This window comes from Rutilus rutilus (genome assembly GCF_951802725.1).
Source record: "Rutilus rutilus genome assembly, chromosome: 8".
Classification (NCBI taxonomy): domain Eukaryota; kingdom Metazoa; phylum Chordata; class Actinopteri; order Cypriniformes; family Leuciscidae; genus Rutilus; species Rutilus rutilus.
In genome coordinates, this window is record NC_140222.1 from 35829352 (window position 1) to 35891025 (window position 61674).

Here is a 61674-nt window from a genome sequence, read left to right on the forward strand (position 1 = left end):
TCGGGATTGGTGTGAAGCGGTGGTCATAGGGCTGACTTCCCATTTCTAATTACATCCAATATGAACTCGTGCAGATGAGAGGGCACAATTTATTTGATTAAGCTATAAATGGATATACAAGCGGGCAAAATTTGCTCTGATACACTGAAGTCATCAGACCTCAAGGTCATGAACCTGGCTTTTCAGTTTTTGTCAAAAAGTAAATCATTTATTGAATAATTGATGATGATAATTATCAATAATAATAATAATAGAGTAGTATGTCAGAATACATGGCATTCGACAAAAAGGAGGCGAAAAGTACCCGAATGACCAACTTTCTCTGGCGAGATTCTGAAGTGCACATTCGATGGACACTTTACTATCCCATGAGGCCACGGGACAGGATTTATGAGTGACGCTTTATTTCGTTAATGAAATCTATGACGAAAAATGTTCGTTGATGACCTTTTTTTCCATGACCGAGTATATCAACATGCAATATCGTTGACGAAAAAAGACGAGACTAAAATGTAGTTTAAAAAACAAAAACTTGACCAAAATCAGGGTTTGTTTTTGTCGAATAAAAGAGGAGCTTTCGTGCTTGCGGTAGCCAGATCTCAAGAATTTAAATGTGTTAAAAGGACACGTTTTCTACCCAAAGATTTACTTAATATTTGCAATCTGCCAACCAAGAAGAAGAAACGTGGATGATCTGAAAACACACTGACAAACAAGTAAGCTGGAGTTTAGCGATCTCCGTTTGAGATTTTCTGCTGAAATGAAGGTGTCGTTCAGTCAGTCTGTGTTCCTTCACAATCAAACCTTCTCAGAGATGAGCTGTAATAAATCCAAACATGGATCTATTCTAGACTATACTTGCGATTGTTGATGTTGAATGAATGCAGTTACGCGACCTCTGTGTGACGACACAGTCTTTTTTTTTTTTGGTTGACTAAATATGATACAAATTATAAAAGTACATTTGACACAGGAAAGTCTAAATACATTATTTTAAAAAGCTGGTAAAATAAACATACAAACCCTTTCTGTGAAATAGCAGAAGTTGCTGGTGCCTTAAGACGGTCATACTCTCAACATAAAGATTAGCCCATTTACTTCTACATGTCAAAGCAATGAACACATGCTGAGAGGTCAGAACACCACAGCAGGAAACCCACAATTCTACAAAGTCGAAAACAAATAAGTGTCACCACAAACAGGCTGACAGTGGTTGACACCCGCTGAGGGCCAAGCCTCGCACTTCCTCACCAGGCTCACCAATGCCATTTGCCTTGTAGACAAATATTTTCACACTGTATTAGTCGTTTGTGTGTGAACGTGAAGAAAACAGCAACTTGTGTCTTATGTCATTCCAAACACTCACACTTCCCAAATGTAACCAACCTCACCAACCAAACTGGTTTTGATAATTAACGGCCATTCTGTTTTTACCAGCGTCCATCGATCAAAGGAGCTGACAGCACACGTGCTATGGTTGCTGAAAGGGCGAGTGTTGATATTTGAGAGATCACACTTTCCTAAATAAACTGTCATGTGACTTTGTCACTGTGTCACCTTTGGCTGCAGCATTTACAAGTACAAAAAAAAAAAAAAAAATCTGAGCTATCAGAAGATGACTAAATGAATGAAAGCATGAAGTTTGGCTGGTTTTCAGGTTTGCCAACATCACATGAAGGTGGCGGCATGTAGATAGTTTAAAACTAATACAATTAATTAACGTCAACGGTCTTAAATTTGATGAAGATGCCATCACTGCAGTGTTTTTCTTTCGAAGTCTGGTTCCTTGATGACTTTACAAATCGGATATAAAGCTAATGTTAGCATTGCCGCTCTGTTTCTGGGCATTTTATGCTAAAACGTTTCTGTTCCCCAATCATCAGATGTGTAAATCCTCCCTTATTTGGTTGCTAATCAACATCTTTGTTGACAATTGAAAACTTGCTAAGCTAATGGTAGTTTTGCTGTTTTGTTTCTTTATACCCAATCATTCAATTGTCTCGCAAGACTTTATGGACGTTAAGAGCAAACTTATGGTTGGAAGTCATTCCCAACATCCATAAAGTGTTGCTTGACATTTGTACAATGGCGTACAAAGAAACAAAACCATACCGTTCTCTTACCAAGCTTTCGATTGGATAGGCCAGTTGGATATCCCACATCCCCTTTTTAATTGAGCAAAGGTAGGGGTCAGTACATCATTTATAAAATGTTGCCTCAGATTTTACAGGTAGTTTATAGTTAGTTAGGGACTCTGTCATAAATGTTGTTCCAGGACTAAAAACAAAGACATTTCTCAGGCCTCTACACATCAAACGGCACAAAACACATGTGTTTCCACCGAGCATTGTGTCACCATACAGATTCATGAGCGCATAGACATTGAAACTAATGATAAAAGGCAACCGAATAGCCGGTAGTCTTAAGAGCTGAAGGGACAAAGGCATTCACAACATATTTCCCAGCTGTGATTTAAGCATCCCTGGTAATACCGGCAAACACGCATGCTATGAAGAACCAAGGTCAACACAGCGCTCAGGCCTTCACTAAGAAACAAGTGTAAAACTTTTACTGCTCTATACGGTGCTTGAAACATCTAGATCCAACTGTTCAGAGGTCAAACAACACCAAAGACCACGACAGCTGTGGAAAAATAGTTCAATATTACAATGAAAATTAACAACACAATATACCTTTCCAGGGTCATATTCACACGGCCGTTTACACCAAAGTATCCGGAAAAAAACAGAAGCGCTGTAGCCCAGAATGGCGTCTGGGACTCCCATCAGCCTCACGTTCCCGGGGGTACGAGGAAACTCCCCCCTCTGGGTCGGGCTGGCAGAGTGATATAGAGAGAGCAGCTGACGAGGGATATATGGGAGAAGAGAGAGCGATACACCATGGCGGACGAGAGGGGGAAAAGAAAGGACAACACAACAGCCCCGACACATCCTGACAATACCAGTCATAATGCTGTGGCCCACTGTGCTATTTAAAAACAATCCATCAAAAATGCCCCGTCTTTCACCGCACGGTCAGAGCCCACGACCTTTCGCTGGCTGTGAAAAGCTTCACGCGGGCAGCTGAGGATTTCATGCACTGCGCCGTTACATGCAAGAGACTGTAAAACAATTAAGCTGACTTCGTATGATAGATTTCTCAAAGTCACAAATTTATAATAGTAACCGTTAAAATTACACCATAACAGCATTGGCTTGATGCTGCAGGATTTGCTTTCGATCAAATGTGTTCACAAATACACTTTAACTGCACAGATTAACTAAACTGCACAAAAACACTTAATTTCCTTATCAAATATTTTTGGAAAGTACATGAAAATTTACTTAAATTATATACAGCAATTTTTGCATAATTATTCTTCAAAACAACAAACCACTGCAAATGTCATATTTACTAAATCCTATTGTTGCACAGATTTTTTTTTTTTTTTTTTACAATTTTCTAACATTATCTAAAAAAAAAAGTGTATATATAAAATGTTAGAAAATTGTAAAAAAAAAAAAAATTATATATATGTAATTTCAGTAATTTCACATAAATGACAATTAATAGGTAATTTTCAATGGCATTAAAGTGAAATTACTGAACTTAAATATACAAGCTTGATAAAAATGATCATTCTAGAAGAAAATTTCAGATGGCAGTTTATATATATAGGCTTTATATATATAAAATAAAATTACAAAAAATATATAAAAGGGATATTTATTTTTAATGACCATACAAGTTCGATGAAACCATAAAAATATGATAAAAATTAAAATAACTTTTTTAACTTATTAAAGAAGAACGAAACTCTTGGTTAAGGTATTTATCTGGCTTTTTTTTGTGTGTGTGTGTGACAACAATCAATTATTAATATTTCATTGGTTCTCTTGCTTTTGCTCATAATTTTTAGCAAGAAATTATGTCCGCACAACTTTTGCTGGACATACACATACGAAGTGCAAAAACTGAGAATGTTTTAAAATAGAAACAGTGGACGCCATGTCCATAATTGGACACCTTTGTAACGCTGCAACAAAATTGGCATCCACATTTCTGTCAGTAACTCACACGGAAGAGTGGCCTGATTCTATACGTCAGTCACTGAAGATCACTGCCATGTTCGTCCCGTTTACAGGGCTAATTTTGTTCGCCTTGTACTAGAGCAAGTTACATAGCACTTCATCTGACGAACACTAGTGAAAGTGCAAGACATCTGCAAAATAATTTTTTCTGTACACGATTTGCCAATGCAACCATCTAAACTTTGCAAGACTGCTTATTTTTTTTGCATAATTAGCATTATATTTTGACTAGTGTTAAGTGATTTCATAGAGAGGCATGTTGCATGAATGTGGTCATCACTTATGTGCACATCAGCACTGATCAAGCCCTGTCATTTATCAACACTGAACAAATAGCCGTGTCACCAGTAACATCTGCTGAAAACATTCAACTGCATGTGCTGACTGACTGTGGAGACCCAAGTTCATCACTTTATCTAATTTCCATTTGTTTTCTTCTTCATAATTGATTCAACACGAAGGGAGTAGTTATCTGCTGTCATATCCTACATTATACAACATTAAAAAGTCACTTGTGTGTTTTAGCAGTGTTTTAAACGTTAAAATGTTGCAATAGACATGTCATTTAAGTTTGGATCATTTATCGACTCATAAACAAGAGTTTGAGTTTAAGTGTTTAAATATTTTCAAAAAAAAAAAGTTTACAAGTTTAGTTTACAATAGTAATTCATTAAGATGATTTACAGCTAAAATAATAGTTTTATATAATGACTATTTAAAAAGTTCAGAGTATGAAAAGGTACATTTTGGGGACACCTAAACTAAATCGCAAAATTAATTTTACAAAAATGATGTAGTTATTCTCAGCACAAACTCAGTCTATCTGTCAGTTTTAAAATAAATAAATACTATTATTTATGCTATATATATATATATATATATATATATATATATATATATATATATCAGTAAGGAGTGCTAACAATAATCACATTTAACAACCTTTATTGTTTGCTTTTATTTATAGATCTTTTTTTTCCCAACACTTATCAGTTTTAACAAACGGTTTTCCTGCTGGTAAATATGGTTAAAAATACCAAATAAATATATTTTCAGTATTAGTAAAATTAGTAAGAATAAAAATTTGTACGTTTAAATGTAAAATGAGAATGAGTATTACAAAAATAAAATAATTTATAATAAAAAAATATATAAAAATAAATAAAAATAAAATAAAATAAAAATAAAATCACAAAATCAATTGATTTTATATTGCTTTAAATCAATAGAAATGCATGTTTACATTTGTGATGAGCCAAAGCATGACGGAATAAGCAGGAGGAATGATAACGGTTTATGTCGGAGATCTGCGGCTACAATAATACAGCTCAGAATCGCAGTGGAATTACACTTTGGCAAAGAGCTCAAAAGTTACACTCATCAAACCCATCCATCATCCCTGTGCCTTTGGGACCCGTGCCAGGTCAAGCATTTAGATGATTTCTTACTGTACTTGCTACTTAAGCGTGATTTATCCCCCCAAAACAGGGACGAAACGCTCGCTAACAAATCGATTTTTCATACATCTCCATGCAACACAAACGGCTTTTCCCACAGCGGCACATTCCTTACCTCTGGAGGTGCTCAGCGCAAGCTTTCCCAAGATTGTTTGACTGTCCGTTCTCCAAAACACCCTTGTCCCAAGTTTGGTTCATGGTAGAAACAACTTTCTACCCACAGGAAAATCCAATGAGTCACTCCCCGAAAAGTTGCAGGAGGTTTTTACTGCAGTGAATCCCGACTGAGGTCCTGTCTTTCTGTGCAGCTACGAATCGGCCTCCAGTGAATCCGGGATCAACAGCGGTAATGAAAGTTAACCCACTCGCACGCGCCCTCTCACTGAGCCTCTGCCAGACCTTCAAAAGTCTAAAAAAAGTGCAGATAAAACAGTGTGCTGGAAGGGGCTGCTGGGACGAGGGCTGGAGGAATACGACAGGAAGAGGGACGTTTGACCATTTGGGAGTCCCCGAGGGCTGCCGGACCCTTTCATTCTCTCTCCAGCCAATGACAGAGCAAGTGTGAGGAATGCCATTAGCCCGTCACCCAAAAGTGCCGGATCAGTTTCGTCAACAGATTATCAAAGGCCAGACCCCCGTGCGCAGATTATTAACATTTCCGACCATTAACATTTTGCGGGGCACAAAGAGGCGCCCTGTTGCACGTCTACGTGCAAAGCCTTTGATTCTCTCACTGTAACGCTCTGGAGCATTAACTGCTGACGGAGAGTCTCCTGCAAGGGCTTCTGTCCCACACACACACACACAACTCTACTGCATCTTTTGGAGATCTGGATGCTGGCTGTGTAGGGTTTTGGGTTTGGATACAATTTGATTTAAAAAATTGGGCACGGGATCTTCTCAACGAAACCAAGATGTGTTCAAGCTCAACCTGAGTAACAGACTTTGGGGGAGTCAGCGGGATTTGTGTGAAACTTGAAATGCACATAATAATGAAACCTGCAATAATTCATTCTCTCTACAGAAGGAGTTAATGAACCAATCTGTCATTTTACATCATAGATAGAATGACAGATAGAAAGACGGATATATATATAGTACAATAGCATAGAAGGAGTGACAGAGCAACAATAGATAGATAGAGCGATAGATAGTGTGAACAGATAGATAAGAGTGATAGAGGCAAGAGACAGAATTATAGATAGAGCAATAGTGACAGACAGATAGAGCGCTAGATAGAGATAGAGCGATAGAATAATAGATAAAGTGAAGATAGACAATACAGAGCGATAGATAGTGATAGATAAAACAATATAGTGATAGAGCGATAGAATAATAGATAGCGAAAGATAGACAATAGATAGATAGAGTGGACAATATAGTGATAGATATAGAGTGATAGAGCAATAGATAGAGTGATAGATAGAACAATATAGTGAAAGAGCGATAGAATAATAGATAGTGATAGAGCGATAGAGTGACAGATAGAACAATATAATGATAGAGCGATAGAATAATAGATAGTGATATAGACAATAGATAGAGTGAACAATATAGTGATAGAGCGATAGAATAATAGATAGACGATAGATAGATAGATAGATAGATAGATAGATAGATAGATAGATAGATAGATAGAATAATACACTCACCTAAAGGATTATTAGGAACACCATACTAATACTGTGTTTGACCCCCTTTCGCCTTCAGAACTGCCTTAATTCTACGTGGCATTGATTCAACAAGGTGCTGAAAGCATTCTTTAGAAATGTTGGCCCATATTGATAGGATAGCATCTTGCAGTTGATGGAGATTTGTGGGATGCACATCCAGGGCACGAAGCTCCCGTTCCACCACATCCCAAAGATGCTCTATTGGGTTGAGATCTGGTGACTGTGGGGGCCATTTTAGTACAGTGAACTCATTGTCATGTTCAAGAAACCAATTTGAAATGATTCGAGCTTTGTGACATGGTGCATTATCCTGCTGGAAGTAGCCATCAGAGGATGGGTACATGGTGGTCATAAAGGGATGGACATGGTCAGAAACAATGCTCAGGTAGGCCGTGGCATTTAAACGATGCCCAATTGGCACTAAGGGGCCTAAAGTGTGCCAAGAAAACATCCCCCACACCATTACACCACCACCACCAGCCTGCACAGTGGTAACAAGGCATGATGGATCCATGTTCTCATTCTGTTTACGCCAAATTCTGACTCTACCATCTGAATGTCTCAACAGAAATCGAGACTCATCAGACCAGGCAACATTTTTCCAGTCTTCAACTGTCCAATTTTGGTGAGCTCGTGCAAATTGTAGCCTCTTTTTCCTATTTGTAGTGGAGATGAGTGGTACCCGGTGGGGTCTTCTGCTGTTGTAGCCCATCCGCCTCAAGGTTGTGCGTGTTGTGGCTTCACAAATGCTTTGCTGCATACCTCGGTTGTAACGAGTAGTTATTTCAGTCAAAGTTGCTCTTCTATCAGCTTGAATCAGTCGGCCCATTCTCCTCTGACCTCTAGCATCAACAAGGCATTTTCGCCCACAGGACTGCCGCATACTGGATGTTTTTCCCTTTTCACACCATTCTTTGTAAACCCTAGAAATGGTTGTGCGTGAAAATCCCAGTAACTGAGCAGATTGTGAAATACTCAGACCGGCCCGTCTGGCACCAACAACCATGCCACGCTCAAAATTGCTTAAATCACCTTTCTTTCCCATTCTGACATTCAGTTTGGAGTTCAGGAGATTGTCTTGACCAGGACCACACCCCTAAATGCATTGAAGCAACTGCCATGTGATTGGTTGATTAGATAATTGCATTAATGAGAAATTGAACAGGTGTTCCTAATAATCCTTTAGGTGAGTGTAGATAGTGATAGATAGATAGAGTGATAGATAGAACAATATAGTGATAGAGCGATAGAATAATAGACAGTGATAGATAGACAATAGATAGTGATAGAGCGATAGAGTGATAGATAGAACAATATAGTGATAGAGCGATAGAATAATAGATAGTGATAGATAGACAATAGATAGAGCGATAGTGTGAACAGATAGATAAGAGTGAGATACAATAGACAGAATTATAGAGCGATAGTGGCAGATAGAAAGAGCGATAGAGATAGTGATAGACAATAGATGGAGCGATAGATGAGTGATAGATAGAATGATAGAACAATATAGTGAGAGCGATAGAATAATAGTGATAGATAGACAACAGACAGATAGAGCGCTAGATAGAGATAGAGTGATAGACAATAGATAGGTAACACTTCATAATAACGTTCAGTTGTAGACTGTGTACAGTTGAGACATGTGTACAGTTGAGACACCTTAAATAACTTGCGTGCGCAGCATGCACAAGTTGTGATTTTTGCTGTGCACATGCGTATTAGTGTCCTCTTTTATCCTGCAAAATCTGAAGACTGGACGCGTCTCCGATCAGAAGATATCTGCAAAAGTTTTTTTTCTAAGGTAAGGCTTGCATCGTTTTTTGCGCACTCAACTATGAATAACTTATTATCCTTATGTGACTGTTAAACGTAACTGGTACCATTACAAACGTTATTCTGTGCCCTAAAAATTGGCATATTTCATGGTATTGAGTCATGCAAGCTCAATGCAAAATCTAGAGAAATGTGAGAAGTGGCCAGCGGGGGATAGTTGAGACACAAGTGTACCAACTGTACCCCCGACAGAGTTCTATTACAAAACACGCTGTTTATTTGTTCAGTGTTATGATAACAGGTTAAACGTCATAATTGGCCAGCATAGGATGCAATTAAAAATACAATTTCATATTTATTATATTTAAACTGTATATTATTAATAAATATTGTTAAATATCTTGTTCATGTTTTATACATTTTAACGGTGCCAATTTACATCAAATTAATGGATTTAGAAAGGATGAATAAACAGACATGTTGCCCAATTGTTATTTTCTTCATTTGTCTTTATTATATTTGCAATGAACATTTAGTTACATTTCCCTCATTAAAAATGGGTGTCTCAACTGTACCATAGTACTGTCTCAACTGTCCCGTACATAGGTACAGTTGAGACAGAGTTGACACAAAAAGCACCTTATTTTTATTCGATAATTGTGGAAAATATAAACTACTTATGGGTATTATTGATTGATAATATATTAGTCTACAAGCTAATGTAATGTCATGTGGCATTTCATGAGAAAATTCAATTCTTTTCAGTATGTATTTTTGTGTGAAAAATCAAAACTCAAAAAGTGTCTCAACTGTACACAGTCTACCCTAAGTCATTTATAAGTGGTTAGTTAATGATGAACTAATCATTTACAGAACATGACTATGCGTTCATAAATGATTAATAAGTGATATGTTAATTATTTTATGTATGTTTTGTAGATTCAGTCATTTACTTAAGCAATAAGCCCCTAGAAGCCGTGTTTTACAATGGATTTAGAACAGCTAAGGGGCGTTGTTAGGCACGACGCGGACCGGTTACAGGTGTGTGTTTGTTGAGTAATTCACAACGACTTCGAACGCGGCTAAACCAATCAGAATCAAGGACTGGAACTATCCGTTTTATAAAATTGATTAGTTAATGATTAACTAATCATTTACAAAACATGATTATGGGTTTCATAAATGTTTAATAAATTATGTAAAAAAATGTTGTATGAATGTAGCAATTAGAGGGTGCAGAAAGTGTAAATGCCTTGAATACACGTACAGATCATTTGTAACAGGTAAGAAAGATCTACGAATGATGTGTAATACATTTACAAGTGATGAATAGTTTACACTAGATTAGGGGATGCAGAAAGTGTTGTAAATGCCTTGTATACACGTATAGATAATTTGTAACAGGTAAGTAACAGTGTCCAACACCTGTTATAGATGATGTGTAAACGCATGAATACATCATTTACAACACTTTCTGCGTCCCCTAATCTAAAGTGTAAACCATTCATCACTTGTAAATGTGTTACACATCATTCGTAGATAAGATTCGTAGATCTTATACCTTACTGATTCTTGAAGTGGTAATCTACGAATGATGTGTAACACATTTACAAGTGATGAATGGTTTACACTTTAGATTAGGGGACGCAGAAAGTGTTGTAAATTATGTATTCATGCGTTTACACATCATCTATAACAGGTGGTGGACACTGTAGTGTGTGCTGCAGTGTAAGTGCTGACTGGTGAGGGTATAGACAGCTGTCTTCTCTGAAACACATGGAGGCTTTAACCACTGTGCACCTGATGTGAGCAAAACATACATAAAATGTAACAATTTATTAAACATTTATGAAACGCATAGTCATGTTTTGTAAATGATTAATCAATTGTAAATGACTTGTAACAGAATTTACAAGACATACATAAAATGTTAGCATATCACTTACTAATCATTTATGAATGTTTTGTAAATGATTAGTATATCATTAACTAACCACTTAATGACTTACAACTGAACATTATTATAAAGCTGTCACGGTTGTCAGATCCACTGTCTCATTCTAGTCTCATGTGTTTGTGTCGGGTGGGTGTGTCTCCTTACGTTCCTTGTTTCATGTGGGCGTTGTCACTGATCATCTCGATCAGCGACAGCTGTTAGTCATCATCAGCCTTATTTAATGCCCTGTTTTTCGTCTCATGTTTGTCAGATCGTTGTTTGATGCATCCTGTTCGCTTGCTTGTCTCCCTGTTCCTCGTGTTTCGTGTGCACCGGATCCTGGACTACATCACCGCCGATCTCACCACTCACCAGCCGTCATCTGCACTCTTCACTGCCCGTCTCAGTCCCTGCGTCACCTCTCCTGCTGTCTGCGTTCCTGATCGCCCGAGAGTGAGAGCGAGTGAGAGAGGAGTCCCGACGACGCTGAATGTTTTCATGCTGTTTGACTTCTGAGTATTTCCTTACTGGAATAAACACTTTTACTTGCAATTGCTTCCGACCCGTTTATCATTACAGAACGATCTGACCTAACGATGGAAGCAGCAAGTGCAGCATCACTCAAGGAATTTATCGATCACAGCATCTCCCGAATGGACCAGCAGCAGGAGAGCATCTCGAACACCGGACGTGCTGTCCAAGCGCTTGTGACGCAGGTGTCCGAGCTCACCCAGCAGGTCCAACTTCTAAGCGTTCCCACTGCGCCGCCCACACCGTCCGTTCCCCCCACCATACCCGAGAGAGGGCCGCTGGCGGAGCCCCGCCTTCCTGTACCAGAGAGTTACGCCGGTGAGCCCAATTTTTGCAGAGCTTTCCTTACCCTATGCTCTATGCATTTCTCGTTGCAGCCCCGGACGTTCGTCACGGAGGAGAGTAAAGTGGCGTTCGTTCTCACGTTACTAAAGGGCCGTGCAGCACTGTGGGGGACGGCGGTGTGGGAAAACAAGGACCACTGCTGCGACTCGTTCCTAGCACTCAGCGCCGAAATGAAGAGGGTCTTCGACCGAGCCGTGGCTGGTAAGGAGGCTGCCAGAAGACTCGCGGACCTTAAACAGGGGAGTTCATCGGTCGCAGATTACTCCATCAAATTTCGCACGCTGGCGGCTGAATGCAGATGGAACGAGGAGGCGCAGTGGGATATGTTCCTGCATGGGCTGGCCGACCGTGTTAAAAGAGAGATATATATGCTGGACCTTCCTCCCACGCTCAATGGACTTATAGAGCTGGCGTTGCGGGTGGATGCTCGCATAGACCAGCTTGGTCGCCATCTTCATGCCACCCGCGATCCCGCAGGAGCGGTTCAACGCAGCATCCCGGAGGAGAACACGGTCGGTCACATCGACGATCACGAGCCCATGCAGGTGGGTAGAGCTCGGCTTTCCCGGGAGGAGAGAGAGAGGCGGAGGTCCCAGGGACTCTACTGTGGTGGCCGGGGACATTATCTACACGCATGCCCGGTAAAAGAGCAAGCCCGATAGTAAAGTTGAGGCTACTATCGGGTGGGATCTCCGCCGGGAAGTCCTCACCATCCACTCTCCTTCCGATTAGACTGAGATGGGCCAACAGTACGCACACCTGTCGAGCACTCGTGGATTCCGGAGCAGAGGGTAACTTCATGGACATTAATCTTGCATACCAACTTCACCTTCCGATGCCCTGAATGGCCAACAACTCCCCAACATTACCCATTCTACTGACCCCATAACCCTTATCACCTCCGGCAACCACACCGAGACCATCCCTTTCCTCTTCATGGACTCCCCGGTTGCACCTGTTGTGTTGGGTCACCCCTGGCTGGTTAAACACAACCCTCGTGTGGATTGGGGCTCCAACTCCATCTCTATGTGGAGCGAGCCCTGCCACGAGTCCTGTCTTGTTTCTGCCTGTCCGTCTGTGTCTGTTTCTGTGTTACAGGAGAAGCCAGCGGATCTGTCAAACGTGCCCGCGGAGTATCTGGACCTGAAGGAAGTGTTCAGTAAGTCTCAAGCTGCTTCGCTCCCTCCGCATCGTCCCTATGACTGTGCTATAGACTCTGCGACCTTGTATTGATTACCGAGAGCTGAACAACATCACGGTAAATAATACTTATCCTTTGCCGTTGATGTCTTCAGCTTTCGAGAGGTTGCAGGGAGCATCCATTTTCACAAAACTGGACTTACGTAATGCATATCATTTGGTCTGTATCAGGAAGGGGGATGAATGGAAAACCGCTTTTAACACCCCTAGGGGGCACTTTGAATATTTGGTTATGCCTTTCGGGCTTTCCAATAGCCCAGCGGTTTTCCAGGCACTCGTCAATGACGTGTTGAGAGACATGGTAGACCAGTTCATATATGTCTACCTGGATGACATATTGATTTTTTCTTCGTCTCTCCAGGAACACGTTCAACGGCGAGTTCTTCAGAGGTTGTTAGAGAATGGGCTTTTTGTCAAGGCGGAGAAATGCGATTTTCATGCACAGTCTGTCTCTTTTCTAGGAGACATCGTCTCGTCTGAGGGAGTGCGCATGGATCCTGACAAGGTTAAGGCTGTGATGGATTGGCCAAGTCCAGATTCCCGTAAGGCCCTACAGCGGTTTCTGGGGTTCGCCAATTTCTATCGACGTTTCATTCGTAATTTCAGCCAGCTAGCCGCACCTCTGACTGCCTTGACCTCCCCCAGAACGACGTTCAGGTGGTCGGACACAGCCGAGGCTGTGTTTACCAACCTCAAGAGCCGCTTTGTTTCGGCTCCCATCCTTGTCGCCCCTGATTCCACACGTCAGTTCGTGGTGGAGGTCGACGCGTCAGAGGTGGGGGTAGGAGCAGTTCTTTCCCAACGCGCTTCCTCAGACGACAAGATGCACCCTTGCGCGTTTTTTTCACATCGCTTGTCGCCTGCCGAACGTAACTATGACATTGGTAACAGAGAGTTGTTGGCCATCAAGTTAGCGTTGGAGAAATGGCGTCATTGGTTAGAAGGTTCGGGGGTACCTTTTATCGTTTGGACCGATCACAAGAACCTTGAATATATTAGATCTGCTAAAAGACTCAACTCCAGGCAGGCTCAGTGGGCACTTTTTTTTCGGACGTTTTGACTTTACTCTCTCGTACCGCCCGGGTTCCAAAAACATCAAACCCGACTCCTTATCTCGTATTTTTGATCCATCCGAACGCCCGGTAACTCCCGAGTGCATTTTACCCGAGAAAGTAGTTATCTCAACACTCGTATGGGAGGTCGAGTCGAAGGTCAAGACGGCCTTGGAAGGGGTAACGCCTCCGCCTGCTTGCCCACCGAGTCGTTTGTTTGTTCCGGAGGAGTTACGGTCCGACGTCATTCGATGGGGTCACTGCTCCAACGTGGCCTGTCATCCAGGAGTAAGTCGCACTAGTCACTTAGTTAAGCAACGATTTTGGTGGCCAATTATGGCTCGTGACATTCACGATTTTGTTTTGGCTTGTTCTGATTGTGCCATGGGTAAGACGTCTAACCGACCTCCTGATGGGTTACTTCGGCCGCTGTCTGTCCCTTCTAGACCCTGGTCCCACATTGCGCTAGATTTTGTCACCGCCTTCCCGCCCTCCAGAGGCATGACGGTTGTTTTAACCGTTGTGGACCGGTTCTCGAAGGCGGCACATTTCATTCCCTTGCCCAAATTACCATCAGCCAAGGAGACAGCGGTTACTGTGATTGACCACGTCTTTCGGTTACATGGCCTCCCGATGGACGTGGTCTCTGACAGGGGTTCCCAGTTTGTGTCCAAATTCTGGCAGGAGTTTTGTAGATTGTTAGGAGCCACGGTCAGTCTGTCTTCGGGCTATCATCCCCAGAGTAATGGTCAGTCAGAGTGGGCCAACCAGGATCTGGAGAGAATGTTGCGATGTTTGGTAGCCAAGAATCCTTCATCCTGGAGCCAACAACTCTCTATGGTTGAGTACGCTCATAACTCATTATCAGTGTCAGCCACGGGCCTCTCTCCGTTTAAGTGTAGCTTAGGGTACCAGCCACCTATTTTTCCCAGTCTGGAATCCGAAGTCGCGGTCCCCTCCGCTCACGCCTTTGTCCAGAGGTGCCATCGCACGTGGACCAGAGCCCGTGAGACTCTGCTCCAGGTGGGTTTGCGTACCAAGGCCAAGGCCGATCGCCACCGGTCAAGGCCTCCCGTATACGTCGTGGGTCAAAAAGTGTGGCTTTCTACTAAGAACATTCCGCTCCGCTCCGTTTCTAATAAGTTAGCTCCCAAATTTATTGGTCCGTTTCCTGTCACCAAAATTATTAGTCCGGTGACAGTCCGACTTAAACTTCCTCCGGCGTACAGGAGAATTCATCCCGCCTTCCATGTGTCAAAGATAAAGCCTGTATTTTACTCTCGCATTAATCCGCCTACCCCAGTTCCCCCACCGCCGCGTCTCGTAGATGGGGAACTTACATATTCGGTACGTCGTATTCTGGACTCAAGACGGAGGGGACGCGGATTCCAGTATTTGGTGGACTGGGAGGGTTACGGTCCGGAGGAGAGGAGTTGGGTTCCTGCTCGAGACATTCTGGATCACTCCATTATCGATGATTTCAAGCGACAGGTAGGATCCTCTGGGAACGCCAGGAGGCGTTCCTAGGGGGGGGGGGGGGGGGGGGGGGGGGTACTGTCACGGTTGTCAGATCCACTGTCTCATTCTAGTCTCATGTGTTTGTGTCGGGTGGGTGTGTCTCGTAACGTTCCTTGTTTCATGTGGGCGGATGATCAGCGACAACGCCCACATGAAACAAGGAACGTAACGAGACAGTGATAGACAGTGATAGTGATAGACAGCTGTTAGTCATCATCAGCCTTATTTAATGCCCTGTTTTTCGTCTCATGTTTGTCAGATCGTTGTTTGATGCATCCTGTTCGCTTGCTTGTCTCCCTGTTCCTCGTGTTTCGTGTGCACCGGATCCTGGACTACATCACCGCCGATCTCACCACTCACCAGCCGTCATCTGCACTCTTCACTGCCCGTCTCAGTCCCTGCGTCACCTCTCCTGCTGTCTGCGTTCCTGATCGCCCGAGAGTGAGAGCGAGTGAGAGAGGAGTCCCGACGACGCTGAATGTTTTCATGCTGTTTGACTTCTGAGTATTTCCTTACTGGAATAAACACTTTTACTTGCAATTGCTTCCGACCCGTTTATCATTACAAAAGCGTTACCGTGATAGAGTGATAGATAGAACAATATAGTGATAGAGTGATAGATAGAGATAGTGATAGAGTGATAGATAGAGTGATAGAACAATATAGTGATAGAGATAGAGTGATAGAGCGATAGATAGAACAAAATAGTGATAGAGTGATAGATAGAGTGATAGATAGAACAATATAGTGATAGAGTGATAGACAGAGATAGAGCGATAGAGTGATAGATAGAACAATATAGTGATAGAGTGATAGATAGAGATAGTGATAGATAGAGATAGAGTGATAGAACAATATAGTGATAGAGTGATAGATAGAGATAGAGTGATAGAGCGATAGATAGAACAATATAGTGATAGAGTGATAGAGCGATAGATAGAACAATATAGTGATAGAGTGATAGCTAGAGATAGAGTGATAGAGCGATAGAGTGATAGATAGAACAATATAGTGATAGAGTGATAGAGCGATAGAGTGATAGATAGAACAATATAGTGATAGAGATAGAGTGATAGAGCGATAGATAGTGATAGAGTGATAGATAGAACAATATAGTGATAGATAGAGATAGAGTGATAGAGCGATAGATAGAGTGATAGATAGAACAATATAGTGATAGAGTGATAGATAGAGAGTGATAGAGCGATAGATAGAGCGATAGATAGAGCGATAGAGTGATAGATAGAGATAGGGATAGAGAGAGTGATAGATAGAACAATATAGTGAGAGCGATAGATAGAGATAGTGATAGAGAGTGATAAACAATATAGTGATAGAGCGATAGATAGAGATAGTGATAGAGCGATAGAGAGTGATAGATAGAACAATATATTGATAGAGCGATAGATATAGTGATAGAGTGAGATAGAACAATATAGTGATAGAGCGATAGATAGAGATAGTGATAGAGCGATAGATAGAACAATATATTGATAGAGCGATAGACAGAGATAGTGATAGAGATAGTGATAGATAGAACAATATAGTGATAGAGCGATAGATAGAGTGATAGATAGAACAATAGTGATAGAGCGATAGATAGAGATAGTGATAGAGATAGAGGGATAGAGCGATAGTGATAGATAGAACAATATAGTGATAGAGCGATAGATAGAGATAGAGTGATAGATAGAGTGATAGATAGAACAATAGTGATAGAGCGATAGATAGAGATAGTGATAGAGATAGAGTGATAGAGCAATAGTGATAGATAGAACAATATAGTGATAGAGTGATAGACAGAGATAGTGATAGAGATAGAGTGATAGATAGAACAATATAGTGATAGAGCGATAGATAGAGTGATCGATAGAACAATAGTGATAGAGCGATAGAGATAGTGATAGAGATAGTGATAGAGCGATAGTGATAGATAGAACAATATAGTGATAGAGCGATAGATAGAGTGCTAGATAGAACAATATAGTGATAGAGCGATAGATAGAGATAGTGATAGAGATAGAGTGATAGATAGAACAATAGTGATAGAGCGATAGATAGAGATAGTGATAGAGCGATATAGAGTGATAGACAGAGATAGTGATAGAGATAGTGATAGAGCGATAGTGATAGATAGAACAATATAGTGATAGAGCGATAGATAGAGATAGTGATAGAGATAGAGTGATAGATAGAACAATAGTGATAGAGCGATAGATAGATAGATAGTGATAGAGATAGAGTGATAGAGCGATAGTGATAGATAGAACAATATAGTGATAGAGCGATAGAGATAGTGATAGATAGAACAATATAGTGATAGAGCGATAGATAGAGTGAGAGAGAGTGATAGAGATAGAGTGATAGATAGAGTGCTAGATAGAACAATATAGTGAGAGCGATAGAGATAGAGCGATAGATAGAACAATAGTGATAGAGCGATAGAATAATAAATAAAGTGATAGATGATAGATATAGAGCGATAGACAGATAGAATGATAGATAAGATCAAGATACACCTAGATAGTGACAGACAGACACAGATAGATTTTAAACAAATAAAATATACATGAAAGCATAAAGATTTGTAATTTGCCACTCTTAAATAACGAACAGCAAATGCACAGAATATCGATTAGATTCTTGCGGACCCCCTCATTAACCCTCTGCAGACATGTGTGACATTCACGCTCACAATCCCAGAGTATTCCTGACTTGTAGGAAAGCAGATACGGTTGAGAGAATGACTGACACTGAAACTGCAAGCGCTGGACAAAATGTTCCACATCAGCAGGACAACTGCACACAGAAAACCCAGGGAAACAGCCCTGACCACAGCGACAGGTGGAGCTGCGCATCAAACACCTCAGTCACAAGAGTCACACACACCTTTTGTTACGACGCCATTGATTTTTCTTACTTTTCAAACGACTTTCAATCTTAACTATGAAAATCCTGTCCCTCAACTGTGCCGTCATTTCCACAACAGTTTTTCCCCAATAATAAAAAAAAAAAAAAAAAAAAAAAAAAAGTGTCAAAATATGATTTAACTGCAATTTTAGCAGTGAATTTTTCCCTATAGCAAGACAAAGTAGTCAGCCATTTTATTCTATAAATGTTTAAGAGTGATATTAAACACCATACATGATCTGAGGTGTGCTGAAAATGACATTCTGGTGGAAAAAATATGGCTGTCATGGACATTGTCAGTAGTGTAAAAAGTATTTTACGAGAATATTTTCGAAAAAGGACGGAAAGCAGCACCCATGTGACGATCCTCCCTGTTTAAATGAGACCTGTGCTGAGTCGTAACGCTGCCCCTTCACACTAGATTGCTGTTCAGAAAAAGGTTCAGCTACAGCTGCGAATGCCATTCTCGTTAACTCGCCACAATACATCCCAGTGTTTATACCACACGGGATTTAAACGCTCAAACATCACTCATCAGGAAAACAATAATGGTTAGAATATGCATATAATACAATGAAAACTTCCAGTTTGCTGCTGTTGCTCCCATAAACCTTCTGCACGACCTCATAAAACTGCTTTAAAAAAGGAACGAATGCAGTTCCCACTCGAAGCGGCAAGCTGTAAATGCCTTTTCACATATGGTTTACAAGGGTAAAAATGGATCCGCAGTGACACAATGACGCCTCAGCGAGAGGTTATATGTAGAGCTCGTAGTTGCTGGGTCAAATTTAAAGGATCATCATTAGGGTGGTCCTTATCAAGTCCAATTTTTTTTTTTTTGCAAAATGTTAGTGTCTTAACCTCTTAAACTGTTCCTTTTAACTTCAAAATTAGAAATATGCAAAAATGTTGACAAAAAAAAAAGATATCTAGAGGTAGCTCAATCATGTGGAAGATTGCCTATGTTAAGCTGTGCGGCGTTATTGTGATATGCAAGTAATATTAAAAGTTGCTGCAAATGAACTACATTTTATTGAAATCAGAGCAACACTGACATGACAACAATGACAACAATCTAAAAAAAAAGCACAAAGTTTTCAACAATCCCTCATTTTTGATGCTCAGCACATGATCTTCCACCACATGAAGGAGAAACTGCAATTGTTCTTCAGAGTGTGTGAGATAGCCATTGTATTCTTGAATCAGAGCCACTCCTCTCTCGACTACTTTCATTGCATGTATGATTGCCTGTGCCTCCTGATAATCTGCTTGATTCGGCCAAAGTTCCGGGTCAATTTCAAGGAACGTAATGTAATTTTTTTAACCAAAAAATGTGCTCTAAACCCAAACAATAAAAAAGGTGATCATCAATAGAAATATGTATTGATTCCACCAGGAAAGGTAAATCTGCTAAAACGGGTCATGGATGGATTAATTTGGATTTAGTTTCTACAATAAGTAAACTGAGATATGCATCTAAAATACATATTTAGGAATATATGGAGCATATGGAATATGTGGAGATTTTTTGGGAATTTTACTAGAAAGTTTAAAGCTATTGAGCTGCTAGTAATTATGTTACTGCCATACAAATTGGCATGCTGTATTTTCTTATATAAAGGAACAATTTGAAGGGTTAAGAGCATGACAATTGGAGACTTTAAAAATAAGGACCACCCTAATCTGCAGGTTGAGAAGAGTTTATGACCTAATTTTTTACAGTCGAGCCAGTAAATACAACAACTGAAACAAATAAATACGCAAATAACAACGTGAAAGTATACACGACATATCTGGCAGACACATAGACATAGTAAATACACAGACGCCCTATTGGTCGCTTTGGAACGGTGCTGCGATTCGTCAACGCGTCCGCCATATTGCTGAGGGCAAGACTGCGCTGTAAACAAATGCAAGTAAACAACGGGTGAGCTGCGGTTTCTCTGGATAAAAACTAAAATAACGTTTACATTTATCAACTGATTTCAGTGGTTTGTATGTGGTGTACAAAAAGTTCCATCTCTAGTTATTTAAAATCTCGATAATTAGACTTATAAAATATATTTTTTTAGGTATTAAAACTGAATTTTTTTTAATAAGGAAGTGTCAAAGCTCAGGCTTGTCATGTATTTGGCTTTTTATTCTTGGATAAGAATTGTGAAGATCCCTATACCGAGATATCATAAAATTTTCACATTCAATGAAATAAAGTTTTCGGTAACACACGCTATTAATCATTAATTAAGCATTAGTAAACCGTTAATTCATCATTTATAAAAGCATTAATAGACATTAATAAGCAGTTTATAAATACAGTTATAAATGCTGTATTCTTGATTTAAAAGCATATCTATAATGTGTTTAATAATTGTTTGTTTTTTTACTTTATTAATGATCAATGTATAATTTCTAAATGAAGTATTGCTTTATTTTAAAATCAGTTGTTTAGGAGTTGTCAGTGGTTCATAAGATCACTTAGAAAGTGTAAGTAAATGATTAATAAATTATTTAAATGTACATTCATACATATTATTCAGACTTATAGTAATAGTTACTTAGTGTGTTAATAAGTGCTTTATTAACATGTATTTCTACTGTAATTCAGGGTTAATTCAGGTAGTTATAAAGCATTTACTAGTGGCCAGTGAACTATTTTTATGAGCTCATCTAAAGTGAGGACTAGTTATGCCGCGTAAAGCATTTATAAAGGAGATTTAAAGGCTGTTAAATATTTGTATGTTCTGTATCACTGTGTTGTGTTTGTTTCCTTTTTCTGTTTAGAAGATAACCGAGTCTTTAAATCTCCTTTGTAAATGCTTTACGAGGCATAACTAGTCCTCACTTTAGATGAGCTCACAAAGATAGTTTACTGGCCACAACTAAATGTGTTATAACTACCTGAATTTACTACATTTACTTACACTTTCTAAGTGATCTTATGAATCGCTGACAACACCTAAATAACTTGTTTGTAAATAATGCAATACTTCATTTACAAAAATGATAAATTGATCATTAATAAATTATGAAAATACAATTGTTAAACACATTGAAGCTATGCTTATAAATCAAGAATACAGCATTTATAGCCGTATTTATAAACTGCTTATTAACGTCTATTAATGCTTTATAAATGATGAATTAACTGTTTAGTAATGCTTAACTAATGATTAATAGTGCGCAGTTATTATAAAGTGTTACCAAGTTTTCTTATTGTGGAAAAAGTATTTTCTGTCTTTAACCCGATTTGAGCTTTTCTTGTGCTAAGAATTGACCGTCATTGAGAAAATGAAACAAATCGGCAAAAATAAAAATCACCAGCAGGTGCTTTCGGTATTTTTATAGCACTAAAATGTATATACAGTACCAGTCAAAAGTTTGGAAACATTACTATTTTTAATGTTTTTGAAAGAAGTCTCTTATGCTCATCAAGCCTGCAGTTAAAAAACAAAACAAAACAAAACAGTAATATTATGAAATATTATTACAATTTAAAATAATGGTTCTTTTTTAATATATTTTAATTAAAATGTAATTTATTTTTGTGATGCAAAGCTGAATGTTCAGCATCATTACTCCAGTCTTTGGTGTCTTATGATCCTTCAGAAATCATTCTAATATGCTGATTTGATACTCAGTTATTATCAATGATGGAAACAGTTGTGCTGTTTAATATATTTTTTTGGAATACTTTTTTCAGGATTCATTGATGAGTAAAACGTTAACAGCATTTATTCATAAAAACAGCATTTATTCAAAATAAAAACATTTCTAACAATATAAATCGTTACTATCACCTTTTATCAATTTAACGCATCCTTGTTGAATTAAAGTACTAATTTCTTCAAAAAAAATTTTTTTTATTGTTCCCAAACTTTTGAACGGTAGTGTATATTGTTACAAAAGATTTCTATTCTAAATAAAAACAGTTATTTTTTTTACTTTTTATTCATCAAATAATCCTGAAAAAAGTATCTCAGGTTATAAAAAAAATATTAAGCAGCACAACTGTTTCCAACATTGATCATAAATCAGCATATTAGAATGATTTCTGAAGGATCATAAGACACCAAAGACTGGAGTACTTGCTGATGAAAATTCAGCTTTGCATCACAAAAATAAATTACATTTTAAAGTATATTAAAAAAGAGAACCATTATTTTAAATTGTAATAATATTTCATAATATTACTGTTTTTTTTGTTGTTGTTTTTTTTACTGCAGGCTTGATGAGCATAAGAGACTTCTTTCAAAAACATTAAAAATAGTAACGTTTCCAAACTTTTGACTGGTACTGTATATATATATATATATATACACATACAGATACTCCAAATATAGAATAACAGAGATAACTGATGGATCCTTTATGGTAACACATATGATATGGTACAACTACAGTGCAATGCAAATAGTAAATATAAGATAAAGTGAGAAGTGTTAGTAAATAGTTTATAGTCACAGTAAATTAGTGTGTAGTCAATAAAATAAACATTATACAGCAAATAAAATAGTAATGAATAGTATAATTATATAATATCATAAGCACAATAATATAATAATAATAATAATAATAATATATTGATAATAACATAGTTTATGTACAATACTATAATAATAGCAATAGAATATGAAAAATCAATTACAGAATATAGACAAAACTAAATAATAAGTTAAATAGTGACTAGTACAATAATTTAACAGCATAACTATAATAGATTGATAAATCGCAAGTGGTATAATAATAATAATAATAATAATAATAATAATAATAGCAAATACAATGTAATATAAATTGCAGAATAATATAGACAATAATAAAATAGTAAATGAAATAGTGACTAGTATCTGCCCGAGTACTTGTCATAAAAGTCGGTTTTAAGAAAATATTGATGAATATTTAGATTTCAGGAAATTTACTATTTCACATTTAATATAAGCTAAAACTATAATATAAATCATGTCAACTCATGTCTCAACTTTCACAGCTAAGTTAACTAGCGACATCGGTAGCTATTTTAGTCTGACTGTCTCCGGTGGCCAACTAACGTTACTATTACTAATTATATACCGGTAATGACCAAATACAACCAGAAACAAATGTTCAGCCTTGAACACAAATGAAAACAGGTCTCAGCATTTTTCTCAATTCCCGTTATGAGTTATGGGAAAGTTGCCCTCCGCAATATGGCAGCGCCGTTGATGTACGATCCAGCGGCCAATAGGGCGTCTATGTATTTATTATGTCTATGGGCAGACACGTTCTTGTTGCAATTACCGGAGAGGAGGTTAAGAAGTGTTACAAGAATAAAAGTCATTCTGTACTTTACTTTTTAAAGTATATTATTTGATTACTGGTGGATTCTGCAAAAAAAAATAAAAAAAAAATAATAATAATAATAATAATAATAATATCGATATATCGCTTTAATTTTGTGTTCAGCTCTTATGTACAAAATACAACCACATGAAATGATGATAGAATAAGTAGGGCATTTTTGAATAACTGGTCACATATAGTGATTTGCGACTTAAAAGTTCATAATGGGAATTTAAATGTTTGTCCACTAAGAAAAGCTGCTTTTACTTAAAAAAAAAAATTATAATGCAAGAGATTGTGTTTAATTCTTTTAGCCTAAAATTTTCTGAACAAATGCCGATTGTATAGGCAGCTGAAAGTTCATCCCCTGACAGTGAAGCGACTTGTGTGAAGAGCCATTGAGACGGCAGCATCTGTTCTCCCAGCAGGACACCGCTCACCAAACTGACAAGTTTAATGGGACCCTAACACTATTCCCAGAGACAGACAGAGTCAAGGGCACATGGTGGTTATAGGTTTGACACGGCACCTGTCAGACAACAAATTAACTTGTGTGGTGAACGACTGTAAAGCAGGGACAGATTTATGCGAGGTTTATCGTGGCCTCCCCGTGATTATGGGGTGGTTTCATCTGTTGATTACGTTAAGGGTCGCGAGAGAGCGATTCTGGCAGAGAGAAGCGTGTGAGCAGTTAAAGAGAAGAGAGATGGACAGGCCCAAAGGACTCTTGGATCAGTTTAGTGATCAGCTGAGTGGATCTGGCAGATAAAACTGTGTTTGTGTTGTTGGCAGATGGAAAAAGGATCCAATATCCCCAGATTATTTCAGTGAACATGACTCACCTTCAACAGAACGACTACAAACCTATTACAGACAAGCATGATTATTTCCAAAGCCTGATCTCCTCACTCAACTCTGATCTGCTTAAGCTCAGGTTTGAAAGACACTGGGATGAAAACAACGACAAGCATTACAAAATAGAAATACTTATTATATTATAAATATGTATTGAAATGGTAGGCTGTGTTTACATTTTACCTTGAGATGTGTTTAATAAGGAACAACTTCTCAAAAAACCTATAAAAAAAACACAAAAAAGCATTTAATTTTACAATCACACACACACATAAAATATATTTACATATTATATTTATATATATTTACTTAAGTTGTGAATAAAAAGAACTTACTTGCACGGCACATGCCAAAAGCAGCCTCAAAATCGTTGATTTCTTTGCAATCACATGATGTAATAATATCAAAACTGTACAATGTGTGACACGGCGCCCTCTAGCGACAAGAAACCAGTGGAATCAGCTTTGATAAAGACCAGGGTAATTTTATTCTTTTTGGGGTAACAGAATACACATTAGAAGACTATAATCACAATGACCTAAAGAATAAATGAAACATCAACAAAACAATGATAAAAAAAACATGTAGGCTCATTCGGAAAACCTACAAATCGAGCCGTTTTCATATACCACTTAAAAAGGAGAGTATGATGAAATAGCTCATGCTGGTTTATTAGTAAAGGAAGAGAGAACTGGTGTCAAACGGCAGACTGCAAACCACAGCTCTTTAACATTACACCTACCTGTGTATTTCAGTCTTAGCATACTACAAATGTTCCTTTACTGGCGCTTAACTTTGAAACTGAGTGTCTGAACTTCCTCATCTTTAAATAACTCGGGCTGAAGCCAAGTGTGGTGCACGGCACATTTCATCAAATATTTTTAAAAAAAGTTTTCAGTGTTTTATCCTTGAAATACGAGAATCAACAAAGACGAAAGAAAATATAAAATTGTAAAACAAGTCAGCATATCCTGTCCTGAATCCAAGCAGATTAAGAAACACAAACTTTTGCTTTTCATTCATTCTTTCCAACTGGGATTTTTAAAAAGGAAAACACACCAGTTGAGATGGTGGTGAGAAACAAGGAAAATGAGTGATCGCGGGGTATGGTTTCTCTCAGCCGTGAGTGGTGTCGTCCTCCACAAAGTCCTTGGCCTGCTCTGCTGAGATCACATCGATGTGACTCACCTAACAAACACACACACACACACACAGAGAGAGAGAGAGAGTAAGCCTAGGAAAATCATCTTCTGTGCAGCTTGACAAGACTTCCATTTATAGCTCATTTTCTATGCACAAGACTCGTTTGCATTTGCTAATTACTTCACACATCAAGGCGTTAACGATGCCCGTTACCTTGTTTCTGAATTTGACGCCGTAGAACTTGTCTGCTGACTCCAGAAGCTCAGGTCTGAAGGTCGTAGTGATGAACTGAGCATGTCCTGCCAGCTCCACAATCATGTCTGAAAGACAGCAATACAAACCACTTATTCACTCCAAGCGGAAGCTTGTAACCTCGCAAAACCAAACATTTCGTGTGTAGTGAAAAGATAAAACAAACGACCGATATGGAAGAATTAAAGAAGAAAAAAAGCATTATTTTGATTAAAACCAGATCACTTCTTTTTGATGTAGTGGTTTATTTTTGGTTCAGATTTTCTGCCTGTTATCCTCTTTTCAGTGGCTGAAATTTCACTGCATCTCTAATGTCAACACTGCATTGGCTGATGGTACCTGACACTGCTTTTCTGTGCTGGGCATCCAGAGCCTGGTCGATTTCATCAAACAGGTAGAAAGGAGCAGGGTCACATTTCTGGATGGCAAAGATGAGAGCCAGAGCGACCAGAGACTTCTGCCCTCCAGAGAGCTGCTGCATCTCTCTCATCTCTCCCTGTTTACCTGTGAACGACACCTGACGCACACACACACACGGTTTGTCAAGTTTGAGCATGTAATAACTGTGTGTACATAAGCACACAATCATTTGATTTGTCCATGCTGTCCTTACCCTGATGCCCACGCCAGTGAACTGGTCTACACTGGGCACACTGCTCTGAGAGGAAGACCCCCTCTCGCTGTCTCCTCCCTCGCCCTCGTCCTGAGACTGTCCACCCTCAGTGTCTCCCTTCTTCATCACCAGAGTGGCTTTACCACCGGGAACCAGCTTCTGAAACACCTCGCTGAAATTCTTAGACACCTGCGGAGAGACAGAGCACATTATTAAACAGGATACAGAATGCTTGTTTTTATTTGTGCTCACTGCGGAGGGAGTTTGATTTAAATCACTGATGATGTGTTTTAAACAGGGCCAGGGCTCAGGAAGAAGGACTGAAAGGTGCTGGTGACAGATGATGGAATCACAATCAGGCCTGAAGACTGAAGTTTATAACTGGCATGTGTTTTTAACCCTCTGGTGCTCAGTCATTTTTGACCTCAACTTGGTAAAGGCCTTGGCACTTGCTATGTGAACAAAAAAAAAATCATGGACATAATTCAATCAAAACGGTTGAATGGCCGTGAATAAAATAGTCACACTTGTAATCCCCACGGTCCAAAATGTTTATAACATGTTTTGGAAAATATATATTCCATTTAAAAAAAAATTAAATAGTGTTTTTGCGCATTTTTCATAATTATAACTTTAACTTTTTTTAAATTTATTATTAATTATCTGCCAATTGTCTTCTTTAAAAGAGACCAAACTTATGTCTGTGCTCCACAGCATTCAAGATTTATGACCGTTTAAGTTGGAAATGTCATTTTCAGGGCTATGCTCAAACAGTGGTTAACAGGTAATACATGGATTATTAATGCTGCATAAATATAATCTATTACCTTAAAATGCCATTTAAATACAAAATAATAAATGTATCAAACTAAAACGGAGTACATTAATTTCATTGAAATAAAAACTAATTGTCATTTTTGACAATGGTAGGAACACCAGAGGGTTAAACTTGCCGATTTAAATAGTGTTTCTGCAGGTATCTTCAAATTAAATGTAATGTTTTTTAATGCCATTTTTTTTTACATTTTTAATGCCATACACGACCCATGACTAACAACGGATATTATATTAAGTGCTGTCAGTCGATTAAAAAAATTGATGAATCGCAATTAAAAACACTTACATTTGTATAGGTTTATATTAGTTTATATATTTTATAATGTAATAATTTCACAGTTAATCTACTAATTGAGACAACATAAAGGCCAGTCTCACTGATAATAATACAGCTATTGATGTCTGGATTAAAAAATGTTCCCCCCTAATTTTAAACATTACAGCCATCCAACTTTACAGTGTGATTGAAAGCTATACATTTTTTAACATTAGGCTTCAAAAAAATATAACTTAAATTTAAGTGAACTTCAACAATCCTCATATAAACCTATTATAAATGTCATATTTACCTGTCTAACAGGTAGGACGTATACAGAAATTGAATAAATTTATCAAACAGCCTGCACGGCATAAATTATAAATTAAATATAGACTAATCCTTATTAAAGCTACAAAAGTTCTTCAGTCAAGAGCAGTGAGTAATTGTCTCTGTTCCCTTTGTTCTTTGTTTAACTTTACTGACAGAAAGCTTTATTGGCTGCTGTCCCTTTAAGAGCAGCCTCTGCTGCACGACATCTCACACGCGCCTCATTCTCTCACAACTTGCGTTCATTTAAGACTTTATTTCACTAATTTAAGACTGCTCTTATGTTATGAGGATACTATGAGCATAATTGTGTGTGTTATTGTTCGTTCAAGCGCGAAAGAGAAACGTTTTCTGACACGCTGTCTGTGCGCACGATACTGGCGCGCATCTTTCTCTCTCTGTGTGTGTGTGTGTGTGTGTGCCACATAGACAGGACATTCACAGGCAGCAAGTTTAAAAGCATTTGCACGAATAAGAGCGGGATCATATAATGTAACGCTACCCAAAGGATGACAAAAATTAATGGATGCTGCGTTTTGCATTAAATATTTTAACGCGTTAAACTGGACAAAAATAAATCGCATGCGTTAATGCGTTAATGTTGACAGCCCTAATATATATATATTGGGCTTTATAGTATGTAAATTGTTTATATTGGGCAAAGTGGGCTTTAACAGCGGATGTCAAGATGATGAGGGAAAGTTACTACACACAGTTAATTGCTGTCTGCCTTTTACCGTCGATTTGTGGCTGTTTACTTTACAGGAACTTATCAAGATCATCAACATACAAGAATCCTGTCAGCAGAAGATATTTGCGTTTGAGTGAGTCTGATTGTCTGATGGTCGTACCTGTTTGAAGGTGAGCTGGATAGCCTCGTATTTGCGCAGCTCCAGGACGTTCATGAGCTCCATGATAGATTTGTATCCTCTGTCCAGCTCTTCCTGCCTCTTAATCAACTTCTCTTTCTGCTCTGAGAAATTGACGAACTGGTCCAAGGCCTTTTTATTCACATGGCTGTACTTTTTCAGCTCTGTGTTGCACTGCTCCAGCTTCCTGAACAACTACACAGACACACACACACAATCATTACACAACACGTAACCCATGAAATAGTATTGAGGGGACATGATGATGGAAAACAATTTGAGATGGGAGGAAAAATTATATTTCAATGCTTTGCGTTCACCGAAGAAAAGTAGCGTTCTTTGCAAGCAAATGTAAAAAAAATTGCGAGTAAATTTTTCAAAAACAAAATCACTTGAATAAACATTGTGCCTTTATTACCACTTCTGAACCTACAAGAGAAGATTCCAGAAGATAGCTAAAGAAACAAGACAGATATGGCACAGTTCAACCTCCCTCCTCAACTCCACGCACTCAAGTTCACCAAGACAGGGTGAAAAAACAGGAGCGCAAGCATGGGGTAATGAAGAATGAGTCACCTCTGTGTAGGAGGGCTGACACACAATAGAGCCCCTGACTGGAGAGGTGGAGAGAGAGGAGGAAGATCAACTAAGAGAAAGAATATGAGACAGGTGGGAGAGCTGCGAGACTGGAGGGGGACGAGAGGAAAGATTAAAGCCCGACATTGAGCCGAGGAGGTGGTAAAAGGGTATCCGGACAAATCATGGCCTTCATTATGTAATACTCGTTTATGACCTCATTTACGACAAGAAGGAAAAAAATTTATGTATCACTCTAAATGTGTCACTGGAAATTATATGGGCAATTCTTAGCAACTTGACCATAAATCTTGCATTTCAGGGTTAAAAAAAACAAGCAGCAGCTTCAAATATGTTTTCTGTAACGGATGTGTACCTGTTTGAGCGTGAGCGTTTGGTACTTCTCAAAGGCCTCTTGCGGCAAGGAGCCCAGCTCGCGGATCTTCTTCATGCATTCCTCTTTCTTTTTAAGTAACATGCCCTGTCTGTTTGTCATCTTCTCCAGCTCCTTGGTGTCATGGTTGATGGCTTCGTTCTGCTCCTTCTCAATGTTCTTCCAGCGCTCCATACTCTTCTGATGATCCTTTATTTCCACCTCCGTCTTATCAATGAGGGTGTCCAAATCTGAAAAATGAAAAACAAAATGTAATAAAAAAAAAAAAAAACTAAAAACTAAAAACACTGATTTGAGTCTTTACTCACCCTCAGAGCGAGCCAAAGTGTCTTTTATGCGTTTATTAATGCCATCCAACTCTGACGTTGTCGCAGTGAGGACGGTTCCTCCTTCAGTTTCTCGCAGTTCATTCAATTCCTACACAAACACACACTTTTTAGTGCACTATATGGCATTGTATTTCATACAGGTTATACTGCCAAAAGGGAAAACGGCTATATTCACCTGCTCGACTTGGTCGAGACGCTTGCGCAGGTTCTCGTTGAGGTACGTCTCCACCCTGGTCATGATTCCCTCCAGCTTAATTCGCTCATTCAGCAGCTGTCTGTTGTCCTATAGTAAAAAACATTACACACATGAAACACAAACATCTATAAATAACCTCCGAAGACCGAAGGGCCAAAAGAAAAATGTGCGGTTTTAATGGTTTATTATTAAGTCTAAAAAAAACAGATGATGTGGCTTTTGGCCATGTGAACGTACATCAACAAAGAACAAGTGAAAATTATATGCATATGTTTAAAGGCCAAGCCTGCCTGAAAATTCAAAAGCAGACAAAATTAGCAAACCAAATGGAAGGCAATACAAAAAATACAAAAACAAAGGCTAATGATGTGGGCCGGTTACACAACATTTAAAGCAGCTTTTTAATTGTCTGCTGTGTGTGTCGTGTGTCAGGCTGGAGGTGGTGAAGAGCTGCAGCTGTGGCCTCAGGCTTCAGCGATTATTCTCGCACACATCTAACAGAGCTTCACATTGACTAACTTTTAAGATGAGATTACAGCCTCTGTATGGAGTCGTCATACACATACAATGTCACAGCAACTAGTTCTTGCTTGTGACCTGGGACCTTGTAAACATCACTTGGTCACTTTGCTAATCAGAGGCCCTGTTTACACCTGGTATTAAGATGCGTTTTGCACACAAACAGCCATGCTGTTGTTAGGGCTGGGCAGTTAATCAAATTTCATGATTTTGGCTTCCATCGATTATGAAATCAAGATATTATTAATAAAATGATTATTATTGGTCTAATATATTTTAATATACTATTGTGTATATATATATATATATATATATATATATATATATATATATATATATATATATATATATATATATATATATATATATATATATATATTTTAGGGCTGGGAATCGATTAAAAAATATTAATAATTAATTGCACAATTTGCTGTAATTAATTGCATTTACCCCAAGCTTGTAATCATCAATATTTAAACTTAGAATAACCTAATTAAATTAAACAACACGGGAAAAAAAGGAACAGAAAATAGCCCTGTATTAAAATAATATTAAACATTTTATAGTTAATATTAAACTTTTTCGATAATCAATCAACATAATCAATTAAAAAAAAATTATTATTTTTTTTTTACTAATTATCAAAATAAAATATAGTCCTACAAAGCTATTATTACCAGAGCAGGAGCAAAGAGCGAAGGGCGCCGACACACACACACGGAATGGAGAGCGCGGCGCGGAAAAGACCCGCTCATGAAAGCTGCGCGAGAATGAAACCTGATCGCCGAACACGGAGGGGCGGGACGGCATATTTTCGGCCTTTTCCGCAACAGGAAGTCATTAAAACGAGGCAAAAAAAGTGCTGCGTTAATTGCGTTATTATTTTTTTAGCGCGTTAAGCATCTCAAATTAATCGCAAAGATTAACGCGTTAATTCCCCCAGCCCTAATATATATATATATATATATATATATATATATATATATATATATATATATATATATATAGAGAGAGAGAGAGAGAGAGAGAGAGAGAGAGAGAGAGATTAAAAAAGTTTTATATATAGAACTTTTTATATATAGATTTACAAACTCATCTCATTATAGACCAAAATAAACGTTCATGACTTTCGCCATAAATCAAGCAGCCCAACCTGTTGCAGCTGTCTGATCTCGTCATTGAGGTCGTCCACCCTGCGTTGGTCTTCCAAACTGAGCTGAGAGAGCAGGTCCGTTCCCAGCTCTGCCTTGAGAGACTCCCGAGTGCTCTCCATGGCGTGCAGGCTGGCCTCCAGACTCTGAAGACTGCGTTGCTGGGGGGAAACAGTAGAGAGAAAACAAATGAAAGACCTGATAGAGAAACAATGGTAGTCATAGTACTAGCGCTTGAAAATATACTATGCATTACCTTGGGCATGAACGTTTTCTCTGACTGCTGTCTCTTCTCCTTCAGCATTTTCATCTCAGACAGTATACTGTCTCTGGATGCTTTGAACTTCCTCTGCTGGGTCTCGATTTGCTGCATCTGATTCATCAGCTGGTCAATTTCATTATTGATACGTGAAGAACTGAGTTAAGGAGCCCACAAGAACTTGTGATCCAGTTTAATCCTGAAAAGCTGCATCACTTGAGATAATCTGCTTCTGGACAGTGTTATTTTAGTATTATTTGTATAATACTATGAATTAACTTTTATTTTTATATTTTCTTAATGCTTTTATGCTTCTCAGCTGTGCTCATTCTTTGAAGGGCTGTTAAATATTTTTTATCTGGCCTGTTTTTGCTGAAGCTGAAAAGGTGGTTGTGTCATCATATTAGTTCTGAATTAGTCAGAGTATGAGCCACGCAAATCTAGTGTGATTCGATCAAGGATTGAAAAGAATTTCATTCGAGGCCTTAAGAATCACATCCTCCAATCCAGCTACACATTCTCATCCCTCCATTACTAATATAACACCAGGTGTGCAGCTCACACATGACGACATACACGTTAATGACTAGCTGACTCATTCAGTGATCCCCTGTGACCCATTACACCAGCAAGCCCTGCTGGCCGAGAAACACACAAGTAGAATTTTACAATCCATTCGATTTCATGCCACTCCATCACAAGTAACCCTGTGTGTGAGGTGTAAATGTGGAGGATATGTTCAATGTTTCTACGCAGGTTCTCGTTGAGCTTGGCCTCCAGTTCTCCAAGCTCCTCCTCGGCCTTCCTCATGTCCTTCTGCAGCTCCAGACGGGACTTCCGCGTGTCGTAGTAGCCACCGGTCAGAGCGCCACGATGACTCACCTGATCACCTGTTACACATACCAAAACACCACAACGACAAGGGCTCAGAAATCATTTGAATGAAAAAACGGGGAAAAAAACGACACATATAGGAACACATCTGTTTACCCTCCAGAGTGATGCAGTCCATGGTGAAAGCTCGAGCCAGCTGAGTGGACACTTCCATACTGCGGCAGATCAGAGTCTTCCCGAACACATGTTTGAAGGCCTTGTCGAAGTTCTGACTGTAACGAAGCTTGCTGATCATGGGGATTGCGTCCTACAGAAAATTGGTATATTTCCACTTAATAGAATAGCAAAACATAGCAATAAATTAATAAATAAGTAATAGAAGATGAATAAGCTTCATTTTTAAAGTCAAACCCTTTTTAATTACTTCCACAATGTGAAGAAAAAAGAAGGACAGGACCTGGTTTTATCCATCTGAAGTTGATTGTATGTTTTAAAGCTTTTTTTCCATGGGAATATTAGCATAATTTCACCTACATTTCGCATGCAAAAATGGTCCATTGTCAATAGGGCAGCACTACTAACAAAGTCACTTTCATTTCGCAATGTTTACAGACATAGCAACGGATCTTTTATTCCGTATTGTGACGCACATCTGAGTGAAACGGATCATTGAGAAAATAAAGTAGGGTGGGGACTTGGTTCGATCCATCGGTTGTTCATTAGATGGAGGCAGATCTGAATGCGAGCTTGCAGTTGATCATAAAGTGGTGGGGTTTAAACAGACTACATGATTGGGGAAGTCCGGTATACGTCAACAGAAAGAAGTCGGTCACTTCATTGGAAGGTTGAGTTGATTAAATTACAAGCATTTAGAAAACAGATTGAATGTTCATTTCATGCTGACACTAAGTAAGGGTGCATTTTAAATGTCATGTCAGTGGTGTAGGTGACCATGTGGTCGGCTTACGTTAGTCTCAGGGTAAGCGGTGTCCCTGACGTCCAGTTTGGTGAGAGGCAGGAAGGTGACCTCTCCAGGCAAGTTCATCTTATTAAACTCCATCAGAATCTTGGTGCTCACTTCATCTGTTTCCACAATGTGGTAAAACAGCCTGAACAAACACAACTCCATTACTGTCAACACACTGCCACAAACATCTGTGTGTGACACATGACATTAAGCAGAAAACACTTAATAATAAAGCGGTGTGTGTCTGACCTGGTGCCAGCGGTCACCTCCACACAGGTGTAGAAGGCAGGCTCGCACTCAAAGTTGTTCATGACGATGCCGTGATAACCGTTGATGACGTGCTGGTTGATGCCCTTCCGGCGGAAATGTTCCAATACTTTATTAATGCTGTCAATACCATTCAAGATAGCCTGGAGGAAAAGCAAAACAACATTCAAAACACTGCATTTCCAAGTTCGTATTTTCAACTTCAAGCCCAGATGACGATAATCTGAGTTCATCTATACTGATGTATATTTTTGTAACGTGGGAGAGTTGCTATAATTAGTGACTGACTCAGTCCATGAGAAAGGATCCAGCAGCCAAGTTGAGCTTAGCAGATACGGTTCAGTTCAGCCGATACAAAGTGAACTGGAGTGGGCGGCATGTGTTTTAAATACATATGCATGTTGGTTACATATAATGAACTCTGAGGTGGACTTGATGGTTTAATGTTTAAAATCCGAGGCCATATTTTAAGTTTCATTAAAGGCTTGCTTAAATCAACAACAGCAGGATGTAGAAAGATATTACATTTACCGTATTTTCCGGACAATAAGTCGCACTTTTTTTTCATAGTTTGGCTGGTCCTGCGACTTATAGTCAGGTGCGACTTACATATCAAAATGAATGCAGACTGAGATGAAAACATTACCGTCTACAGCCGCGAGAGGGCGCTCTATGGCGGAGCTGTTCAGAAGCGACACCAAGGATGAAGAAAATTCAATGGATTCAGTGATGTGGAATGAGATCGCGGGTGCTCTGTGAACTTGTTTACTGGTAACTTGCTTGTTGGACTCGCTGGCTAATGTTAATTTAGACTATTCAGCCTCCCAGGTATATGTTCTTTATGCCAGGGGTTTTCAAACTTTTTGTGTGTGTGGACCACTATTTGTAATCAAGAATTTTCGCGGACCACCTCATAATACACATAATAAAATATGTCTACACAGAGTCCTACCTGAATTAATCTGCACCTCTAAATAGGCTTACTAGCACTAAAACTATAACTTGTCATCACATCAGTACAACAGGCTTGTTAAAAGAAAGTTTACTGCACACAACGGCTGCCACATATTTTATTTATTTATCTACTCAAGCGCCCGAGGGCATAATCAGGTTCATTTGAACAACAGGCTTTTTCCATAGCAATGGAGTATGAAATCTATACAGTAAGAACACTGGAATATAGTCAACATTTCAAAACCTTATTTTAGGGGATTATTAATCTTCAGAGTTTTACAAGTCCTCAAAAAGTACCTAGACTTGAGTTTGTCCACTTAACAGCACATCCGCAAAACATTTCAGAAATGCGAGATCAAGAAACTAACTGGAAATTAAAATAGTAATAGGCCTTATTCATTCCAATTATAAACATTTCGTTTTATATAAACTGCCTATGCCTGTGCATTCACACCGGACGCGAATAGCACGTCAAATTCAAAAAGGGATCATATGTCAAATTCGCGCTTGCCGCGTCTAGTGATACGCTTGACCACTTTGTATCAATTCGCGCGTCAAGAGCGAAATTGACGCACGTAAAAACAAAAGTTTGAAGCGAAATTTCGTCCGGTGTGAACGCACCATTAAAGGCTATGCGTGTGATGTGATAATGAGAACATATTTGCCTCTGCCCTTTTCTCTTCAGAGAACCTGTTGCTATCCACCGAACCAATGTTGTGGTTCTAACGGCACTGAACTTGAATGTCACGGCCGAATACCACTAGGCTATTTTAGTAATCACACAATAACTTGACAATTTAATTAAAATGTTATATCAATGTAGGCCTACATATTCTTTTTACTTTTTTTTTTTATGGGAATTTCCTGGTAAAAAAAAATATTATTTTATATTTTATTTTGCCTTTCCACGGACCACCTGCAGTACCCTCACGGACCACAGTTTTGGAATGGCTGCTTTATGCTATTGTGTAGCTGAATAACTGTTAATGTGTTGCGTTAACATACCAGACACCTACTCAGCCTGTTGTTCTGTGTGCTACTGTGTAGTTGAATAGCTTGCCTTTCCATATTAAATGTCTGTTCTTGGTCTTGGATTTTGTGAAATACATTTCTAAATAAATGCGACTTATAGTCCAGTGCGACTTATATATGTTTTTTTCCTCTTCATGACGCATTTTTTGACTGATGCGACTTATAATCCGGAGCGACTTATAGTCCGGAAAATACGGTAATATAATTATAAAAAAAATAAAATAAAAAACAAAGTTCAGATGACTGTTTTGGTTTCTAACCTTTCCGGTGGCTGCTCGCAGTAGCTGTTGTTTCTTCTCCAGGTCTTCTCGTTTGGCTGCCAGCGCCTGCTGTTCTGCGTTCTCCTCCCGCCACAGGTAACTGCAGGAGGAGGGACACAGACACACCCATCAGCTCTGGCTCAAAAACACTACGCCTGGGTTCAGCAGGAGACCCTATTCTATAGCCCATCCGTCAAGCCTCATCGTGCTGGGAAACCTATGACTCGTGGATTATTAATAACTAAAATGCCAGGTGAGGAGAGGAACGGATTGTTCAGGTAACAAGAAAGGGTGGGATGCTGGAAAATGGGCCAAAGCCAGACAATTTCCCATGATGCGTTGGGAATAAGAACAGGAGGGTCTTACTTTCTCTCACTCTGAAGTTCGTCCTTTCGGTTCTTCACCTCGTAGTACTTCTTATCCAACTCCTCCACTCGAGTCTTCACTTCGTTCAAGTCTTGGTCCAGTTTCTGTGACCGAAGTCAAGCGTCATACATTCAAAACAATCCATAAATCTTGCAAAAGTAAACAAAATTCTGTCCTCTACCAAAACAAGCTTTTAACGAATCTTACGGTGTACTGTTCCAGATTTCTCTCTTTATTGGCCTCTGTGTCCTCCAGATCTTTGTGGATGGCGGCGATCTGCCGTTTCTTGTCGTTGATGGCTTGATCCAGAGACTTCAGCTCTTTCTTGATCCATTTGTCCCTCTCTTCTTTAGAGGTGAACTGGCTGCCTCGACCCTGCTTGGCATACAGATCTGTTCGCTCTTGTGTGGCTTGAGCCAGTCTGAAAAAACAAATTAAATCATACTTCAACTATTGGTTAAAGACACAAAACAGCATTTGTAATGCATATGTCCTCCTTAACCCTTTAAAACCGGATGTGTCGTCGACGACACAGCCAACCAAGCTGTATTCATGTCACTGTAACTCTTCAACCGTTTGCACTATCAAAAATTTTCCTGAAAGTAGACATTGTGCGCTTTTCGCCAATATACAGCTTATTACGGTAATGTCATGCTTTTCGTCTGCAAATGACAGCCGCGCGGGATGGAAGGATTTGAACAGAGAGATACGACGCGCGGCAGGTTAGAGTGTTTTGGATTGCATAAAATAATAAAAGAAACGAACAAATACATGGCGAAAGAAGTGTTAGACAGCAGAAGAGGGGATTGGGATGATTTTTAATGTAATTTGGGAGGCGGATGGCCGTTACTCTTTCACGTATCTAAGCATGTGCATGTGTATGTGTATGTGTGCGTGCCTATGAATGCGTGCATTTGTATGTGTGCGTATATGAAAAAGTGTCCTAAATGAAAACTGTGCAACCCAATGTAACAAAAAAGACTTGTATATATGTATTATAGTTAATTTTTCAACTTTAAAGTGTTAGTTTCTTTCGTTCATGATTTTTTCTGTTTTTTTTCGAAATAAAAATCAGTAAATTTATTCTCTTTTTTTATTTTTGTCTATTTAAATTATATTTACAAACTCACCACACACAATAATGGTCAATAACTGTCATTTGTTGAAAGCTTATCTTTTTCTGAAAAAGATGACACCTTGCACATGAAGATAGCACATTGTTTTAGAATTTTACAGTCAAAAAATCTAATTATGTGAAAAACACCTATTTTAGCTTCAGGTTCTAAAGGGTTAAAGTGACATTTTGAGAAATAAAATAATTGAAATAATTTGTGAGAACAAAACGAAGGGCGGGACTAGAAAAAATTTATTATGGATAATTTATTATGGATAAACAGGCAATATTATTAAGACAAATGTTAAAGAAATAAATATTGACAATTTGATCAAATATTAGGAAAACAAACTACTACTTTTATGAAATAACAGTGATGATGAATCATCCAATCACAAACCTCTAAAATGATAATGTAGTAGTAAATTATGGTTTTGTGATGTAACGTAATATTAGTTTGAGTCCCAAATGCACCTAAGATATCCCACGAATAACTTTAACACGTCCCACCCCAACTTCCCGTTTAATAGGAAATACATCAACACAGGAAAGAAAACTATGTTCCCTACTTCATGGGCCCTTTCAATGCTTCAAAAAGTTTACCGGGCAATTCCTCGCTCCTCTTTTTCTTTCACAGCGTTAAACTTGGGTTCTGTTTCCTGCAGCTCCTTCTGTTTTTCTTCAATCTTCTCCAGAAGCTTCTGGCGCTCTTTGAGCAGCCGTTTCTGTTGGAAAGGAAGCGAGACCGTATTTAATCACAAGTCACGGCATCAATTCATGATTCTCGCCTCTTTTAATAGAAAGCCTAAATACATTTTGTGCAGATGCGTGAGGAGGAGGCGTTCATATTTAAATGAAGAAGAATGAAATGCGCATAAACAGGTGTGTAGATTCAGTGTCATGAGCAGAACAAAGGGGATCTCCGTCTGAGCAAACCTACACTCACCAATCAAAGGGCAAATGACGCATTTCTGCCTCTCCTCCATAGGAAAACACACACACACTTGGCCAGGTGGGGCTAAAATCCCTCTATAAGCCAAGCCGGGATGCAAGAGGGGCTGACCAAAAGTGTGTATTTCACACATACAGGGATACACAAGCATTATGTGTGTGTTTGCGTCTGGCTGCGAGCCCGAGCTGGAGTGAGCGTGTGTAGTTAGTGACGCAGACGGAGACACTGCAGACCCTCTGTTCACTAGTGCCTGCCAGCATTTCCTGCAGATCTCTGGCTCTCAGTGTGTATAATTAATGTGTTTGCATTTGCGAGCATGTGTATCAAACCCGCGTGTTTGTGTCTGTGAATTCACAGGGTTCATACACATTTTAACCAATACTTTTCCATGACTTTTCGGCACATTTCCATGACTATGTATTCCTGAAAATGTCAGTCGACATTAGAGCGGACACAGAAGCCGCATCAAACTGGCATTAGCCTACTATATTTACACTTCATTTACAATTGCATAAATAAAGCTATTCAATATTTAAATGAAATTATTTATAATTTTAACGTTTTAATTAACCCCCTGAGGTCGGCGGTATCGCCGGCGATACCAGCTCGCTTTTTTTTATCAGTGTAAAAGAAACTCAGAAATACTCTGTTGACTTTGATTTTCCATAGGAGTTTCATACATCAATCGATTCTGTTAAATGTGTATTATTTTTGTGTATACTCACAATAAAAACAAAGTGTGGTGCTTTTTGCCAAATAAAGAAAAATAAACACGAAGCTAGGTTCTGCCTTCTCTCTGTCCGTGTAGTCCATTCTGAAACGCGTCCGAAAATGAATCATAACTCAGCGAATACTTCTCACACAGGCATGTGAGTTATGTCTTTATGAAGCTTGAAATCTCTTCTTTTAAATGAAGTAATTTATATAAAACACAAATGTTTTCAACTCATGTAATCCGCTTGAAAGCAAGGAGAGTTACCGTTTTTCCTTCTCCCTTCATTATCTCTAAATGAGCTGCGGCCGCCCCGCCCCCGGCGCGATTCACATGTAAATAGTTTAGGTGATCTAGTATGCATCGCATACGCCCCCCGATCAATGCCATAAAAACACAGTTTCTATCAGACTTACTGATAGTTCATCGCGTTTTGAGTATGGCACGCTTCTCCGGTAATAAAGACGCCCTTCGGATGATTCTGGACAGCGCCGGGTTGTTTCCTCAGAGGAAGATTGTAACAGACGACGAACAGCAGCATATTGAAGAGCGAATTCCGCCGAGGACACAATTTCGGAGTAAGTTTTACTTAAAAGTCTTTTGTCTTTTATTTTTCGTGTTCGCATTTATGAGGAAAAAAACAATATTACCTGACAGTTCTCCATTATGGACGCGAGCGCTCTAAGCACTAAAATACTTTCAAACATTCACAGAGACCTCAAAACAGAAAGTACAAATCCTTTCTTTAAAACGAATTTCGTTTTGTATCAATTGTATCTTAATTTTAATAATTTTTTCATTAACAAATTTCCTGGATTTAAAGTAAATATAGGCTAGCAATCACAACATAAGGTCTGAATGGGTTAGATTTTGGTACAGTTTTTACTGTAGAATATACTGCCACATCAAATAAGCTTTTGTTTAGCAATTTCTATATATAAAATAGCCTACTATTTTTGTCAAAAATAAAGTCATCAACTAAGATGTTAGCTGTTCCAATGTTGGCTATATTCAAAGTAATGAATACATAGATAAAATGTAGGCCTATAATCTTTTTTTTTTTTACAAAAAAAGAGTACACTTGAAATATTGTTGAAATTGTAATTATTGTTGTTGTAACCTTTTTAACTTTGAAATATGTATGATAAAATGTATACTTTAGTTTTTACAAAGAAAGATTACACTTGAATTGTTGTTGTAATTGTAACCTTTTTAATAAAAATATATATTTACAAGGTAGATGTAAACAAACTTTTAAAAGGTAAATATAAGCCTTTTCTTTAAATAATTTTTATTGTGTTTTATTAGTGACAAATTTGGGGAGAGGATAAATATTCCAAAACTGAAAATACAGTATGAGAATTAACTGCACAATTACTAGACATGTTTTCCTTGGATATTATAGGCCAAATTGCAAGCACAATATGTGGAAAAATAAAAAAGAATTGAGATGCTTCCAACTGTTGCTCTTGCATTCTTGTGGCTCAGTGACTCACCTGAATGAATGGCTAATTAAGTATGCGGTCCCCATTGTCTCCTGAGGTGTGAACCACTACATATGCATGATCTGTGACGCCCACTCCGCATATGGCCTTTCCAAACAGAAAGTGCTTTGCAAAATTCAAATCAATGTATTGTGTTATGTGAATGATTAGGCAGGGTGATTTTCACATCATTTTGAAGAAAAAACACTAGGCAATGACATCTATTAGACAAAAGTCTTATTGGCACATATTTAGTATGTGTTTTATGGCCTTATTTCAGAAACTTTAGTTTTTAGTTTTTTCAATAACCACGCATAAACATTATTCTCTCAAAAATGCAGACATGTACATTATTGTTGCTCACATATTATGGTAGCCCTGTTTGTGCTAAATAGTGTGTAATTTTTTTTTTGCCATTAATATGTTTATAAGCAACTGAAAAAAGCACAAATGTCAGGGCATGTCAGAACATCTCAAGGACCCCAAAAACACCTCAGACCCCAGAGGGTTAAAAGATACTTTAAATATGAAACTAAAACCACCAGTAGGTGGCGGCAAGTCACTGTCTTAATAAGCGAGTTGTTAGAGTAATTTCAACCGATTTGTTCAAACAGCTGATTCATTCAGAAAAACAAGTGATTGTTCATTGAATCGTTGATTCGTTCAAAACGCGGATTTCATTAAATAAATTTTAAAAAAATCATCGCTGTCTGTTGGACCACGGCTTCATTATGAAATTCTCGTCGGCGATATAAAGTGAGAATTGACAATATTGTGTCCAAAAAGTAACTCACAATGTTAACTTTATTGTTAATTTAACTGTTGTATAAAATAAATAGCACATTTGCAATTATATGCAAAGGAAAACGGCACTCTTGCTCATGTGATATTCTAATATAACAACATAATATGATATAAATATAAGACAAAAACTAATTTGGGCACATCTATAACTGCACTGACACATCACGCAGCGAAAGCAAGCATGAGAGACAAACGCGATGTCAGCTCGCACTCGCAGTGCCTCGTACATAGTTAAAACAATGATTACAATATCATCATAGTTCATAGACAATATCGCACACATCTAAGCACATAAAGAATGAACTTACAACTGAACTGACATTTACTCGTTTTCTTCCCTCCTCTCGCGTGCAGGAGACAGACGCAAGTTAGGCTAATAGACTGCGTATCGTTTCACATGCGGCCAGAGCTTTCCGCTACATTCTCGACCCACCGGTGCTTGCAAAACTTTAGCATGCTCGTGCCACTTTCCTGGCATTTCAATAAAATTTCTGTCAGCACCGACTTTGCCTCAGGCAACATCGCAAAGTAAGTGAATCGGATTCGGAAGTGAACTGAACGTTATGCCGCCCGAATATAAGGACGTTAAGACAACGAGAAATATATTTTTTATTAAACAGTTTTTGTATTAATAACATATTAGGCTGTGTTAAAAAAAAAATCCATGACTTTTCCAAAACTTTCTGGGTCTTTTTATTTTTTCAAAACCTTTCCAGGCCTGGAATTTGCATTTTTCAAATTCCATAACTTTTCCAGGTTTTTTCAAAACGTACGAACCCTGAATTCAGTCATCGCTTTTGTTTGTGCACCAGCCACCTCAATTCAGCGGCAGCAATAAGAAAAGAACAAGCAGGTGGGTATTTGTTTGAGGAAAATGGGGCTTATACTTATGAATGTTTATATGTACTCCACACCAGAGGTGTCAAAAGTATTCACATTCATGACTCAGGGAGAAGTATAGATACTAGGGTTTAAAAAGACTTCTGTAGAAGTTGAAGTATCAACTCAAGCTTTTTACTCAAGTAAAAGTATAAAAGTACTTGTTTCAAAACTACTTAAAGTATAAAAGTAAAAGTAATGTAAGGGAAAAAATGCAATTAATGCTCTCTCTCTCTCTCTCTCTCTCTCTCTCTAAATCAATATTTGACGCGATTTGCCCCGATTTCTCCCTCGCTTACCGCATCTAGGTTTCCTTCGGAGGAGTTTTGGCGCTTCGCACAACCAAATGTGACTACAGCCTCTCACAAGTTAGAAAGAAAACACAACGCCAATCAGTTTAGCGATGTGTATTCAGGAGGCGGGACTCAGATCTAAACCGTTTGTGTAATTGGCCAATTTTTTTTTTTTTTTACGACGACAAGCTGGAATGAAAACAAGCCGAAATTAAATAGGAGTAACGAGGCTATTTTTAAAATGTAAGGAGTAGAAAGTACAGATAATTGCGTGAAAATGTAAGTCATCTGAAAAATAATTACTCCAGTAAAGTATAGATACCCCAAATTTCTACTTAAGTAAGGTAACGAAGTATTTGTACTTCGTTACTTGACACCTCCACACAAGTTAAGGAAAAAAAAATCCATGTTATTGAATGTTGCTCTTTAAACTAGAGCTGTGATAATTAACATCATTGGATAATTTGTCAACTCACTTTACTCCATGTAATTGAGCTGATATAACTCAACTTTTTTTGTGTGTGTGAAAGAAATTCATATTTTTTATCAATTTAATGTGCCCATGATGAATAAAAGTGAAATTAAAAGACATTTATAATGTTTTTTTTACATAAATAATTAAAATAAGAAATGTTTCTTGGGCAGCAAATAATCACATTAGAATGATTTCTGAAGGATCACATGACACTGAAGACTGGAGTAATGACGCTGAATAAATAACATTTTAAAATATTATAATAGAAAATAGTTTAAATTGTAATAATATTTCACAATATTTCTGGTTTTACTGTATTTTTGATGAGCCTTGATGAGCATAAGAGACTTCTCGCAAAAACTAAATCTCCCAGCTTATGAACAGTAGCGTACACAACTCAAAGACAAAAATCAAAGCAATTTTTTCTAGACAGTAACTTTCACTTTTCTAAGACCGCACTTCTTCTAAATGTGTGCATTGAGTGCATATGTGTGCCTGTAGCGTGTGCATGTGTTAGCTTGTGTGTGTCTGCTATTCGCACCCTCTGTTCGCTGTTTCCTGCCAGCTCGTCCTGCAGATCTTTGGCTTTGAGTTCCAGTTTGGTCCTCTGTTTGATCTGCTCCTGTCGCTCGGCGCTCAGCTGTTCTTTCTCCTCCTTCATGGCGGAGATTCGAGCCTTCAGCTCCCTCACCACACGCTCCGTCTCCTACAGAGACACAGAGAGAGAGGTTAGATAAGATGACCCAACGTAAGCTGCTGTATGACGCGTGAAAGCAGTTTTCAAAAGCACGTTTTAGGGAATCTTCACATTTCATGACCCCATTTACAATCACTGTTCCTGGTTTATTGTGCTCGAATCATCAGTGCATGTTAATCTAAAGGAAAAAGGAGTTTCTTTTTGTATAAGGAAGTTTCTTTTTGTATAATACTTCCTTTTGATGTGTGACTGTAAAAAAAAAAAATTGTAATCTACAAGATTTTTTACATTTTCTAAAGAAATTGTGGCAAATTTTCATGCAAAACATTTCATGATGATGTTCGGCTGTTGAGGACGGTTTTGCAGAACAAGAAACATGAATAAACATCAGTGATTAACGCACAGAGAAGCTCAGTTTACCTCCACTTTGTCTCGAGCGTCTTGTTGTGCATCTCGCAGCTGTCTAGATTTGTCTCCACATGTCTCTCTCTTACTGGACAACTAGAGGAGGGAATCACACCTTCAATAAATTATTATGTTAATCACACAATCAGCAACAAAGAAATACAGTGTGTTGAACACTAATTTATTTACTGTCACAACCGAATTAAACTCGAGAAGGTGATGACAAGTAAGGTTTGGTGTGTGTGTGTACCTCATCCATCTTGGCCCGGGTCTCGTTGAGCTCCTGGTTGTAGATGGTGTACTCCAGAGCTCTCCTCATTTTGTCCCATTTCTGGTACTGAGCCAGTTCCTCTTTCTCATCCTCCAGAGTGTGCAGACGCTCCTCGATGTACTTCAGCAGCTCATTGATCTTCTCTCGCTTTCCCTCTGCACACACACAACACACACACACAAGAGAGAACTGTATGTCACAAACCTTTGACTATAAAAAAAACACAGTAAAACATTTACTGTAGGGCTGGGCGATATGGACCAAAAGTCATATCCCGATATATTTAGGCTAAATATTGACACACGATATATATCCTGATATTTTTTCCGCAAAGTGAGAGTAAATGTTCAGTCAAAGTCAAAGCCAAATATGACATGTTACAAGTAGTTTTATTGAAACCGGCTATTTCAGTGAACAGTTGCAAAATCAAATTAATAAATAATAAACAGGTTTCTTCACCTTAGGGCTGCACGATTATGACAAAAATCATAATTGCAGATTATTCCCTTGGAATTGTAATTGCGATTAATTAATTATGATTATCAAAATTTACATTGAATATATAAAAACAAATTTTGTGTAAACGTGTTATAATTTGCCTAATATTTTTTATATATATATATATATATATATATATATATATATATATATATATATATATATATATATATATGCAAATTATAACACATTTACACAAAATTTAACACACACCCAAGTACTGTCCCCCTTTACTTAACATACACATAAATTGTAAGAATATGACTAATAGTAAAGACTAGTACAAATAAATAAACATTAGGCCTATGCTAAAGCTATTAAATAGCAGTCCCAAACTAGTTTCTGTTAATACAATGTTGGTATGAGCCACTACAGTCATTTAAAAATATATTTTTTTAAAAACACAAAGGAAAATAAAGTGGCATTTTGGGGTTAATATGGAAAGGACAGTTGCCATGGTGAATACACAATACTAACAAGAACTGTTAATGAAACATGGAAACTGCTCCTGGTGAATAGAATGAAAATCATTCCTGCATTACTTTTATTTCGTGTAATTTACAACATGCTCGTAGTTTCTTTTGCACTTTATATACAGTGAGGCGATACACAGCGCGCGCCGCCACATTTGCGCGTGCAATTGATGAGTGTGCGTTACGAGTACAGGATAACGGCTGACAGGACAAGAAAGTCCGTTTTTCTGAGGTGAAAGACTTTATCTCAGCGTACACTTACGTCACTGCCTGGTAGTTCCTATTGTGCTGGGTTTTCTGAAGTAGTCATGATTCGCCTCTCATAACATAGCATGCTCTAAACACACGCACGCAGAGTGGAAAAGGAGGGGCGGGGGGCGCGGGCGCGGGGAGCAGTGCAGAGAGCTCCGGGTCAGCAGCTTGCTTGGAGCAAGGATCACAGCGCAAATTTGAACTATATTGATTAGGGCTGCACGATTTGGGGAAAATGTCATATTGCGATAATAGAGGTCAATATTGCGATTGCGATATGCGATATAATAAACAAATGGTTTCATGAGTCAACTTGCTTGGTTCAAGGAAAATAAATGCACACACAGATTAGTGACAATCTGCCTAAAGAAAAAAGTTCTTTAGTCAAGAGCAGTGAGTGTTTTTCTCTGTTCCCTTTGTTCTTTGATTAACTTTAGCGACAGATATAATTAGTGGCTACTGTGTACTGTCCCTTTAAGACCAGCTGCTGCTGTCAGAGACGCGGATCTCACACGCGCCTCATTCTCTCACGAGTCACAACTCTTCACGTTCATCATAAGACTACTCTTGTGTTATGAAGATACTCGACAAAAAGACATTTTGGCATAATTGTGTGTGTTATTGTTCGTTCAAGCTCGAAAGAGAACTGTATTCTGGCATGCTGTTTTGTGCGCACGCACGATATTAGCGCGAGTCTTTCTGTGTGTCACAGTCAGGACATTCACAGGTTCGTTCTACCGCGAAAGAGAACTTGATACTGGCGCGTCTATCTGTGGGTCGTGTTTGTGTGTGTGTGTGTGTGTCAGGAGGACATTCACTGACAGCGCGTTCTTTTTTTGTCTTATCGCGCATGAATGGTTTAAAAGCATTTGCATGAATAAGAGCGGGATCATGTAACACTAGCCAAAGGATGCCAAAAATTAACAGATGCTGCGTTAATTGCGTTAACAGGGCTAATTTGTTTATTTAATATAAAATCGCAGCATTTTGTCATATAATCGCGTAGGCTTGACATCGCGATTGCGATACGATTAATCGTGCAGCACTAATATTGATGGTCTAATTCCATATCACATTTAAAAATATATCGATATATTTTTTATATCGCCCAGCCCTAATCTACTGCAGTGTTTTCTGCACTGCTTTAGTGATTCATTTAAAAGATTTGGCTCCACTAAATAATACAAAGATAATAAATAGACAACACATTTTTATATTGCATTGGATGCACGATTTAGGGGAAAAAAGCAAATTGCCATTTCTCTGATAAATATTGCAATTGCAGTTTAAAATAAATTCCAGGTTTGCTGTCCTTATTTGTAGGTTCCGCACAATTTGGCTAGAATTGCGTGATTATATATCAAAATGGCTATAAAATTACTATTATTATTATTATTATTATTATTATTAGCAGCAAGTAAAAAAAAATGTAATTACTAAATTAAAACAAGAATACATCACTATTGTAATAGTTCACTATAAAAATTATTTAAGAAAAACAATATAGTTTTATTTTACATTAAAAATTGAATTAAAACTGTAAAAATACAATACTAATATTTCTGGCTGTCTTAATTTCTTAATGTTCGACCGTTAAATCATCTTTTAAACCAACATTTATTTTGACAAAACCACACTGAGCCATTAAAGCGTGCACACCATCTAGCAGAGCTGCACGATTCTGAATAAATATAGAATCATGATGTTATTTGTTTAAAATAGAGATCACGATTCTCCCATGATTCTGAATAGATGAAAGAATGATTCAATGACTCACTCATAAACACTTGATTAATCGGCGTTTTTTGAACTAATCTCTTGAATGAATGATTCAAAGACAAATGCACTGTTACACCAGTAGGTGGCAACAAGTGACTTAAAATGTAATCGATACGATTACGATCGAAGGTGATCTGCTCCATTTTGATCACTACTGTAGACATCAGTATTTAAGAACTATAAACTTGTATTCCAGTACTTCAGTGATAACGTGATTTATTGAAAAGATATAATGATAACGTAAAGACTGTTTGTGAAGCAGTTTCATAAGCTTACATGACATAACTGCTCTCTCTGGCTCAGCGGCAGTGCCAAACACAGACTTTGAATGTTCGCTGATCATACTTGTCAAAGGTTTAATAGACACATCTGGATCGTTTTCATTTAGGAATAAGATCGTATGGCTGTTTGAATCGAGATTGCGATCTTTTAACTATTATTCGTGCGGCTCTACAATTACGTAAGAATTTTTGCCTTTTATTAAAATAAGCAGAGAAATACAGATCGGAAATGAAAAATGGCATGTTCACTCCAATCATACATTTAAACAGAAAAATCTGAGAGAAGGATCTACCTGTTTCCTTCATGAGCGAGATACTCTCCTCCTTGCGCTCATCATAGACTCTGGTGCCTGCCACCTCTCTGAGCAGCTTCAGACGCTGAGAGTCCGGCGCTGTCGCCATCTGATTGATCTATTATCATGTTGGAGACAATCAAAAGGGAAAAACAAAGTGAGCAAATTCATTTAGAACGAGTGGCAACAGCATTAGCACCACTTTAATCCCAAGAGCCACATTCTTGTTTGTAAATCACCATTAATGATAATGAGAGAGATGCTGTTATTTGCTACAATCCAAGAGGGCTGGAAAACACAGTTGCAAGCAGCATCTTAAGCGATAATGCGCTTCAAAGAAATCATGAATAGCTGTAACCGTCAAGAGACACTAGCATACCTTTCCCTGCTTGACGATGTAATAAGGGTTACTGCGAGAGAAACCAGCACTCTCCAACAGGTTCATCACGTCGTTCTTACTGAAACGCACAGAACACAATGCATTCAGTTACAGCTCGAATCATTAGCAGTCCGCTGCTTCTCCGATGCGTTACGAGAAATAAACTTACGTGACCATCTTTTTGTCCAGGAAGTACTGGTCTTTCTTTGCTCCGATGACACGGCGCAGAGACACTTCCTCTTTATCGATCTGAGAGCAATGAGGTCATGTTATTCACCTGCCTTTACGTCAGTGCTCTTCCCATCATTTAAGGCCCCGATATACTTCAAGCGATATACACTACCGTTCAAAAGTTTGGGGTGAGTAAGATTTTCTAATGTTTTTAAAAGTAGTATCTTCTGCTCACCAAGGCTGCATTTATTTTATAAAAAAAAAAGTAATATTGTGAAATATTATGACAATTTAAAATGACTGTTTTGTATTTTAATATATTTTAAACTGTAATTTATTCCTGTGATCAAAGCTGAATTTTCAGCATCATTACTCCAGTCTTCAGTGTCACATGATCCTTCAGAAATCATTCTAATATGAGGATTTGATGCTCAAGAAACATTCATTATTATGATTATTATCAATGTTGAAAACAGTTGTGTACATATTTTTTTCCAAATTCTTAGATGAATAGAAAGTTCAAAAGAACAGCATTTATTTAAAATATAATATTTTCTAACATTATAAATGTCTTTACTGTAACTTTTGATCATCTGATATCTGTAACTCATCCTTGATGAATAAAAGTATTGATTTATTTTATTTCTTTCCCCCAAAAATATTGACCCCAAACTTTTGAACGGTAGTGTTTAATGTTACAAAAGCTGTAGATTTCAGATAAATGCTGTTCTTTTGAACTTTCCATTCATCATAGCATCATGAAATAAAAGTGTAAATAACTGTTTTCAACATTGATAATAATCATAAATGTTTCTTGAGCATCAAATCATCATATTAGAATGATTTCTGAAGGATCATGTGACACTGAAGATGCTGAAAATTCAGCTTTGATCACAGGAATAAATTACACTTAACTATATATTCACACATAGAAAACAGCTGTTTTAAATTGGAATAATATTTCACAATATTACTGTTTTTGTTTGTATTTTTAATCAAATAAATGCAGCCGTGGTGAGCAGAAGATACTTCTTTTAAAAACATTAAAAATCGTACTGATCCCAAACTTTTGAACGGTAGTGTACTTCACAGGTGTGTCGAATTGCAGAGCTCATGCAAACATATCCACGTCGCTATGATCAGACGCTTTCTTCACTGCGGTTTTCTCGCACATCACATATTTACACGTTCAACTAAACATCGCTCTCCGCAGCGTGGACGGCGTTGGGATGTTGCCTAACAGTATATCTATGCAAAAGTATTTAAAACTTCTTTTTACCCCTAAACAAAGAACGAAAAAGAGCTTCACCGTTGAGTATATCAGGGCCTTTAAGACACATTTCTTACCGGCAGCCTGTTGTCAGAGTTGTCGAATATAATTTCCACAAAGGCTGAAATGACTCGAGGACCAGTGCCTTCCTAAAAAATACATGGTTTAGCATGGTTAGTGAAAATTACTTAATGTACTTAAAATGTTTTTACATAAAATAACTGATCAATTATCAAACAAAGGTGTTTTTAAATTATTGAAACAAAATATAATGTTACTCACGTGAAGCAGAGCCAGACGCTGCTCTGGTCGAAGATGACTGAACTCATCACTGAGCACAAATTGTATGGCTGATGGGGGAAAAAATGAAAAGTGCTCATAACAAACTATTCACCAGCACTGTCAGTGTTTCGAGGTATTAAATTACTAAGGGTGCTCCGTTTGATCAGTCGCCGATAATAGTTTTATATAGTTTGATCGGTGGTCTGATTCAGATGGTGCAAAACACACAAGACAATTTTTCTATGCGCAGCTAAAATTGCTTCACTACATTCATCGGTCTGGCAGTTCTACAGGTGTCTGGAAAGGACAATAAATTTGTAACGTCTCTGCGGAGAGCGGAGATATTGCAACGACAGCAAGAAACTAGAGCTGTGATATTTTAGTACATTTCTTTCCTTCACAGCGGTGCGCTTTCGTTCCTCCCTAAAAGCCCAAACAGTGATTGTCATAAAATACAGTCTACTGTTGCTAAACTGCAGGACAATATCCTTGATAATAAAGTTATTAAAATTACATTAAGCCGCGGAAGAGATACTGTTCTCCACGGGGCTTTCTGTGTGCGCGCTCTGAGACGGAGTGTAACACAAACAAGCAAAGTGAACTTTGAGCTTCGGGTTCGCGCCTACAGAGTCAAATACACACAGAAATTTGTCAAAATGCCCAGCTTAGTGAGTATTCGCTTAAACAACGTCATGTCTTAAGTGAACATAAACAGTTGGGAAATAAGCTGCATGTGTAACAGTATATTGGATCTGTGCGTTCAGTTATAAAGTGACAGCAGCCTAATAATCCATTTTAATGTTATTAATGTTAATCAAACAACAAAAGACAACAAGAAAAATCACTCATTTAAGCAGATTTAGTAGAATTAATCGAATTTAATTTAATTTATGTAGTGAAAACTACACAGTGGTTTTAATTATTGTTGATAAAGACTGTTGTTTAAATATTATTTACTTCATATGAATGCTATATTTGTTAATCTCTCAGCTTTACTAATCTCCTCTAAGAGAGGGAATGTTGCTTGCCAGTAAATAAAGAGTTGTCAATTCATGATAATTCCTCAACTCTTCATTTTTACTATACTTAAAATACATTGTTGTTAAGAATAGTAGCTATTATTTATTTTGGTGATCTATATCGGTGATCGTATTGGCCAATACGGCTCCCAGTGATCGGTTATCACCCCCAAAAATCCTGATCGGAGCACCCTTATAAAAAATAGTTACTTACCATAAAAGAAGTTACTCTTTCCTGATCCATTTCTTCCAACTGTAAAAAAAAGATGTTGTTGATTTGTGATTTTTTTTTTAAACAAATGCTAAAACTTTTTTTTTTTCAAAAGTTTATTAATGTAAAAAGCAAACAATTTGATTCAAAATGTACAAATCTGATGAAAATCATACCTATGACATTATGTTTGGAGCTGAAGGGGTCAACCACAGTCTGATCTCTGTAGCTGCGAAACCCCTGAATAATAACCTGAAAGACAATTATATTAAATATAAAACGTCAACATAGTGTTATAGCAATACAGCCTGCTAGAATGTGTTTCCTCCAAATATACTGAAAGTAAAACCTGCTCTCAAATAAAGAGTGTAATCTAAACAAAAACTTACAGAGATGTTTGTGTATACAACACTTTATGTATTATGAATTACATAATACATAACGGAGTTCAAGTATTTACATGATAAATAGCTTAATTTTCTACTAGCAGTATCCTCACATATGATGGGCAGCAGCAAATTAAAGTTAATTTCAATATGAGAGGTTTAGAAATATTAAATACTTCATTGCAATGTTTGGGGGGGGGGGGTTGACAGCTAATGCTAAAGCTAATGCTAACTTCATTGAAGGCCATACACTCGCTAAAACTTACAACCTATCGAGCTCAAAATTAACAAAAACTTATGTTTGTGCACATTTGATATTTAAAAATGTAAATAGGTAGTTTAATATCATTATTCAACCTATATATCATCATTTTACACGCAACGCGTGAGTAGCATCTCACTCACTCACCTGTTTAATGTACATGGCGGTTTATGCACAAAACTCTCCTCAGGAACCAGCCGAACAAAGCGGAATTTAACACCCTCCTCCTCAGAGAGAAGAAGGGCTTGAGTTAAGATAAATATGTCTGCACACTGAATAAATTTGTCCGATATTTACTCTTCTGTACGATCAAATTTTATTTTCCCTCCCCTCACGAAGCAGACATAACAATCAAAATGGCGACAGAGGCGGGACGAACGGACGATTCTATTTTACTTTTTAGGGGGACATATAAGTATAATTTATAATAAATGTTTAAAGGAGCAGTAAATGGACCGAACGGTTCTCAAATTTTCAAGACAAATTAATTATATATGTACTAGTTGAATGTTTAATTAACTCATTGCTTTACTTTAGTATCATATCTAGTTCGTCCATAACGTTACCCCTATTTTGTAAAGTTAGATTAGTCCGCCGTGGAAGAGATTGGGCGCCAAGACAGCTGCTGTAGAATAAACTCTTGATATTATTGTATTGTTTCGTTTATTTATATTCCCTTTTTCATTTTTATTACATTTTTCTTTATTTCACAGAAAAGTATGGGAGCCCATTTCCACCACATAAGAAAACAACTATTGATTATGATCCATAGACTAGTTGATCGTACAGTTACAGTAATGACATACAAAGTCAAAATTATGACATTCAAAGTCATAAGTGTGACATACTAAGTCGGTATTATTACATACAAGTCTACATTAGGCATGAACAGTCATAATTATGGTAAAGAATTCAACCTTTCTACTTTTTAATCTCATAATTATGATTTAGTCATAATTATGACGTAATAATTTCGACTTTTATCTCATATTATGACACTTTTAATTTCATAATTCCGATTTAGAAGCTGTTATATATTTATAGCTGAGTAGCTGTCACATGAATATGAAATCATTCAAAATATTTCTTTCACACAAAGCTTTCCTGCATAACTGAACTGCAGCACACAATTAATTCTGGGTTACTTACTACACTGAGTATTTCTCTCAAAATAGTATGATAATGAAATGGTGATCATTATTTTAGAATGATCTGATCCAGATTATTCTTATTATATTATTATCCACATTATTTACATTATATTTACATTAATATCCAGTCAGTCTACACAGAAGAACAGAATCCAAACTGCTTCTCGTCTGATCTGGATCTGGATTCAGTCAGATTTGGTTTGTGTTCCTGCGTGCAGAACTTTTATGAAGCCAAAAGTCTATTTTTTTCGTCTTTTTTTCCAAATAGTGGGTGAGTAATTTGCGCTATATTTTAATATTGCATCACAAGAGCTTTTATTGCAAATGATTTTTGTTGAGGAAAATGTTTTTAAGGCGCCAAAACTACTTTCGACGTGCATCTTAAATGTGGACTGAAATAGGCCTAAATTTGCCTTATTTTTTTGTGTGGTGTGAAAAGGGGCTTATGTTCCACTAAAAGGTATATTTTAGTAGGCTATATACAGTATATATCTATACTGATGCAGTATTTATCACAGCAGAGGTCACTGTTGTGTCTTTTTTTTTTTTACTATGGCTCCTTAAAGGGTTCACTCACTCTACTCTCACCAAAGCTTACACTACTCCTACATATATGTCATGCATCGGGTCAGAGGTCACTCTTCGTCCGGAACTCGACTCGCGTACGGCCGTTACCGGAAGCCAGTGATTATAGTTTATAAATCTATAAAAAATTATATTTTTCTTACAAAAACGCATCGCTTCGCTTCAGAAGGCCTTTATTATCTGCCTGGAGTCATATGGATTACTTTTATGATGGATGGATGCATTTTTTTGAGCTTCAAAAACTCTGGAACTATTCAATGCCATTACAAAGCTTGGAAGAGCCAGGATATTACTTAATATAATTTCGATTGTGTTTGGCTGAAATAATAAAGTCATATAGTACACCTAGGATGGCTTGAGGGTGAGTAAATTATGGGATAATTTTCATTTTTGGGTGAACTAACCCTTTAAAGTTCATATTTTTTCATGAGGGTATTTTAGCCCTATCTGTCAGTATAATAACAATTGCATAGGGTGGTATATTGTTCCTTTCATGACAAAAGCATGTTTCTGTGAATTACTGTTGACTTTCCCCATGCAGGTGAAAAAGACGTACTGTTACATTTATTAAAAATGTATTATAGTATATTTTTATTGTACTAAAAACATACTCAAGTACATTTTTAATACATTTAATAGTACGTCTTTTTCACCTGGCACTGGTTTTGGGGGAATATCTGCAGAATGTGTTTAAAACGTATGTAGAGGAATGTAACTCATACCTGCTGGTAATAAGCCAACACCATGAACAAAATGTACACTGTAAAAACGTTTATTAACAGATCCACAATTCATAAAAAAGAAACTGTTTAAAAAAAAAACAATAATTTAATTTGCCCATTGGCGCTGTTGATAGACAGAACATCATCAAGCTAAGGCAGGTATTGCAGTGTAATCATTGTGCAGTGGTTTTCTCTAAGGCAAAAAAATCAAAAAGCTACCACTGTCTTCCATGATTTTCTTTTTTTTTAATATGAAAACCTTTTTATTCCCTGTGATAGTCCATTGCTTTGTTCTGTTCGTCCTTTTATTTTTCAAGTACACTGAGACTGCAGTGAGTCGGCAGCCATTTTAAGGCAGCGCAGTTATTGGACTCAGTTTGAACTGGTGAACCGATGGTTGGATGGGCATTGGTGTCAGGAAGGAGGTAGGGAAGGTGAAAACCGAGGACTTGAAGCTCTCAGTTTCGAGTGTGAAGTCACCACTAAAGAAGGTGGGCGTCTCCTGAGCGGCAGGAGTGATGGATGGAGGCGTGGAAGAAACCACCTCCGACTCGAACTGCAGTAGTTGACCCATGAAGCTAAAATTGGGCGAGATTATGGCACGCCGCTTTCGGATGACCTCAAAAGCCTGCTCCAGCTGCAACCGTTGGGTTTTCATGATGTACGCCATGCAGATGGTGGGAGAACGAGAGATTCCAGCCTCGCAGTGGACCAGCACTTTACCTCCCTTTTCTTTCACACGTTCTGTGGAGAGAAAAGAACATGAATTCATTATGAAAGCTCTTGAAATAACACCATGGTTTTTTTTTAAGTCAAGCTTCAAGTCAGACTTTATTTTTTTTAAAGTTACTACTGCAGTTACTGTTTTCAAACAAGATTTCCAAATCAAGCCACTCATCTGCCACGCAAGCAACTAAGCCACGCCCCAAACATATGGCCATTGGTTGAGCCAGTGTTGCTATGCTGGGCTGGTTAGAACACTCAAACAAACAACTCATTGGCTACATCTGGAATCGCATACTTCCCTACTATATAGTAGGCGAAAAACAATATGTGACCAAAGAAGTATCACAGTACTCATAAAAGAGTAGGCAAAAAATACCCGGATGACCTACTCTTTCCTGCGAGATTCTGAAGTGTGCATTCGATGGACACTTTACTATCCCATGAGGCCTCGGGAGAGGATTTATGAATGGCAGTGAAGGGACATAACGAATGTAACGAAAACGAATGTAGTACGTCCAGATTACATTCATACTATATAGAACGTACTTTTACGCAGCGGTTTGGCGGACAAAATGTTCAGACTTTTTGGGGAAAACCACCTATTTTGAGTATATCTGAGCATATTTGTTAGCACGATGGAGTAAAATAATCATCTGGTTATCTTTTCACAGTTATTTTCTGATATATACAGTCCATTATCGCTCTTCTAACTCATTTCCTCCCTGACCCTTTTTTATCATAATGTCATATCAGTTTCATTTCCACCTCGAAGGTTCTGACTCATAAAGCCATATATTCACACACTCACACCATTAAAGCATAGATTGCGTATTTCTTTGTAATTCAATACTGATACCAGACTTATTTCTCTCAACGACACACACACACACACAGGGAAGTGTTGCGCGTGTTCATGCGAGATCCCTCGCTGCAGGTCTCTTTAAAGCAAAACCTGCTGGTGTGAATCACGCCTGAAGCCCATCTGGAGCGGAGCGGGGCCGAGCTGTGGGCGTCATAATGACTATCACACTCGCTAATGCGCCTAAATATTACCACACACTCATTAGCCGACGCTTTCCATGGATTATTCTTTCATTTCACTGCTATCGCTTTCCTGCGAGAGACCAAATGATAGCGTATTATTGTCTATATTCAGGTAAATGTAAAAGAAATGTTGCTATATGATGACTGCAATATGAATACAGATCACACAGGGAGCTTTAGTCTCACAAAACCAACGTGTAGAGTATATTTCACCCCAACATCAAAATGAACAAAAAATGTATATTTATATTTATAGTGTATATTTATATTTTACATCAAGAAAATTAGGCTTATTTTAAAACCACTAAGATATTTTGTATTGTGTCGAATATTTCCCTCATTACTGTAATGCCTTCCGACAATTGATTTTTATAATTATTACAATGCAGTAAAAAAACCTGTAATAACATGATTTTTTTAATTCAAATCAGCATAAATGAAAGACGGTCTAGCAATCATTACAATTATGCATATTATATAATGATATTATTTTTTACTGTTTTAAGTACAATTTAGGTAGGCTATATCATTTAATATATTATACATGGTGAACCATGTTTTTGACAGGTTGAGAATCACCCATACATCGCCTTAAAGTCCCCATGAAATCAAAACGGGCAATTCTTGTTTTTATATTATAAATGTTTTATCATTATTCATTATCATCATTATTTTTTGAATTCATGCGCCCTCATAATCTTCAATCAAAATATCTTCTCCTCCCTCTTTCAGCGACATCTCTTTTCTTCTCTGATGATGCGTTTACTGGCGCGAGGGCGGGGCTACCTGTCACTCACATGAGATCAACCAATAGCAGACCACAACCATCCAACCAATTCCCAATAGGCAAAATCAAGTCCCGTCCTACATTTTTTCTTGTTCGAGAACATGTTTTCTACTCGTTTATACGTCACAAAGGGAAGGAAAGACTATAGCAACTTCCATTTCAGACTTTAAATGCTGTCAAATCATTGTGTAAACACATTTACCTGATAATAAAGCAGTGCACAACCTTCAAAACACATTTCAGTCCATTTATATAGAACACACACACACACACCTATAACAAATAATCATCGACTCATCCACTGACACACTGGCCACGCCTATGATACGAAAGATCTTGGATTAGTCTAACCCGTGACTCACAGTGACGCGTCCATTTATCACTGTACATGTTTCATCTTATTTGTTTCTGCATGAGTTGCTCTTAATTGCATTTCCCAGAACACAAGTTTATCAAGGAATTTGTAGGTGTAAGTAAAGGGACTCAGGTCAGATTATGGAAATTATGTGTTAGTGAGGCAGAGGAAGTCTTATTTTTAAACGACCTGAAATAAGCTGTCCTATCTATAGGTCAGTGCTGAGTTCTGGGAATGGTTTTACGTGTGACGTTTACATAACAGTAAAGATGTTGACTCTCTCTCTCTCTCTCTCTCACTCTCTCTCTCTCTCTATATATATATATAAATAAAATAGTACATATACAATATTTACCAATAAAATCTATGGCTTCCTGGAAGTGTGAGCTGATGTCTGCCGTGTGACTGTCCTCCACCGGGATCCATTTGTAGTCGAACTGTCCTTTGGCAGGCCGAGAGTCCCTGCGTGAGACGTTCAGCAGCGCTGTTATGCGGAGGTCACTGAGATAGTCCTGTCTACAGGCGTGATATGCACTGCCCAGGTACAGGAAAGGCAAGATCTCCACCGGCCGGCCCTGAACAATGACAATAAAACACAGATATCAGAACTCTGACTCTCAGGGAAGACCAACAGGTGGTGCACAGGCACTGTTTGAATTGCATGAGCAAAGGTCAGACATAAAAGGACCTCAGATGTCCACTGGGTGTCTTTGAAACTTTGACTCTTGGGTATAGACGGATGGTTGTCAACAGCCATAATAACCTCACATGTATATGTGTTATATATTATATAAAGCATTATCTTTCACAACATGGCCTGTTCTTTGTATTCCGAGGGGGAGTTGTTGCAGAAATTCCCACAGTTTAGGGGAAGTGGTTTCGGTGGAAGTGGGTTAAAATGAGGAAACAACAGTTTGCTTTCTTCTCTCTTACCTGATCATAGTCTGGTTTGTGGTGAGAAGCCAATTTGTCACAGTGACTGCTGACGCCTCTCTCGCTTTTGTCTTCACTCAGGTCCACAGACTTGGTTTCAGTGCAAAGCTCGGGGTAATGGGAATGGAAGTTCTCGTAGCCTCCTGCAATGAGAAATGCGCAGTTATTATGAGTGTTCAAGGATTGTTGAGTCGTTCGCCTTATCAAGAGCTCCTCGTGTAGCAGATCAAGCTGATCAGAGTGTGAGAGGCAAAAAGCAAATCCCACTAACAAAGGGAGCGTGAACGGATGTTCATGAGCTCTTTTCATTCTTCAAAATCTCCCAGTTGCTGCACATTGTTTAATAGGCCAATTAGAAAATCCGAGTACGTTTGAATCACTGGACGGAGTAATAATATGGTATGGTATAGCTATAAATATTAATGTATTGGTTCTCATACTTCCCTCTCTGACTCATCCGTCCTTTGACGCACAACTAGAATTTAGCTCTTGAAAACCAGACAAAAGCTTGATCTGCTATATCAAACTACCTATTAATTCAACAGCATAACAGTGAATGTTGAACTTAAATGTAAAATTATAAGTGTTGTATGATAATATAGCCTATATAATAAAAATGTATCATTTAAATTTCACATTCACTTTCATCATTATTTATTGTATATAATTTTACTATATAAATATATATGTAGGCCTAATTCTTTATTTACTTTTAGAATGTCAAGATTCTAAATTGATTTATTTGATCTAAAACCTTTAATTTGAATCAGAAATGACATTATATATATACCTATAGACATTTATAGGCTATATATACTCGTGTATATATATATGTGTGTATGTGTGTGTGTGTGTGTGTGTGTGTATATATATATATATAGGATCCAAAAAGTACATAGCCTATTAGTTTCGGTATTAAAATGTAATTATATCCGTACAATTCAGAGCATATTTAAGAATTATACAATTTTTTTTTTTTTTTTTTGACATCGTCAGTCTAAATGTATACATAACAATTAAATTAAAGTTTAAAATATTTTAACACGTCCTCTTGAGAAAACTTTAAACAAAACAGTCGAACCATCGAACATTCTTCACTCACCTTTAAGGAAGCAGATGCTCGCGGTACTCGCCAAGTGCGACAACGAATTAATGACAATCTGAGCGATACTTTCTTTCTTCAGTTTTTGTAAATGAGGTGTGCGGTCATCCAGAGCCACGACCGCGGAGATGCTGCCCTCCCGGAGCCGAAGCAAAGCTTCTTCGTCCGGAATGACGAACTGTAGCGGTACCGGACCGCCGCGGGACCTCCGGACCACCACCGAATTCAAGTTGACATTGACGGATCCTCTGATGCTCGAGCTGGAGAAGGAGAAGTACGGTCTACAGTCCACAATAAGACAACTTCCACTCTCCTTCCGTATGATCTTCCTCAGGCGTCGGCAGTCTATGCTGGAGACCTTCATGTTGAAGCGATAAAGTGAAATGTGGAGGACCGCTTTTATTTGGGATGCGGATGTTACAGGGGTGTAGGTTGCCTACTAAACCCTGCTTACTGTGCCTGAGTCTACATTTCCTCCAAGGGGATTCCGTCGGATCGGTTTTATATGAATGAACCTCCGGCGCTTGACGTCACGAACCATATATGGACACACCGACACGGGAGCGCGCCTACGTTCTGTTGACTAAACCCGCCCTTAGTCGAAAGTGTGATAGAAGCGAATCCTGAACATTTATCATCAGTTCATCACGGCACTTCTCCACACATTGTGTCATTTTCTTGTAATTCCAATCCCTTTTCCTCTAAATATCCTTGAAAATATTTAAAAGCGGTCAGCCGTGTGGTGGGCTTATGGCCCTATCACATAAATAACTAACTAGACCTTAAAAAAGGAGCCTATATGATCTATAAATTATGACAACATATGTTTTTACATTGCTTTAACTCATCAAAATAAGTTAAGCAATTTTTTACTTTTTAAATAAATGTTTTTTTTTTAATTAATTTTTTTAAAGCTAATTTATTTGCAATTTAAGTTTAAATGACTTAAACATCCAAGTTGATTGTACTTAAAAATTTAAGGCAGCAACATTTTTTTTTACAGTGACTAACTTTAGCGATATGTATAGCGTCCACACTGTAAAAAGTGATCAGTTGAATTAACTTTACAAATGTGAGTAAACCCGTTGCCTTAAAATTATTAGCCAAATGAAACTTCAAGTTATGTGAACTTGACAATTCCACAACTTAATTTTAGTTTATTTACTTAAAGGAGAACTCCGGTCAATTTTAACATTGAGCAAATTTTTTTGTACATTTGGAGTGCTGTCAGTACAGAGAACAACGACAAAAATCGGTGTTGCCTACACCGTGTTATCCTCGTTTTAAAATTTGCACCCTGTTGACTTCAATGGGGCAAGTTTTAAACCTGCTTTTAGCCTCTTAACATCCTTGATGTGTCATTACAAGTGCACAGGTCATGTGAGTGATTCCTTCGGAGTGAACGCGGGTGAATCTGACTGCAGTAGATGTGAAAGAAATATATAAAAAATTATGTTAATTCAGCCAGCGCTCATACCTGTATTTACATCCTGTTTTCGGTCGAAGTCCACAGTAATCGATTGCCGAGTTCACGGGTATGTGCGCTGGCTGAATAAACAT

General features: G+C 38.0%; 3 protein-coding genes across 3 annotated transcripts in view; all 3 read right to left on the reverse strand.

The window, feature by feature from the left end:
• rbm20 (RNA binding motif protein 20) overlaps positions 1-5827 on the reverse strand; it is a 66301-nt gene extending 60474 nt beyond the window's left edge. The window contains exon 1 of the mRNA XM_084416662.1: positions 5664-5827. Coding sequence (XP_084272788.1) covers positions 5664-5746 — 83 coding nt within the window. The 5' untranslated portion in view covers positions 5747-5827. The remainder of the gene's footprint in view (positions 1-5663) is intronic.
• Positions 5828-25126: 19299 nt separating this feature from the next.
• Positions 25127-53082, reverse strand: smc3 (structural maintenance of chromosomes 3). Its single transcript, XM_084416794.1, has 29 exons — positions 52857-53082; positions 52238-52313; positions 52065-52103; positions 50832-50899; positions 50627-50698; positions 49278-49357; positions 49109-49187; positions 48730-48847; positions 45133-45308; positions 44898-44978; positions 44322-44486; positions 38785-38906; positions 37275-37488; positions 37068-37171; positions 36702-36801; positions 34438-34598; positions 34189-34330; positions 33378-33528; positions 33125-33277; positions 32385-32536; positions 32131-32289; positions 30438-30545; positions 30242-30350; positions 29916-30163; positions 28946-29158; positions 26672-26860; positions 26398-26575; positions 26020-26126; positions 25127-25851 (listed from the first exon to the last, which is right to left on the reverse strand). Exons 1-29 carry the CDS (start codon positions 52869-52871, stop codon positions 25780-25782), a joined length of 3651 nt encoding a protein of 1216 aa, XP_084272920.1. The 5' UTR covers positions 52872-53082; the 3' UTR covers positions 25127-25779.
• A 2119-nt stretch (positions 53083-55201) lies between these two features.
• dusp5 (dual specificity phosphatase 5) lies at positions 55202-60625 on the reverse strand. Its single transcript, XM_084416151.1, has 4 exons — positions 60115-60625; positions 59013-59155; positions 58435-58654; positions 55202-55911 (listed from the first exon to the last, which is right to left on the reverse strand). The coding sequence occupies exons 1-4, from the start codon at positions 60476-60478 to the stop codon at positions 55517-55519; spliced, it is 1122 nt and encodes a 373-aa protein (XP_084272277.1). The 5' UTR covers positions 60479-60625; the 3' UTR covers positions 55202-55516.
• Positions 60626-61674: the final 1049 nt, after the last annotated feature.

Bases quoted from the DNA above. Each gene is read 5' to 3' on its own strand.
- dusp5 (XM_084416151.1), bottom strand. From the start codon at position 60,478: ATGAAGGTCTCCAGCATAGACTGCCGACGCCTGAGGAAGATCATACGG. The intron at 59,156-60,114 runs GTGAGTGAAGAA...TTCTCATTGCAG, and splicing joins GAGCATCTGCTTCCTTAAAG to GAGGCTACGAGAACTTCCAT. The intron at 58,655-59,012 runs GTAAGAGAGAAG...GTCATTGTTCAG, and splicing joins ACAAACCAGACTATGATCAG to GGCCGGCCGGTGGAGATCTT.
- smc3 (XM_084416794.1), bottom strand. The intron at 34,331-34,437 runs GTCAGACACACA...GTGTTTGTTCAG, and splicing joins GAGGTGACCGCTGGCACCAG to GCTGTTTTACCACATTGTGG. The intron at 26,861-28,945 runs GTACGACCATCA...GTCTCTCCGCAG, and splicing joins TCCAGCTCACCTTCAAACAG to GTGTCTAAGAATTTCAGCGA.